Source organism: Camellia sinensis, chromosome 10 (assembly GCF_055761805.1).
Source record: "Camellia sinensis isolate YWXY chromosome 10, ASM5576180v1, whole genome shotgun sequence".
Classification (NCBI taxonomy): domain Eukaryota; kingdom Viridiplantae; phylum Streptophyta; class Magnoliopsida; order Ericales; family Theaceae; genus Camellia; species Camellia sinensis.
The window spans coordinates 74,547,287-74,619,375 of NC_138970.1; the positions used below are offsets into that span (position 1 = coordinate 74,547,287).

General features: G+C 35.0%; 2 protein-coding genes and 1 long non-coding RNA gene across 3 annotated transcripts; 1 reads left to right on the forward strand and 2 right to left on the reverse strand.

Annotated features, from left to right (window-relative positions):
* Nucleotides 1–16,371: 16,371 nt before the first annotated feature.
* LOC114288969 (conserved oligomeric Golgi complex subunit 6-like) lies at nucleotides 16,372–20,302 on the reverse strand. The gene is made up of 7 exons (XM_082891664.1): nucleotides 20,261–20,302; nucleotides 20,077–20,160; nucleotides 19,125–19,391; nucleotides 18,755–19,039; nucleotides 17,991–18,137; nucleotides 17,335–17,380; nucleotides 16,372–16,971 (listed from the first exon to the last, which is right to left on the reverse strand). The coding sequence occupies exons 1-7, from the start codon at nucleotides 20,264–20,266 to the stop codon at nucleotides 16,898–16,900; spliced, it is 909 nt and encodes a 302-aa protein (XP_082747790.1). The 5' UTR covers nucleotides 20,267–20,302; the 3' UTR covers nucleotides 16,372–16,897.
* A 1,083-nt stretch (nucleotides 20,303–21,385) lies between these two features.
* LOC145801659 (uncharacterized) lies at nucleotides 21,386–22,196 on the reverse strand. The gene is made up of 3 exons (XR_014343294.1): nucleotides 21,882–22,196; nucleotides 21,624–21,727; nucleotides 21,386–21,551 (listed from the first exon to the last, which is right to left on the reverse strand). It is a non-coding gene; the product is annotated as an uncharacterized LOC145801659 (long non-coding RNA).
* Nucleotides 22,197–27,658: 5,462 nt separating this feature from the next.
* Nucleotides 27,659–55,283, forward strand: LOC114261008 (uncharacterized). Its single transcript, XM_082891665.1, has 4 exons — nucleotides 27,659–28,955; nucleotides 33,162–33,452; nucleotides 51,947–53,953; nucleotides 54,587–55,283. Exons 1-4 carry the CDS (start codon nucleotides 28,040–28,042, stop codon nucleotides 54,943–54,945), a joined length of 3,573 nt encoding a protein of 1,190 aa, XP_082747791.1. The 5' UTR covers nucleotides 27,659–28,039; the 3' UTR covers nucleotides 54,946–55,283.
* The last annotated feature ends 16,806 nt before the right edge of the window (nucleotides 55,284–72,089 follow it).

Below are 72,089 nucleotides of genomic sequence, written 5' to 3' on the forward strand. Positions count from 1 at the left end.
TTTGACGGCCTGCTCAATTATTGCGCTTTCGGGAGCCATGATTACTACTCCGGCTCCACTACCCGTTGATTGGATGATCTATCACAGTACAACTGCCAAATGTCCCCAACATAAATCCTCCAGTTCGGCTTTAGTCGAATTTCATCAGACTTGAAGTCGGCAAGACCCCCGATGAATTCGGCAACAAAGTCGGCAATCACCTGTCCCTTGATTGAGGTTCTAGGTAGAAACTGAATATCGTACTGGCCGAGTTCAAGTGCCCATTTTGAAACATGTCCTGATGCTTCTGTGCCACGTAGTACTGATCGGGGGGGATAATCTGTTAGCACCCCAATGCTATGCCCCTGGAAGTAATGCATCAGCTTTCTTGCCACCATGACCAGGGCTAGGATGAGTTTCTCCAGCGGAAGGTAGTGTGTTTCGGCGTCGACCATTTCCTTGCTCACATAATATACTGGCCGCTGCTCCCCAAGTTCTTCCTTTATCAGCACGGCGCTGACGGCCCGGTCAAAAACTGCCAGATACAAAATGAGTGGATCACCGACCGACGGTGTTGTCAAGAGTGGGACTGATCGGAGTTAGGTCTTGAGGCCGTTGATAGCAGCTTCGCACTCGGCGGACCATTCAAAAGCCTTGCCCTGCCATAGTGTATGAAAGAATTGTCGACAGCGGTCCGTGGAACGACTGATGAACCCGTTGAGTACGGCGGCCATCTCCATTAACTTCTGAACTTCCTTGACCGATTGAGGGCAGCTGAGTTATAGGATTGCTGTGATCTGCCTTGGGTTGGCTTTGATTCCTCGGTGGTTGACAATGTAACCCAAGAATTTGCCAGAGCCGATCCCAAACGAACATTTGGAAGCGTTCAGCTTCATTCTATATTTACGTAGAATGCCGAATGTCTCTTCCAGATCGGCTATATGATTCTGCTCTTCCTTGGACTTGACCACCATATCGTCAATGTACACGTCCATAGTGTGGCCAAGTTGTTCCTTGAACATGGTAGTGACCTGTCTTTAGTAGGTTGCCCCTGCATTCTTCAGCCCAAAAAGCATAACCTTGTAGCAGTAGGTTCCTCTTGGGGTGAGGAATGCAGTTTTTTCTTGGCCCTCTGGATGCATGGCGATTTGATGGTAGCCTCTGTAAGCATCGAGAAAGCTCATACGTTGATGGCGTACCGTCGCATCTACAAGTTGGTCAATTCTGGGTAGGGAAAAACAATCCTTGGGGCAGGCTTTGTTTAGGTCCGTGAAATCGATGTACACTCGCCAAGTCCCATTTTTTTTCTTCACAACCATTGTATTAGAGAACCATGTAGGGTAGGTCACTTCTTTGATTGCCCCAGCTTCAAGCAGCCTGTCAACCTCCTCAACAACGGCGGCAGTGTGCTCTACGGCTAACCACCAGCTTTTCTGAATGATCGGCTTGCACTTAGGGTCAACATTCAAACGGTGCTATGAAACGGACGGATCTATACCCGACATCTCGTATGGAGTCCACGCAAAGACATCAAGGTTGCTGAGTAGGAAAGAAATTAGTTGCTGTCTGTCGGCTTGATTTAGGGAGGCGCCAACCATGAAGAACTTGTCTGGGCTTCCGTCGATTTCAACTCGGTCTAGGCCTTCCGTGGCCTTTTCACTCGGGAGTCGTCCAACATCATCGAGGCTCTCCCGATCCCGCACCTCAATAGAATTCACTTGCAACTCCTTTGGCGTCTTTCCAGTGAGGAGATAACATGCTTGTGCTGATTTTTGGGAGCCACGGATTTGCTCAATGCTGCGTTCTGTCGGGAAGCCTAGCAGTTGATGATACTTACTCGACACGGCCTGCATGGTGTGCAACCAAGTTCGCCCCATAATGAGATTGTACGGCGATGGCAACTTGACGACCAAGAATTCTACATCCACTGTTCGGGAGCCCGCTCGAACGGGTAGTGTGATTTTCCCTAACGGGTACTCTGGATTAGCGTTGAAGCCGAATAGTGGATAAGAAGCCGGGAAGAGATCCGATTCGGAGAAGCCGAGTTTGGTGAATGTCTTGAAGTACATAACCTCCGATGTGCTCCTTGGATCAATGAGTACGCGCTCAACTGTGAATCGGTTTATGCGTAACTCAATTACCAAGGGATCGATGTGGGGAAGTGTCACTCCGGCCAAATCTAAATCATCAAAAGCAATGCTCGTAGCTTCATGGGGCCGTTTAGTCTGAGTGAGTTGACCTTGAGGGTCGGGATTTGACTGAATTGTATGTACCGTGGATGACATCGGCAGGCTGTATGTCATGTGGATCACGCCGAGTGGAGGGAAATCCTGTCTTAAGGCTATTGCTTTGGTTGAGTTGCCTTTTTGGACGTACTGTTGTAGCCGACCATCTTATACCAATTTCTCCAAGTGATCCTTCAATGCATAACAACTCTCAGTATCATGGCCATGGTCCTTGTGATACTCACACCGTCTATCCCGTCTTCTCGTGTCGGGAGGTCCCACCATTTTAGATGGGCATTTGAAGAATGCAAGGTGTTGGACTTTGGACATAACCGTGCTGATCGGCTCTGTCAACTCCGTATATTTCTTGTCGGCGCGCCTTGTGCGCCTGCTATCAACTTGCAGTTGTTCATTTGCTCGGTGGGAGCATTGGTCGCTTGATCGGTGGGAATCCCGTCTCTTGTCTCGTTTAGCCCGATGCCGTGGTTCAGGGCTCTGAGGTGCTATAGAATTTATTGGCTGAGCAATTTCAGAAGGGGCCGTCTTGTTGGCCATGTTTCCGGCTTTAATCCGCAAGGCGTCATCCTCCACTTTGCAGTATTCCTCAACTTTCTTCATCAACGACCAGACTATTTTGGGGGGCCTTCTAGTCAAGGAATTGCGGAGAGCACTATCAGGATGCAATTGAAGGCGGTGATGGCCATGGAGTCATTGCAGGCGTCGTCGACAAGATTAAAGCATTCCCAATAGCACCGAATACGCTCTTAGTGTTTTCTCCTGGTTGGATTTGCATTGTCCAAAGAGAGTCGGCTTGTTTCGGCTGGGCCTCGTTGGTGATGAATCTGGCCCGGAAGGATTTCTATAATTGATGGAAGCTTTTAATTGAAGCCGCTCGAGGTTATAATACCACCTGACAGCCAATGGTCCCAAACTGCTGGGAAATATGCGGCATATGAGGGCCTCACTGTCTGCATATAATGTCATGGCTTGCTTGTAGTGACGGATGTGATCGGTGGGGTCTAATTTTCCATCATAGAGAGTGAACGACGGAGCTTTAAACTTTTTGGGCAGAACCGCCGTTGCAATCTGTCGCACAAAGGGATCATGCTGGTCTTCCTCCTCTGAACTGTTTCTCCTACGCTTATGCCTTATACGTGGACTCTCTTCAGAGGAACTGGAAGTCTTGAGTCGACCTTTCTTCTTGGTCTTCATGGATAATGAGTCGGAGTTGCTATTAGTGTCTTGTTGTCGGGCTCGAGGTCGTCGACCACCTGCCCTCAGAGGTCGTTCCGGATCTTGGCGTACAACTTGTTTGGATTTTGCCACTTCCAAAGCCAAGTCCTGACGGAGACGTTCGTTCTCAGCGATCATGTTCTCCAACCTCTGTTCGTTTTGCTTCGCTTGTTCCATGATCGCTTGCATTGCCTCATGCTCTGAAGTCGAGGGTGAAGCGAAGTTCAAAGCGTGTCTTGCGGGGATAGTCTCCGGTCCAAGCATGTTTGTTGGAGTAAGGTCGTCTCTCTGCGTGGTTTCATCAGTGACTATTGGAGGGTCTTCCGTTACGCCCGCCATGGATGTGTTTGAGTATTCCCACAGACGGCGCCAATTGTGGAGAAGTGGTTTGGAAATACTCTTCTGATCCTGAGAGACGCTCGTGATCCTCAGATAGACACCTGAAAATAAATGAACACTCCGATCGAGGGTGCCGAAATTAGAACTCTGACGGACAAGTCAGTCTCTACTCTCTCTGGGTTACTTGTATTTTAAGTTAAGCATACTAGTTCTCACATACCTTTCTTCGACTGTTGTTCCTTTATTTATACTCGTTTCCAGGGCCTCGGGGCCTGGTCCACTTTTTGTTCACTATCCGCTTATTTATTTGGCCCCATAGTTCAATAGTTACTCGACCTATTTATTGTATCCGGCCTCCTGATCGTGCAGGTTAGAGCTAAGTAATGTCTATCTTCTAAAGCGTACTCTTCTGATTCTACTATTTATTCGGCTCCCATAGGAATAAAAGGCATAAATTTGTATATGGCTTCACCGGAAGTGCTAGTTAGTTAGCTCCGTCTTATATCTTGTTACTAATTGCTATGAGGTTAATATATTATGCTTATTTAATTGTTTATATAATTTTAGGCACCAGAATTTGGTGGTGTTAATCAAATTGAAATTTGGAAAATGAATTTTTTTAATTTGAAATAATATTTGAAGTGTGTACAAAAAGTTTCCGGTGTTGAATTTAATCAAGCTATTTGATATGTATATTAGAATGTGAGTTTGGAATTTATTTTCTATATATATTTTTTTGTTTACGTGTTGGGTTGGTAGCAACATGGCGGCAGTGGCAATGTGCTCGGTAGACTTAGTGGTGACAATTGTGGTGGCGAAAATGGTGGCAGTAGTGACATGACGGTAGTGGTGATGTCAGTGGCATTGGCATTGTATTTGAGGGGCAGCGTGGTAACAATATTGATGTGGTGGTGGTGACGGTGGTGATGGCTATTGTGTGGTAGTATGGTAATGGTAAGGTAGGGTGATGATGGTGGTGGTAGCGGCGGCGACAATGTAGTGGCAAAAATAGTGGCAGCAGTGTAGAGTGACAATGGTGGTGATGATACACTTTAACGATAACATAAGCATAAACAATTAAAAATTTAGCATTCAACATTAAGTAAGAAATTTTGGGCTAAAAATTTTAGTTTTTTTTTTAATAGGTTAAAATTTTAAGTGATGTGAATTGTGATTATCAAACAGATTGAATGTGTGGAATTGAGTTATCGAACACTCTCTTATTCAATTTGTTTATTAGATTATAACTGCATCTTAAATCCCAAGCAAACAATAGCTTAAATTTATTTTAAAAAAAATTGTGAGAAAAAATACCTTGAACTCTATTGTTCATAGTGCAATACTTGAGGAATTTGCCTCTGTTAAAATGAGGCATTGGTTATCATTAGGAAGTTATGGTCTTGAATTGTTAAGGGATCTTCTTTTGTTGAATGAATGAATAATGATGCCATGCTTTTGTTTTTGAGTGCTAGCTAGCCACATTATGGGTACATTGAAATTGTGCTTTTATGCTTATCTCACATTTTATGGAAATCTTCCATTACATTGGTATTGGAATGTAGTCTATATCTTTTGCTGTGTGAACAATGTAGGTTTTATTTGCCTGATTTTAAGGGAATCTTCCATTACCTTGGTACTGAACTATATCTTTTGCAAGTGATCAATGTAGGTTTTATGTGCCTCTTTGTGGAATTATCCTATATGTTTCCATCGTACAAAATGGCAGCCTTATTTTCCATGCAGTGTATTGACATGTTAATGATTCAAACCTTTGATTAATCAGTTTTAGTTTTGCAAGGTTACTGATGCTAAATTCCATTCAGGTTTGGCACTCATTACAATGAATGAAATGCTGCTCTAGACCGATGAGAGGTATTTCTTGCAGGCAGTGCAAGAGCTAAGTGACCAGTGGAAGCTCATGCGCATGGGAGGAGACCCAACTGTGGATGTCTGGATGGCAGATGTGAGCCACCTTCCTTTCTAAATTTTTCTATACAGTTATTTACTAAGGTTAATAGCTTTCTAAGCATTTGTTTTATTTTAGATCATGCTTCAGCAAGTTAACATAGTTCTAAATAATTATTTGAGATGTTTACAAACCAATGCTTTTTAATGTGTTTTAATGAATTTTTATTAACTGGGTTATAACTCCCATTCGAAGCTTAAACTTGAGCAATAACAGAGTTCAAATAGGAAAAAAGAGACATAAAGGAAAAAGAGAGACATAGCTCTTTGCCCAAAAAAGAACAAAAGCACAAATGGGAGTGTAAAAATAGCCTGTGGCCCATGGGCGGCCCAAAACCTGCCTGCGACTTGGGGTGGGCCTCGCCCGTTTAGGCCTGGGCCCAAGGCCAGCCCGAGGCCTTGGGCCTAGGCTTGGGCTATGGTTTTGAAGCTCGGCCCGAGCCGTAGGCCCAACCTGCTTGGTCCGGCTCATGGTCCGGCCCATCAACTTGCTCAAGGCCCATTTAAAAGCTCGGCCCGCCCGAGGTCCAGCGTTATTTTTAGTAGAAAATAATAAAATTTTAGCGGAAAAAATAAAAAAAAATTATTTAGACCTGCCCATGCCCGAACCTAGGCCTAGGCCCAGCGGCCCCGCCCACTGGCCGAATACCCCTGGGTCTGGTCCTGGGCCTAGTTTTTCTAGCCCGTGGGCCAACCCGTTCGGGCCCAATTTTTGGCGAGAGCTCGCAAGGCTCGACATGGGCCGGGCTAGGCCAAAATTACACCCCTAAGCACAAAGAAGTAAAAGACGAAACGAAAAAGTAGCTTTGGTTAAATAATTGCACAGGATTGTTTAAATAATTGTACATGATTCTTTATTGTACAAGATTGTTTAAATAATTATTTTTATATTAATAATTTTTTTTTTTAAAAATAAAAAATATCAAGTAGCTTTAGTTATTCAGATACTTAACATATATTTATTGAGAAACCTAACGTCATGAAAAAAAATAAAATTTGTTCTATAAAATTGTTAGTAACAAATTAAGTAAATTATATTTAATTACATTTTGATTTCATTATTATTTACACTGTGCCTTCAGGCATGGGGGCATACACTAGGGGAAGTTGTTATTTTATTTAAGTTTGTAGAGCGTGTGGTACAAGTAAAATGGTTATAAATTCTTTAAGAAAAATAATACCTTTATCAAAAAATGCTACAGGCTCCATTAATTTAAACATATTACGTATCCATTACAATTATATTTTAATTCTGATATTATTTACACCGTGCCTTCAGACACAAGCATACGCTAGTGTATATATATAATACAATTATTTTACAACTATCCCATTAATTTGTAATTTGTCCTTATTTTTTCTTTCACGACTTACTTTTAGGTCATATTTTTTTCTCTCCTTAGCATCTTTTCTTTTTCTTTTTTTTTGTCCTTTAATGTGGAAAAACCAAATCTTAAAAAAAAATGCAGAAAAACCTTTTTTTTTCTAACAATTTGATAGCGTTATGTTAAACTTATTTTTATAGAATAAATTTTGAATACCACAATTATTTACAAATTATAGATATACATCAATTAAAAGCACATGTAACACTCCACCCATTTCCCTCCCTCCTTCCAAAAAAAAAAAAAAAAAACCGAAAAAATAGAGAAAAAATTAAATTATACTAATGTTTCATAAAATTTAAAGAAAATATAATAAAATTTATAATTTTGATACAATTACACTACTCTATTTGTTAGTAATGTTAAATGAACCAAAACTAATACAAATAGTGTGAGGATACAAAGATAAATAAATATATATATATATATATATTTCGGTATAAAAAAAAATGACAATATTATTTTTCTATTTATTTGGCTAATGAATTATAGAGGGAAAAGAAACTAAGTGTTATGTAAATTAAAACTTTAAGAAACCTTAATGTGATTATGTTAAAATTGAAAAATCTCTTATATTTTTTTCTAAATTTTAAAAATAATTAGTGTAATTTAACCAAAAAAAATAAAATTAACCTTAAAATGTCGCAATTTACATTTCCATAAACCCCTTAGTTATTTATTCTTTCTAGTAGATAATTATTATTATTTTTTTTTGTGTGCATGTCTTTTCATTTCTACGCTTCATATTTGATCTCACCTTACTTTTTATCTTTTAATTATTCCAGTTGACTATCAAATTCGACTGAAATTGTAATTAGATCCATTTGTACAATGTTATTTTAAAAATTAACAGCGAGACTAGCCACATTATAGTGTTAATTATTTTTATCATTTTTTCACTTTTATTAAAATTTTGGGTAAATTACATTGTATCCCTACACTTTGTACTAAATCTCACTTTGGCCCCCACAAATAAAATCATGACAGTCAACCTTCTGCACTTTTGGTCAAATTCTACTTTGATCCTTACATATGAAATTGTGACAGTCAACCCCCTACACTTTTACTCAAATCCTACTTTGGTTCTTACATAAGTATCAATGTTCTTCTTCTATTATTTTGTGACAAAAATGTGACTACAAAATGAGGGTAAGAGAGAAAAATTATCCATATTTCCCACCAATACACTTAGTCCTACGTGATAAGTACATTAAAGTTATATAAAATACTATATATATGTTCATATGGTAAAAATTAGGATGAAAAGGCAAGAAAGTAGAGTTTTTGAAATTAAAAAAAAAATGCGACAAAGAAATCAAAGAGAAAGAAAGATGAATAGACAGAAGACTATGTTACCGTGAAAAATAGAGTTTCGTGATTTCAATTTATGCAAAACCCTAGTTCATCTTCTTAATTGTTCACAATCTACATTTTATTTTAACCTAATATAATCATATTTTGATATAAATTTTGAGATAAAGTACGTATTGGTGAAAAATATAGATGATTTTCCTTTGTTATTCTCATGTCGTAGTCACATTCTTATCACATAATTAGATTATGTTAAAGATTTAAATAATTGAGTAGCAGAAAAAGGATATTGACATTTGTATAGAGACCAAAGTGAGATTTTAACAAAAATATAGGGGGTTGACTGTCATAATTTTACATGCGGGGACCAAAATGGAATTTTACCAAAAGTACAGGGGGCTGACTGTCACGATTTTACGTATAGAGAGAAAAGTGAAATTTAGTACTCCCTCCGTCCCAAAATATTAGTCTCTTATTCCATTTTTCATTGTTCCAAAATATTAGTCCATTTTCAAAAATCAAGTATAAAAATAATATAAATTTCTTATTTTGCCATTCTTTTAAATTCATTAACAATATAAAAAGTATAATTATGACATTGATATTTTTCAAAAATGTACTATCAAAAGGTAATTTTAGAAAATTAATTTCTTTAAAATATAATAATTGTACTACTAAAAAAAGTTAAATTTCTAAAAAAGGACTATTATTTTAGGATGGAGGAAGTACAAAGTGTAATTTACTCTAAAATTTCACTCTAGTTACTGAAATTTAGCCCTCAGTAAATATTTTTACTAAAATCTCTCCACTTTATTTTCATTCTCCAGTTTTCATAACATTGTTATAAACTAGATTCAATTACAAGTTCACCCAAAATTTAAAGAGTTACCAAGAATATTAAAAAGTCAACAGATAAAATGAAACTAAATGTAAAATACAAGGGTAGGAATTGAAATTTGCCCACTAAAATACATGTAACAGCAGAAGTAGTGACTTCTCCGTTGTATTCTAAAGTGTATGAGATATCCAATAAACCCCATAGTAGGTGTTATTAACACCAAACATTGGATATATGACTAAAAATAAATATAGAGCCAATGACATCACAATAAAACATCAATTTTTTCATGGTTTGACTAATTTAACCTACATAATTTTTTTATATGAATTATGGCCTGTGGATTATAACCTGCCAATTTAGGTGATGAGACATTATATGACTACATCTGTTGTTATTTTTATTATTGTTATTATTATTATTTTGTGGTGCTTCCTTGATCACTTAGAGGTTAGGAGAAGGTTGCAGACATTAGAATATATGGCAATATAGGAACAAAGATGAAGATGTAGAAGGTTATGAGTAATTATTTGAGTGGTGGTTAGTGGCAGTTTTTTTCTTATAAACTGCCATTCATGGCTATATTGCAGTAGTTTCTAACAAATCAAATACATGATTTGATTTCTATTTTTTTTTTAACAATACTTGATAGCCTAAATTTTCATGATCCGAATGGTTCGAATGTCTTAAAACGACGTCGTTTTGAGAGTAAAACGACGTCGTTTTGATACATTCAAGCCATTCGGGTCACACAGATTCGAACTACCTAGCATTTTTCTTCTTTTTTATTCTAGGAATAGTTTAACTTAGATAAGAGTAATTTTAATATACTTTACTTGCAATTTGATTGTTTATTTAATTAATTTACATTATCATCTTTTTTTATTTATTTTTTATTTTTTAATGGTTAGTTTTTCTTTACATTTGGTTAATTTGAAGGTTTTTAAATCTTTCAAGACATTGAAACTCACTAAAATTGTCTAATCATTATATTGTTTGGTGAAATTTAAATTAAATCTTTGTCGATGTAACCATAACAGAAAATTTTAGGATAAATTATCAATAGGTCCTAATAGTTAGACTTAATTCTTATCAAATTCTATTAAAAATAAGTTCTAATAAAATTGTCGTTAAAAATAATTTTTTGTGACAATTTTTTACATATGTTGCTAAAAATTGACAATTAACAACTTTTTTGTTATGATTTTTATAAATTGTCGCTAAAACTTATAATTTGTAATATTTTTCTTCCATTAATTTTTCAAACTATCGCTAAAAGTTAAAAATTAGTGACGTTATTTTTGACGATTTTTTTTTTAAACTGTAGTTAAAACTTATAATTAGTGACATTTTTTATGTCAAAATTTACAAATTATCGCTGAAAATTAATAATTAATGACTTTTTTTAAATAATATTTCATGAAAAATATAATTATTTATCATATATTTTATTAAATAATAAATGCACCTATAAAGACCTACTCCAAAAATTTTACTACCAGCTTCCCATCTCAATGATGAAATTTATTTATAATGTTCAGTGCGTCAAATCTCCACTAGTATATATATGTATTTTTTTCTTTCAAAATTGTAGGAATTTGATTGAAATGTTGAAAAAAATAAGTTCGGAAACAAAAGGGCATCCATCATCATCCCTTAACACAGAAAGTAACCAACCAGGAGGTGTTGTGTTTCACGCACAACAACCATTCCCACTACAAGCATGCCTTGCCAAATCACGCGCTCCACTAGAATGAAAGGCCAAGGCTCTGGTTGGTTGCGTTTTCAAATTACATTTCAAGATTATCACTCGCGTTTCACGTTTGGATACCACTTTCAAAATACAATTCTACCATATAATTCAAACTACGATTTGAAAACCCGTTTGGCAGCCTAGTGATTTATTTCTCCACTTTCAACGTTTCAGCCTTCTTTCTCTTCCTTTCTGAAAAACTTCCATGCCCATCAACTCTCTGAAAAGTTTCACGTGAATTGATCAACTCATCTTCCTTTCTTTGTGTGAAAGATCAGACTGAAGATTCGTCACGGGTAGTATTTACAGAGAACTCAGACCATTTTATAAATGATGAATCCATTGAACCCGCTTCCTACTCATATCATCTCCCACAAATCAAATGACTTACAATTTGTGCGTTGTGGACGATTCCTTCTACGGGCAACTAAACAACGACTAGTGCGAGGTCAAATAACTCAGCAATTTATTTCAAATATTTTCTTATCGGTCACTAATTTGAAAAAATCATCTCTAATTTTATTCCAATTATTTATTTCTCTCAGGTCAAATTCATGAAACCTATTGTCGAATCAGACGATTAGCAAAGAGTCGCACATTCAGTCACTGTACGCACTCCATCACCGGCGATAACTATTCAACTCAACTAATCTGGTAAATATATCCTTCATCTGTTATGTGCAAATGATTTCTGAGAAGTCGAAATCAGTTTTCAAAGGATTTTTGAGAAATCTAGTATACTGATAGTTTGAGATAAGAAAAATAATGTCTGAACTGTTTGCACCTTTTGCCAAGCAAAATAGCTAAGCCGGTCGTACCCCGGGTTATCTGGCCGGTCGTCCCTTGGGTAATCCAGCCGGTCGATCGGCCGGTCGACCTTCCTCTGCCTTTTACTTCTTCTGGTTCTTCTGCGTATTTCTTCCTTCTCTTCTCATGGCCTTCTTCTTTTACTTAATTTTGGGTTATTTTTGGCTTATTTAAATACAGACAATGTTACATCATTTTTAGGATTGTCTCTGTTTGGGCCTTAAAAAAATTTTGGGAAATTTGGCTATAAACCCCTTTTACCTTCCTTTCATTGTTAAAAGGACTAAGAAAAAAATTATACTTTCTAAACCCCCTCATAATTATAAAGTCTTGCATGAAGGACAAATTTATTATTTAAATATTTTATATGACTATTATACCCACTCTCTTCCCCATTCTCTTCCTTTCCACAGATGGCCTCTTCAAGAAGACCGGCGAGCTCTGCAACTTGTGCGGCACCGAAGCCGCCGTCATCACCTTCTCCAACGCCGGCAACACCTTCGCCTTCGGCAACCCCTCCATCGACTTCGTCCTCGACCGTTACCTCTCCATGACTTCATCATCCTCCAGAGCCTCCGCAAGCTTCTCTTCCCTTTTTCGATATACGGTTTCAACTCAAATCTGTGCACCTCTTTCGATATAGGGTTTCAACTCAAATCTATGCACCATGAACGATTCCGATCTCTAATCTCCCGAGATATATAGATATATATATATATATATATGTGTGTGTGTGTGTGTGTGTTTGTGTATTTTGAGATTTGAATTCGAATATATATATATATATATATATATATATGTGTGTGTGTGTGTGTTTGTGTATTTTGATATTTGAATTCGAATATATATATATCTATATATATGTGTGTGTTTGTGTGTTTTGAGATTTGAATTCGAATATATAGATTTTTGAAAGCTCAAAGTTTTAAAAATCTGAAAAATCTGTAAAATCTGAAAAATCTGAAGAACCGGGGTATGAAAAATTGAGATTTCTCTAAAATTTTCAGATTATAGGCCCGATTCAAGGATTATAGGCATGATTCAATGTTTTTCAAAGTAAATATCGATTGATTCAAGGATTATAGGCCTGATTCAAAGCTCAAAGCTCAAAGTTCCATCGATTTATACAGAGTAAAATTTTACTTTTATATAGAGTAAAATTTTACTTTTAGCTTCAGAGTCTTACAGTTTACTTATTTTTCAGAGTAAAATTTTACTTTTATATAGAGTAAAATTTTACTTTTAGTTTCAGAGTGTAGAATTTTACTTTCATACAGAGTAAAATTTTACTTTTAGTTTCAGAGTGTAAAATTTTACTCTTATTCAGAGTAAAATTTTACTTTCATACAGAGTAAAATTTTACTTTTAGTTTCAGAGTGTAAAATTTTACTCTCATTCGGAGTAAAATTTTATTTTCATACAGAGTAAAATTTTACTTTTAGTTTCAGAGTGTAAAATTTTACTTTCATACAGAGTAAAATTTTACTCTGAAATATATAGTGAAAATGTCTTAATAGGAGAGCTGATAGATATGAGGGTAATATAGTAAAAGAAACAAGTTTTAAAATATCAGGGGGTTTTGAAAGTACTTATATAATTTTTGTCCTTTTGAAAGAGAAATTAGATAGTGAGGGGGCCATGACCAAATCCCCCAAAAATTTTCTTAAGTCCAATCATATCTTTTCTTCTTTGCCTATAATAATTGTTAATGCTTGAGTAATTTAATATTAAATATTACTATTTATTGATGTGGTTTTATATGAAAAATCCAGAGAATCAGTGAAATTAGTGTGGTTGAACTCTATTGGTGGTAGGTCTTTTTCTATAAGTTGGGTTCAATTAGGTCAGTAATCAATTATTCCGGGACGTGAGTCCATGAATGCAGTAATAACACCTCAACACGTCATTTTTCAAACTTCAGCGTGAAGAACAAAAAAAAAAATGAAATCAGTGTAATTTATTTTTAGGTTAATTACACAAAAACCCATCAACTATTAATAAATATTAGTTTGACTATCTTACTTATGAATTTATACACATTAACCCCCTCAATAATAAAAATATTGCAAATACATTGCTTTTAAATATCACTTTGATACATTTTTATAGTTGAGGATATCCAAATATATAAGTTCAAAGATAAGACGGTCAAAGTAATATTTTTTTTAATAACTGAGAAAGTCTTGATGTCACTAATTAATTAATTAATTAAATTTTTTTTTTTTTTTGGTGAATGAAATCAATGTAATTTACTCAAAATATGAATTGAATAAAGATAAAGAGTCCAATTTTTAATTTTTTTTTTTAAAGATTGATATAAAGAGTCCAAATTTAAAACGTGTGTTTCGTAACCTGTCATTTGCACGGCCCCAGATTTCAAACATGTCAAAAAATGATATTATGGTACAGTTGAATTTAATTATTAAAATATATTTAGTTTTTAATTAGTTATAGTTAACAAAAATAAATGGGTAGTTTAAATTTAAAAGATTATGATTTAAATTGACAAGATTTAAAATTCACCGCTATTACAAGCTAAAATCTTGAGTTTTTTTTTGTGTGTGTGGGGGGGGGGGGTTAAATTAAAATGGTAATCTCCATATTTTGCCTCTTATGTCATTTTAGTCTTTACACTTTCGATTGGCTTAATCTTGAGTTAACCTCAACAAATTTATTGATAATTTTTTGTAAAAGGCACTGATGATATTATCAATTGAACTAAATTGGCACAAAATTTATATTAAGGATCAAAATTGAGCCAATTGATACTACATGAAATTAAGGTTTCCGAGATAAATATTTATGAACAAAATCACTTTTTAGGAACAAAATATTTTTGACTCCAAAAGATTATTATTTCATTTTTAGCGACAAAATTATATATTTAGTGATGAATTACTAACCTTTTGGGACCCAAAGTTTTATCTTAAAAATTAAATCTTTTTGGGACCAAATTATTTCGTCCCTAAAAATATATTTATTAGCGTTATTTTCAAAATTTTATTCCTAAAAGTCTTGTTTTTAATTTTTCGGAACAACCTTTTAGCGATTATATTTGTGATAACTGAAATTAGTCCACAAATATCTTTTGCAACAAAATTTATACTTTTAGAGATAAAAATGTTTGGTCTTCAAAACTTTTAGATATTGTAATATGAAAATGTAGGGATCAAAATGACAAAAAAATAAAATGTAGGGATCATTGGTATAATTTGTCCTATATATGTGTGTGTGCGTGTGTGTAAAATTTGGACAACTCATGTAATTCATGCCTAACTCAGGTCAGGACTTGAGTAGACAATTTTGAATTATAAGTCAAGCTTGGATGGAATTGGACAAAACTCAACATAATTCAAACCACGTTTAAAGACAAACATTTAACCGGTCCAAATCCACTTGAATTTCACTCCTACCGAAATTGAAATTCTCTTCCACACGACAATGGCTATCTTGATGATGGCCCTTGTTGGAGCACCAAGTTTCTAAAAAAAACAAAAGAAAATAAGTCGCTTCTCTTTTAATGCATTATATTTTTTAGTCACTTGTCTCGGACGTAGTGGGCCGCTTAGGTTTGGTGGCTAAGAGGATTGTTTGCTCTGGGGTATTCTAATTTTTGTAGGTTCTTCACTAATTTTGTGGTGCTAACAGATGATTGTGTAAGTTTTTCAGTGACAAGTTAATTGAGATCGTTGTATTTTTACTATGATGCTCTCTGCACCTTTGTTTTAATTGTTTGATATCACTGTATGATTACTTGATTATCATCAATAAAATTGCTTCTTCTTTACTATTTCAATATATATATATATATTTAGAACAAAAAAACTATATTAAAATATATAGTGTTTCTGTTTTTTTAAATAAAAAGATAAAACCTATAAGATGTGATTAGTGCAGTCACGGAAATTTCATTTTCTCCTCCATTAAGATTTTTCTAGGTTACATAAAAACGATTTTTCTAGGAAGGAAAGAATCACTGCTGGAAAATCTGCTTTTAGCGGCGTTTTAAAAACGCCGCTAAAAGTACTAAAAACGTCGCTAATTCTTTTTGTGACGTTTAGTACTAAACGCCGACGACGCGGCCGTCGCTATAACTTTATGGCGTTTGAAAAACGTCGTTATATTAGTATAGGCGGCGTTTTTAAAAACGCCGCCAAATGTCCTACCCTAGTTGTATTGTGACGTCACTATGACATTTAGCGACGTTTTTGAAAACGCCGTCATAGATATTTATACATTTTAAAAATCTAGCCATTGGGGTGGGATATAGTGACGTTTTTTAAACGCAGCCATAGCCTTTTTTTTTTTAATTTTTAAATTGTGCTAATTTTATATGGTTGAACAAAAAAAAATACCTGTTAAACAATTATCAAGAACTAATAATTGATGCTTATTAAAATAATAAATAAATTAAGCTTGAAAACAAAATTAAAAATAAGAAACAATGCATTGCATACCTAAGAATAGAAACAATTCAGCCTTTAAATATATCAATTAAAATCAAAATAGTCAAGAAGTATAATTTGCCCAAAAAAATTAAAAAGGAATCGAAAGCACACTAATATGGCTTATAATATTAAAAATACCACTTGTCTTCCAACTATATCCAAAGATGAGCCTACGCTATATGCAATAGATGATACATTTGGAACCATACAGTACGCTATAATCCAATTAAACAAGATAAAAAGAATTAGAGGGGGGAAAAAGTAAAAGAACAAGAACAAATAAAAAAAGCTTCATCATATTCCCTCCAATGGATTTTTCTCTCTCCTCTCACATAAATTCTACAAGTAGCAACTTCATATCCATCATGATGATCATTCAGAGTTAAATAGCTTCTCACAATCAAATAGAGTTGGGTTTCGAATTATTCTGTCTTGTCTTCTTCCAAATCACCGTTCGATATCCCATTGTTTCCACCGTGTAATGATCCGACTTCAAGTGGACTTCAAATAATATCCTTTGAAGGCATAGGAGATGGTTTTATAAGTGTCAAAGTATTATCATCCCTGTCAAACTCTTCACTTCCTTCTCCCGAGTAAGCATAGCTGCCACATGTTTAGTCATTGGGCCCTAGCAGTGTTGAATGGGATACAAAGCACAAAATACAAAGAACACACATCACACCTTGACCTGCAAGGAAAATTTATTAAGATTCCTCACTATTTTCAATTTTCAAGAGCTAATGTCCATTACATTGGCACTATAAAACAGTTTATTCATTATCGTTGCCCCAATTTTAGGGCTGATAATGAGGCTAAAACCCTAACCTAAGTAGCCACAATCAAACTTTTGCATAGAGAAGTATTTCACAAACCATACAACATAATTGAATTTCCTATTTCTAAATTCAGTGGTCCTAAGATCTAATGGGTAGTGAATAAAAAAATACATACGAAAAATTATATAGAACAACGTGTTGAGTTGTGAGCCTATCACTTTAAAATCAAAATCTGTCAAGGTGACTTTTACTTATAAAAATGTCATTGTCATCACCTGCATCCATGCTAACCAATGCCTTCACTAGTACTTGAAAAGCAATCTGAATAGAACATATGGACCTTCTTTAGTATAAGTAACATCTTTAAAGGGTTTAGAAACATAATTATTACTCTTACTAATATATTAATGAGGATTAGGGAACATAATTACTGTGTATGTAATATGATTCATCATTACTTTGGACTATTAATGATAGTTATTATGATCTTAGTTTATCAGGTAAAATAATTCATACGAAATCATGTTATTGGGTTCTAAACTAGCAAAGAAGAGTAGGAAAGAACAGAAAGTCTAGGGGAGATTAACTGTGAATTGTTTGGAGATTTTCTGTCTCACAAAAATGAGTGATCTGCTTAATGTAAAAAAAGGGGGATAAATTGAGACAAAAAAAGTCCAGAGAATTCAATAGAACAGCTTAGGTCACCCAATCATATATAGTTTGCAGACTGAAGTCTGATGCGCCACGTGTAATTGGAACCTACAGCTGTTTCTAAACCAGCAATCAGTTTGTCTAACTATTAACCATGTAATATAAATGTACAAACAACTTTCACGAGCAGCACAGCATAAAGTAAACGAAATTCCAGTACAAGCATTGAGAAATCTGATATCTAACAAGATGAGAATACAAGGCGTAAGCAAATACAAACCTGAGACGTAGCTAAAGTGTTGCTGTTTGCCAAAATTGCATCAACAGATGATTTACTGAGTTGGCTTGGGTCAGAAGTAGTTCTATTTCTTCTAAAGGAAGGAATAGCTCCTTTGGACTTGTGTGCTTCTGCTGCTTGTTCACATATCTGCAATAATTGGAAATATGCATAGATTACATATATATATAGAGAGAGAGAGAGAGAGAGAGCAATTGATGCAGTCAAGTTGATGTGAGACCCATGTTAAGACGATAAATTGATCCACATTAACATAAAGAAAATAATTTTTACATCAAATTGGTGGAATAGGATGAAGCTCTGTTTACCAAATTGATGTAGAACACAATAGGGGAGAGAGAGAGAGAGAGAAGAAACACCCAAGAGGCCACAGCCTTAAACACTCCCAATATTATTGAATCAAAACTGATTAATACTAATTTTCCGTCCAAATTTTAAATGGTGAGTGATGAAGCACCACATTGAAGCATGAGTTTAAGTCCAAGGACTTAATTGCTACAATTAGAAGATGAGTGAGCAAAGTGAAATTCAGATGTCTGAACATGAAAAGTGTAACTTACCCAAAAGTTAAATACTGTGGGTATAAAATTTGCTTATAATTAGAATGTAAAATTTTTGTATTTGTCTCAAAATTTTGCAGATATCTAGCACCTATGAACTTTATATTTGACTCAAAATGAAGCAACCAGGAGCAGGTCTGTCAATTATAAGGGAAAAAACATCATCAAATGTAAAGCATAAGACACCTGAATAATAGGATCTAGTAATGCAGATATCACCGGATCAAAGTCAAACTTCTTTCCTGAAGCAGGAACCATCATGCCATCATGCATCTCAATTATCTCAAGCAATACTGATACTCCTTCCCTCACTGCAGGTGGTGGGGAAAGATCAACAGCAGCAACGGGTGGATACCGTGACAGCTTCTCTCCTCGAGTTTTCAGAATGTCAAAGAATGTTTTCTGAGAAGCATCTTTTAGTGCCCAAAGTGTGTTACAAAGGGCTATTTCTCTCCCCAACAAATCTGATATCTGTAAGAGAACAAACTGTTAAACAAGCAAAGAAATACCCACAAGACAACTAATTCATCCAAAAGTGGATTATCATTCAACTCACAGTATAGCTGTAAAACTCCAGGGTATTACTAAGTTTGTATGAAATTATAATACTAGGTTGCGACTGCAAAACTTGTTCAATTCTAACTTTAAATGGCCGGTAAACTCCTTCAAAAATCCTGTCTAGAACAAACGTCAAGTCAGTCTCATTTTTTCCTATATCACTCTCTAAACCTTTGGAGGAGAATCGGCGTGCAGCCGGGCCAGAATCAACCATTGCATCGGGATCTAGCAATGCAAGGACAAGTTCTCTTTCAGATGCCAATGCCTGCAAGAAAAGCGACAGAATTATGCCATAAGGTAATTCATACACAATAATTCCCCCTTTTTTGGTGCTCTAGATCAGACTTGAATCTTGCACCTTCTTCTAGTGGGGAAAAAATCAAGTTTGGGCCACGGTTTGTTTCTATACTTTTACAGAATAACATTGGCATCCCACATATCATATCCATTCCTTTTTGTCTCTTTTTCAAGAGACTATCCACATAAATGCCTCACGAAGAAAAGCAACAAATTACCTCCTCTGGTGGAGGAGAATAAAGAGGACTCCACCAGATTCAAACACCTAGACACAACATCCTCTAAAGAAAAATTGATGACTGCATTTACCAAAGTACCATTCTAGAGAAGGGCTTTGGAGGTCCTTGTATCTCTTACAATTGGTTTCAAAATAATGCAGTAAAAGTAGTTTCAAAGGTTGCTGTAGTTGGCAGTGCCAATATGGGTTAATGAAAATTAAGAAAGAACTGCTGAAAATGAAAGTGTTCTATTAGCGTCAGCTAAATATATAAATTTGGTTAATATAATTATCCACTAAAAGCATTAGAAACGGTGCAACCTTTATTGAGCAAATGAGCGGTTAAATTGAATGTATTAAATGCAGATCAATTTCAATCATCCATTGCACTATTACTTTGACAAAATCATGTTAGTAACACACTGAAATCACTCACCCACGGAAGGTAAGCTGCTGTAAAAGTAAAGAGACCCCAAAAACTCATGTGGATAAAAGGATTTTGCTTGCTCCAAACATCGACCTGTAAAATGGGGCAAAATGTAACAAGCTTTCCAAAACAGTTAATGCATAAAGGGTTTATCAATTAGAAATGTTTTATATGTAAACAGAGAAACACTAACCATCATGAATGTCAATGAATTGCTCAGAAATATTATCTTGGCAAATGAGAACAATCCCAGTTAAAACAGTAGCACCAAATAAGAGCATGTCAAAGAAATCGGCAATCCTTCCCTGGAAAGATAATTAATTTTTTTAAACTTATTTAAACTATTAGTAAAAGTCTAAACAATCTAAAATATATTCTTAAAATAAAAAATAAAGAACTCGGATAAACGTCGCTAAATAATGTATCGGGAGCCTTTCTTGCACATTGGTAATGTATTCCCAATCAGCAAGCTTGCTATAGCGTTGCTGACGAGATCGCCCATGTATCGTTACCGCATTGGCTCCCCATTTTCCAATATCTTCAATTAACAAATCAATGCGGTTTTTTCCCTCCAGATAACCTGTTCGTACCTAGAGTAACAACAAACAACATATTGCATATCAGTCTCAGACAAGCTCAATCACAATCAGGAAAAGAACAAATGAAGTTTCATCCATCTTGCTCTAGTTCTATGGGCTACATCCTTCTCAACCTCTCTTTCTTTATGCATAATGAATCCAAATATTGGAATGGTCATTCTTATGTATCTAGGAGCCAACAAGTTTTACTCTATTTCCATTTCTATTCTACTTTTGCTAAAATTACACTACATATTTTGTCTGAAGCCTTACGTAACCTAGAACATTTAGATTCTAAATTCTCTCTCCACAATTTCTAGCTTAAAGTTCACTCCTATAGTCCCATTAACTAAAACAATAAAACTATATCATCTGAAAACAACATAAACTGATGGATCTTCACTTGAGACTTTTCTTTTTAAAAAGTTTACCATTTTATTAGGCATTAAACAGAAGTTAAAATTATATGAAATGTTACTCAGTACCTTGACAGTAATAGGTCTATTAATTGTACCAAAAGCTACTTGTAGAATGCTTTTCATACACGTTGGTTTTGTAAGAAAAGATGATCCAGCACCTTTGTTAACAACAATATCAATTGGGCACCCCATATTGATATCGATGAACTCCACTGTACATTCCTGATCTATAAGTTCAACTATCCGTGCAACTGTGTCAGGATATGCCCCACATATCTGAACCCCAAACAATTCTTCAGATGAATGACGTCTCAGCAGTTGACATGGCTCCACATCCAGAGTATAAATCTAGTAAAGTCATCCGATACTCTTGACATCTAGAAACTTGGGAAGACTTTGCAGCGTCAGTTGTCTCCTAGTGCACTATTTGAACTAGCTTCACTTATTGAGGATGCATCACTATCCATCTTTAAGTTTTCTGGATTTGCTGAAGCAGACAACATCTATTAGAAGAATTCATTTTAAAAAATGATTGTAGTCCTTGGGTAAACATACTAACCTGTAGCTGTATCTAGAGTTGTAAACGAAAAGTGTGGCAATGAATATGCCATATCATAATACAAGTCTGAAGACAAAAGTATTCTCTTTTTCAGCCAAGTCAGCCTGTTTCACAGAGAAAACATTTCAGAAACTTGGAAAGCAATAAACAGGAACAGAGTTTTAAAAACACACACACACAAACAGAGACAAAAATAATAATAAGAATAAAAACAAACAGACAAAGATATCAGTAGCCAGAAGTAAGTGATGGTCATACTTTTGCCGCAAGTTGCACAATTTTCACTTTTGACACAATGGAATTCAATGGATTGTCATCTCTTATGTCTGAGTAAAACACTCGTCTTTTATCAATGAGGTCAGATTGGTTCTTAATTACCTGGAAACAACCAAATACATAAATAGAATAATGCACATGTATAACATCCATTTCATAATTTCATTTAATAGCATTTAATATTGTGCTGTTAAATTACATGAGAATTTAAAAAGTGAAAAGTAATAGTTAGGGGTTAAATTATAAAAAATAGTTCCTAAGATAAGTAGTGTGAAAAAAACAACAAAAAAAAATGTTTAATGTGCACTTTTATCATTTGTACCAAAAATAAAACTTCAATTTATATTATTCCAATTTCCCTTGTAATAAAAGACCATCATTCCTTATTTTGATAAGACTACTAGATTTCTTTTTGCTGAATGTAAGTTCTATGATAGAGTTTTTACATATGCTTTACTGGAACTCAATATAGACAATTCCTAAAGTATATAATTTTTGTAGATATAAATATAGAACTTTATTCAGTTATTTCCATACAATATAATTTAATATAATCAATTCAATCATAGAACCTCACACAGATCTAACCTAGACGGTCCTTGTTGGAATATGTGAATCCTGTATATTGTATGAATCCAGTATATTGTGTGATTACGGGATTTTAGGCATATTTCCTTATATTTGATTTTATTGTTATTCTACCTTCCTAAATTGTAACCTCCTCAATTCAGTATATATATATACACACGAGGATAATCATATATTGTGATTAAGCCATTCAATTTATTATCTTCTTATGTCCTGACAAGAAGGTGGAAAAATGAAAAAAATGTAATTTAGAAGTCAATGAAAGAAGTGATGGAGATAAAAAGGTGAATGGATAAATCATGTTCTTAAAAATAATAAATAAATAAAAAACTATAATGTGAGACGATTTAAGTTCATGTAAGCAAGATCTAAAGCCAATGAATCACTTTTATTAATAATAGGTTCATTTAACTGGAAACAAAAAATCAGGAACTAAGCCAACCGTGGTTCAAATTATATAAGATAAACATAATCTTGGCCATTTATGTCCAAACAATATATTTATTCTGTCAAAAAAAATCACTTAAGTTATAACTTATGTGGCTCATGAGGGTAGCATATATGCAAAAGTGGATAACCAGTAAATCATATAAATAATAATTGGACGCAAGACATTTGATAATATAAGTTTTCCAAGAATAACGTGCAAACAAAAGGCAATATGCTGAGATATTTCTCCAAACTAAAAATCTAACATGTTCAGTATATGAAGCACCATTGTTATGTGGGGTCCATTTAAATAATTCTAAGAACATTGCAAAGACTTAAACATCGGGGTATAAAGCAATTTTAAGCAAATAAATAAATCAAATATAATTCTAAGATGCAAGATACGTTATAAATTAAGTAGCCTTTGTAAAGCTAACGCGCTACCAGCAGGTAATACGCTGAATATAACAGTCTTATTTCTTCATTCAACAATCTCTGCAGTCACCTTGTCATGCATGCATGTCGAACACTGAAATCATATTTATCTCTTTGTTTACATAGCTACTACATGGAATCTTACCCATAGTTTGCATTATTTCCTGTTGTTCCTAGACCCATTTCATGCATATTTGCCTTTCCAACAAAAATAACACCACAGCTACGTAACCTTGATACAGAAACTGCATCTTTTTTAATAGGGCGCACCTCATGAAACCACGTCGTTGCACCCGTTTGTCATAGAATACTGAGCTACATTTGTAAATTGAGTAAGAAAACTTCATGCAAATGAAAATTCAATTATATTTTACCCTTTGATGGATGAGGATAGCAGTCTATATCATCCTTGATAGCCATGAAAATCCCATCCAAGATTGACAGTGGGTGTCCTGCACAACCCACAACCATTGGGGAATTAACAACTAAATTCTAGCTCAAAAAACTTCCACACTCAAGAGCGGACAGTCAGATGTAAAATACACATTTAGTAACAGATCTGCTACTAACAATAGCAGATGTTCACCGTACTCTGCTTTATGGAGGAATCTTCTTGTACCCGGCTGACAAGAAAAGCCCAAATGGGAAGTTGCGGTATGCCACCTTTAAGATTAACCAACTTGTTTTTGTTTCCATTTTTCAAAATTTTTTAAAACAAAAAACAGAAAAACAGAAGACATTGCCAAATAGGCCCTGTTTCCACATGAGAAGTTACGTTTTTGGTAGGATAAATTAGATTTTTACCGTCTCCGCAAACACAATTCTTTCAAGTGATCCTTTTGAGAAGGCAGTACACCTTGAATTGCGGCAAGCCTGCAAGAATGTTCAGTTATTATCTGATATGTTGCTACATAATGTCTTGAAAGCATTTAAATTAGCCTACAAAAGACATATCATTTGACCCAACTCCATAATGTCTTGAAAGCATTTAAATTAGCCTACATGTTTTTCTTAGGCTTCAAAAAATGGAGAAAAACTCCCTACTTAAGCACTCAAAAACTACGTAGGCATAGAAAACTGTTTATGTCAATGTGTTGAGTGTGAGTATTTTCTGAGACAAGTCAAGTAGCTAAGCTGTCCAAATTCTGAAAGCCAGATAGGAATGGAGTGATCTGATTTAGGAAAGTTCAAAATCAGGTGCAGTATTAACATCCCTAAATTTGGGACAATAATAATAAATGATCATGCAACATGATGATATTAACCAAAGTAAAAGAATTCAAGTATTGGCAACAGTTTGGCAATTTTATTTAATCTGGGATAAATTAAACAGATTCAACAATCCATGGGCCATTGGGCCATGTTCATGACTCGGTACAATTTAAGAAATACTTGAATGAATGAATGCTGAGATTTATTGTGTGATACGTCAACAAAGTTCAGTAAGTTTTGCGGATTTACAGGATTGATGGGTGAAACCAGAAAAAATAAAAAAAAAAGCAAAAAAAGCAATGTGCCAACAAACCAAATTGTTCTCAACGATTTATCAAGAGGGCTACTAAATGGCCCCATCATATTAATTTGAAACCCCCACTTCTTTGGAACCCCACGACCAAAATTGATCCCCACCATTTTTTCCGAGAACACCCACCATAATCCCAATCTTACCCTTCTTTCTTAGACCACGCCTACCATGTCCGTCCTCTGGCAGCCTCCTTTCCATAAGCCTCTCCCTGCCACTTCTCCACCTCCGACAGTCGCTTCCCAGCTACCCCCCTCTCTAAATGCCTCTACAATATTTGTTGAATTTATTGGGATGGTTGTTTAGCAGTATCTATATCTAAATCTTACTGATGCAGCACTACAATGGTAAGCCTGACAAACCAAGACAGTGCTATTGTACTCTTATATATGACTTGACCTGAATGTGTGGAAAATCATAAAGCATGGAAAGAAGAGATAAATTCCCCAATGATTGAATGCAATGGGGATGGAATTTATAGAACTAATGTGATCAAAAACTCAAAATGTACATATTCAACTCCACAAGACAACCAAATCAAACACCAGTTTCGAGCAAGAGAGAAACTACAGCCAAACTAATAGCATGTAAAAATGCAGTCAAACGAAAGGACAATTTGTCGACATGAACAAACCGAGAAGAGAGAGAGAGAGTACCGATTAAAGTTTAGAAACAAAGTAGACTATTCACCGCCATCGGAGCTTGAAATACGAGTAATCGAGGGGTCAGAGTTCAGATCTGAGCTTCTGGAAATCACTGAATCTCTGTAAATGAGATGGTGGAGCTCGCTACCTCGCCTGTGCAGCTTCAAAATCGCTTCGATGTAGCTTCGATCCGAATCTTCGATGGAGATTCGAAATCGCTTTGATCTGAATCTTTGATGGAGCTCAAAATCGCTTCGATCTGAATCTTCGATGGAGCTCGAAATCGCTTCAATCTGAGTCTTGGAAATCACTGAGAGAGAGAGATGTGTGGCTTCAATCTTCAAAATGTTGAGAGATGTGTGGCTTCAATCTTCGATCTGAATTTATAGAACTAACCATTTTGAAGATGGTTTGTAAGAATACGCTTCGATCTGAATGTTGAGAGAGATAGATCTGAATCTTCGTTTTGTGTAATATGCTGTAATATGCTTAGAGAGGGTTCCGATTCAAAATAAAGTTTCACAAAACGAGGCGCGTGCGGCTACCGCATTTGGAGGCGTTTCTTATTATAAAACGGTGCCGTTTTGTGTAATAGAATATGCGGCGTTTATAAAACGCCGTTAAATGTTAATAACAGTGACGTTTAAAAAAACGTCGTTAAAAAAACGCCACCATAACCCCTTTTTCCTGTAGTGAATTAGTGAAATATATTAGTGCGGTCATGTGACATAACGGATTGGAGTCGCTGTTGTACAGAACACAACATTTGCAGCGAATTGGGTACATTTAGAGTTTATTTCGATAATATGAATCATTCATATTTTAAGGAATATTGAGTAAAATATGTTTATAAAAATTAAATTAATCGGATATCAATAGCCTTTTTATCCAAATATATTTGTATCTTAAAAAAAATGAATGTTAAATGTGCTTTAAAGTATAAAACTAATATAAATGCAATTAGATGAAAGGGTTATGGATGTTAGACCAACTTGATTTTTGCAGGTCTATTATATTCAATATATTCTAAAATATGAACGATTCAAATTATCAAAATAAGCTCAATCCACTACACAACAGTTGTTATTGTGCTTCCACACAACAATCACTCCAATTCCATGAAGGTAACGGGACTATTTGTTACAACTTTTGGAGGGTAATTATAACTTATTTTGATTTGAAAGTTTGTACCAAACTGTTTGGTGCAGTTTTTACTTATAGTTTATGTTGGTGATACTTACAAATAAAACATCAGAAAATACACAAAATAAAAGTTACAACAATTAATGTAAGGGTTGAGGCGCGGGAAATTCGCTCTCTTTAAGGAGATTCAAGCCCTCTGCGGTTAGGCAAAGTCTCACACCGGTGCAACAGAAAAACCTTGACTTGTCCCCCCCAGGATACAACAGCCCGACTAAGTCGTATGGTTCACCAATACTGCATAATTGGTTGAACCAAAAGTTTTATCACACACACCCTTCTTTATTTGCCTGATAATCTCACATTAGACATAACAAAGCAACCCAAAACTTCTTCACCTCTCGTGTCCCTCTAGATAGGACCTAAGCTCAATTATATATAGAAATCAAAACTTAATAGGCAAGGTTCAAGGTGGATAAGGAACGGATGGACTTGAAAGGATAAGCATGGTTGGAAGACTTAGACTTGAAAGTCTTAGCGAAGACTTGATGATGACTAGATGGATAAGTTTTGGTGGACAAAGACCAAGACTTGGAAACTTAGAAGGAAAGAAAAGAAAAACCAACAATAACACATTAACACATTATAATATTAAAATACCTGCTAACAGTTTATTAGATAGAAATAGCATAAATAAGTTAAAAAAAATTGATTATTTGAAAGCTATGATAGGGATGTTTTTAACTTCTGTTTTCTGATTATCAACTTTTAATTTAAAAAAAATTCCACTAAGCAGGGCCAACATGGCAGATTGTGTTCGGATATGTGAAGTCAATGCAAAATATTTGGAAAATCACTAATCAATTAGAAAACCTCAAATGGTGATATTGGGGGATTACAAAGTGGAAGACTTAATTAACTTTTTTATTAATTAATTATGTAAATAATGTCGTCTTATCGTTAGATCATATATATTTCCTAAATGTAATAACTATAGTATTACTCAAAGGAAAATAATTTGTAAACATAATTTTAAGTTAATTGGATATTTAGTTTTCCAAGTATGAGATTTGCATCATTTTGGTCCTTAATATTTAAATTTGTATTAATTTGATTATCAATATATAACATTATTTCAATTTGGTTCTTAATATTTAAATTAGGTCAATCTGATCTCTAATATACAAATGATATTTTAATTTAGTCTCTTAATAATTAAAAAAATTATATTAAAATTATGAGTGAAATTTTGATTTGAAAAAGGCAGACAAGAAACAACATTATTTTGCACGATATCTATATAAATTTATGTTTGTTTGTTGTTTCTCTTACACAAATCGTTTACTCACTATCACTCTTGTTTCCATATCTAAGCCATCTTCATGGAGAAAACTTGGTTCCTCTATTTAACTGCAGTGTCCTTTGCACACTGTTTCTTCGCCTGCTTGGCTATGAATGGTCCCAACTCCACCACTGATCAATCTGCTCTTTTAGCCTTCAAATCCCATATCACTTTCAACCATTCTCATCACATATTGGCAAATAACTGGACCTCTGCCACCTCAGTCTGTGACTGGATTGGTGTCTATTGCGGCAAGCGCCACCGCAGAGTGACAGCCTTGAATCTCGCAAACATGGGTCTGGGAGGCACCATCCCACCCCATATTGGAAACCTCTCATTTCTATCCTACTTCAACATCACCAGCAACACTTTCCATGGTCATCTTCCCGATGAGTTGGCTCGATTGCGTCGCCTAAATGCAGTCGACTTTGGTGACAACAACTTCGGTGGAGGTGTTCCGTCATGGTTTCGAAACTTACCCAAGCTTCAATACTTGCGTCTCGCAAACAACAGTTTCACTGGTTCAGTTCCACCTTCCACTGGCAATATATCAACATTAGAGTCTCTCAATTTGAGGTTCAATTTTCTAGAGGGAAGAGTTCCTGAAGAGATCGGTCATCTTTCTAAACTGAAGACGTTACGCATGGGATATAATAATTTGTTGGGGTCTATACCGCCAACCATCTTCAACATCTCATCACTTGAATTGATTGATTTCACATATAGTATGATGTCTGGTAGTCTTCCGCAGGATATGTGTGTTTTTCATCCTAAACTTGAAATTCTCCGTCTTTCCGGGAATGAGTTTGATGGCCAAATTCCATCAACTCTAGGTGAATGCAGAGAGCTCCAAATCATATCATTGTCTTCCAATAAATTCAGTGGTTTCATCCCAAAGGCAATTGGGAATTTGACTTTGCTTCAGATTTTATATCTTGGTGATAACAATTTTGAAGGTATGATTCATTCTCACTTGTTATGGTTATTCAGTTTGGTTTGCGTTTGATATATACTCAAAATAAGAAGATTTGGGAAATTTCATAATATAAATCTTTTTTTTCTCTCTGTTTTTTTGGTGTATACCATATTCACAATCATGACCTTAGTTTTATTATGGTATTGGTTATATTTTAGTTATAATTTATTATGGTATTAATTATAATTTTATTTTGTTAATGACCAAAGATATTTTAATTATGTCGCACGTGATATTTGATTATAATACTTACTCATGACTTGATTATAACTTATTGTAATATATTAGTTATGATTTATTATCGTTATTATTTTAGTTACGATGGATAAAATCTTTAGTTATGTCTGATTTGATTATAAGCTATTGCATTTTTTTTGAAAATAATAATAATTGTTGAATGATTAGGGGTGAAACTATAAAGTTAGGGAAGGGACCCCTCCAAATTTTTGAAAATTATTTGTTACCCCTTACATTTTATCAATATTCATAACATGAATATTTATAATAAAGTTTTGACTATTTATTATCCCTTATGTTAGTTAATACTATCAATATAAGTAGCACATATCACTTCATTTGTTAATTTTAAAATTCAAATGATTTGTCATCTTTTTAATTAGTATGTTTTATTAACTAATAAAATGCTTAAAACAATAATTTAATTGATTATATTCTGAGATCTACTTAATAATTCAAAACTTTCAATTATAAAAAAAAAATAATAAATAAAAAAGACTTGTTAGATTTTTTTTTTCCCTTCATGAAATACTTCTCCCCAAATGCTTATTATATGCTAAGAATTAGTTAATAATTCAAAAAGTTTATGTATTGAACCACCAACCTCTTCTTCATTTCATTGCAAGTATCTAAGTGTTGCTTCAATAGCTTTAGTTTGAAAAATAGCAAGTGGGCGGGAAAGCTTTGGTGCTTGGTGTTGGTTTTTGATTTGGCTTGGTTTTTGTGGGCAGATTTTGTGGGGTTTCTTGCATTTTATTTTTTAGTTAAGCCCTTCTTAACTTTTTTTTTTTGTTTTTCGTATAAAAAAAAATCGTGAGGCCGAGGGGTTGGTTGTATGGATGCGAGTAGCAGTAATAGGGGTAATTTGTACTTTTCGAATCTCTCTCGATGCATGCCATCTTCCAGTACTTTTAATTTCATGTTGTTAATGAAATTTTTACTTTGCCGATTAAAAAAAAAAAAAAAAAAAACCTACTTCTATTACATCGCTTATCTAAAATAGGGTAATTTTAAATGCACCCCAAAAATTAGGTTAGACACCCATTATTTGGAACACCCCAATTTAAAATTTAAATATCTATATAATAAAGTAGGATGATTTTTGAATTTGTCGTATATACATTTGTCCTACTAGGATATTTGAACGGATTACGTCTATTCAAATTATAAAACAACTAAGATATATTGTTCAAAAAATATCCTACATGTATATTTTCTATTTTTCCGTTTCTTTCTCTTATTTTTTCCTTTTCTCACCCATCCTACCATGATCCTATGATCTCACATTCCTCTCTCTTTTCTTTTTATTTTTTTTTATTTTCTCTCATTTTTATTTTTCTCTGTATTTGTTTATTTGTTTATTTTCTCCTTTTTGTTCACTTATTTTTATTCATATTATATAGAAAAGTCTGTGATCCTAGAATTAGGAGCCAGATTTTGCTGTGTGTAGTGGAGATTAAATTAATGAATTTTATAGTCCACAAATTAAATGAATTTGAACAATTAATTATTATTTTTTAATATATTGAATACCTGATAGATTTCATAAATTTAAACTTTATATGAATCTTCAACATATATTTTAATAAAGCAGGATGGTTTTTGAATCTTCAACATATTTTTGTCCTATTAGGACATTTGGATGACTCAGATCTGTTCAAATTATAAAACAATAGCTAAGATATATTTTCCTAAAAAATATCCTACATATACATTTTATACCTTCCCGCTTCTCTCTCTCGCTTACTTTTTTTCTTTTCTCACACATCCTTCCATGATCCCATGATCCCACATTCCTCTCTCTTTTCTTTTTATTTTTTTATTTTCTCCTTTTTGTTCAATATATTTTACATATATTTCTATATGATGTATGTATGCCCATAATACACTAGGACATTATGAGCATACATACAATTTTCATATAAGCAAAAGGAATATTATATGTATACCCGTGGAAATTGTATGTATGCCAGACATATCTATCTATCTAGCTGTATATTATATAAGTAAAAGCGAGTTTTCGTGAGGTGTTTGGTGAGAACTCCAAAATTTTATAATAAATTTGTGATTTTATCAAATTAAAAAATAAATTTAAATAGTGTTGGAATAATAATTATATTCTAATCCTAACATTATTTACACTGTGCCTTTAGGCTCGGGCATACGCTAGTTTATTTATATGTTAGTTTATTTATATGTTTAGACACCCCAAATAATACCTATTATAACCCTTAAAATAAAAAAATAAAAATACTTCAGAAATTCTACCTTTTACCCCTCAAGTCTAATACCTACTATATGTTCGGAAACTTAATTCCGAAACTATGAAATTTATTCGGATATTTAGTGCCGAACAAATGAAATATGTTCGAATACTCAGTTTTGAAAAATAGGAAATTGGTTGCACCATTTTCATCTGGATACTCAGTGCTGAACAAATTATATATATATATATATATATTCGAACCTATAAAATTTCTTCGGATGCTCAATGCCGAACATAATACCGGATAGTTTTTTTTTTTTTTGTTCAAAATTGGAGTGTGAAAAGGTTAGAAAATTAAATGTTCAAAAAAACAGAGCTGAACATAGATAATTTGTTCGGATATAAAATATTTAACAATGACCATTATTTTGGAAACACGTTGCTGAATATATGAATTTTGTTTAGAAATAAGTTTCCGAATAAATATAATTTGTTCAGTACTGAATTTCCGAATCAATTCTGTAAACCAAACAACAAAAAATGATAACTATCAAATCAAAACTTACTTTTTCTATAGAAAATTGATTGAAAACATTTTCATTATTGTCTATTGTTGATTTCAATGTGAAATAGAATGCAAGAATGATGGATTCAAGCAAATAGAGTTAGGTATGAAGATCCAAAGTGAAGAGAGTAAGAAGAGAAGAGAGAAAAAAAAAATTTATTATAGGACTGATAATGAATAGGGTGTCTAAAACACTTTGATTTACACTTTTTTCAATATCAAGTACTTTTTGATCATTTTAAATAAGGGGAAAGGATTCTCTCCAGTTCACTTTGTGGACTAAACGATACTACTGGGTTCATGGGGCCCACCATAGGTCCCATTTCGATGATTTGAATCGTTCACTGTGTAGATCTCGTCGAGTACTTCTTTCTTCCAAAAAATCAAGTTATCGGATATCAATAGTCCCTTGATCAGATCATTTTTTTTTGTTAATGGTAAATAAGATTTTAAAAATAAATTGTTCATAAAAATGTATTTAGATCAAGGAACTATCGATATCCGATCAACATGATTTAAATCGTTCGATGATCAAAACCATTCAATGTGTGGATCTCGTTGAGTACTTCTTCCATCTAAAAAATCAGGTTCATCAGATATCGATAGCCCAATGATCAGATCATATTTTTGCTAATGGTAAATAAGATTTTAAAAATAAATTGTTCATAAAAATGTATTCAGATCAAGCGACTATTGATATCCGGTCAACATAATTTTTTGTAAGAACGATGTACTAATTGTTTTTAACAAATCCCTACCTTTGATTCTTATTACAATTTTTGATTGATTTAAATAGTTGACTCTAAAATTTTATGTGGCATCAATTCAATACAATTAAATTTCTTTCAACCTTTTGGTTGCCTTAGAAAAATAAAAAGAAAATGGATTTTTTTTTTTTTTTTTGGAGGGGTTGTTTGGTTATCCATAAAAATTGAAGAAGTATAAGTAATTATTTTTCTTTATTTTAACAAATTCAAGATTCAAAAATAGTATTAAAAAAGAATTACTAAAATTTGAGCACAAGGAGTTTATATTTACATCATTTGCCTATCCAAAAGTGCAACCTACATGTTTGCCTACCCATTTGAATAGCAGCTTTATTTTAATTTATGTATGTTGATACTACACAACCCTCTTGGTAGCTAGGTACAATTCATAAATTATTTATTGTTTTGCAGGCAAAATTCCACAAGAACTAGGTAGTCTACATAGTTTGGAGATGTTAGGTATGGAATCTACCAACATCACTGGTCTCATACCATCTTTTATATTTAACATCTCTTCATTGAAAGGGCTTGGTCTACACACCAATAATTTATTTGGTAGTCTGCCAAGGGATATGTGCTCGCATCATTCCTCGCTCCAAATGATATATCTTGGGAACAATAAATTGACGGGAAACATTCCAAGGGCAATCCGTAACTGTACCTTGCTCTCAATATTTTATATTGAAGGAAATAACTTAACAGGTAACCGATCCACCTCTCAAACTTTAGTTGTTGACTTTGTGTAGGGAATGGGCACTAATCTTTATCACACTAGACACTACGTGTCTTTTTTTTTTTTTTTTTTACTTGTATTTGGAATCATAAATTTGGATAAAAATTTTAAAAAATAAAAAAAATATATTTAATTTATATTTTATTCATGTTGTCTTCATCTTTTTATTTTTTTATTTTCAAATTCTTGTCTCAATTCATAATTCATACACAATTCTGACATACTCAAAAAGTTTTCTAATTTCTTCAAATTATAAGAATTAAGTTTAGGAGTGTAACTTAGGCGGGCTCAATCCAAACAATCTGAGCTCAACTTGAATTTTTTTAGGACTTAAACAAAATATTTTTGAATTCGGTACAGGTTTGGATAAAAATTCAGAAGTTCGAATTAAATTTGGACGAGTTTGGACAAAGAGATCAAACAACTCGACCAATTTGAAACCTGAATTATATATATAAATATATAAAAATTATTATTCGCTGGATGATATTAACGTAATTTAGATCGTTAAATCATATTGAATATATATTATACACACAAGTAACACAACACAAAAATAAATATTTATTACTCATAAATTGTAAAGACCACTATAGCAGCATCTTTCTTACATTATATAAATTATTTGTTTTGATATTATTAATGATTTTATAAAACAAATGCAATTACAGTCTAATTTTAACAAATTTAAATAACTTAGCTGCACAAAAAAAAAAAAAAAAAAAAAAAAAAAAAAAAAAGAAGAAGAAGAAGAAGAAGAAGAAGAAGAAAGAAACTAACATTTATGTGCAATTTGGACAATTCGGGTTTAATTTGGGTTGGATTTGGGAAGACAATCTTAGGTTACAATCCAGACTTGGAGAGCTCTCAACACAACTTGAGCTTGGGCTTGAATAACCTCTCACTCCACCCGAACAAGTTGGGTTGTTATAGCAATACAACATATAATTTCCAAGCTATATCTATGCCTTGCAAACTGTAACGCCCCAAAATAAATACAATATACTCATCTCATAACAACCAATAAATAACAACATAAATAAATTGATAAGTTTTCATAAATTAGAGTTTGATATACAAAAGGTGACACATGCAATATATATTCATAAATAGTACATCCTGAATCTATAACATGTGTTACAAGATAGTGAAAAGAAATGAAAACTAAACAAATAATCATATGCCCTAAAGACTTACATCTTTCCAAGACAATGCTTGAGTACATCAAAAGTGATTCTTAAGCTCAATATAGATAAAGCACCAGGCTTATACAAAATTAAACACAAAGTAACAACACTGAGTCTCCAGCTCCATTGTCCTCCCAAGTTAAGTCCTTGGTGGAGGCATATCACCAGCACCTCAAAATGTTTTTTCCCACATAGGGTAATCCAAAGCCTAGTAGAAACACTACAACACAATGTATAAATCTTAACAAAGTCATAAGGTTTTATGCATATGTAATGCCAGTACCAAAACATTTATAACCTTTTTCAAAAGCCATGCTATACTAGGTTTATATCACAATTCTCAAAACCATGCACTTTACAATAGAAAGAAGGGGAAATCTCAAACCAGTACAACTTTTCATGGATATTTCGTTCAAACGGGACCCATGTAAATGTAGCCTATACAAGTGCTATTATTGTCATTTTATGAATATTTTGGACGTGGGAACCGACACCCGTGTGTACGCGTATTTTTTTAGAACTTTCACCCTGAACACACAGGCCAATTTAATTTGGTGATACACACCTGTTTCCAACGTTCGCCCATTTTTCTCAAAATCATATACATTTTCAATGAATTAAATAAGCAACGATGTTCAATGCCCATGGATGAGAAATTAGTTTTCGTTCACCTAATTCTCATGCAATTTCTACAACACTCATAGCTATCCTCCACCGATAGCCAAAAACAGATATCTCTAAACAGATAAATAAATTTCATTAAAGATACATTTTTCCAAAATCTCAAGATGAGAGTGATAATACATATCTAACTCCACCATCATCATTAACATTACTTCAATTTCATAATTCTCAACATTAATTCTATTTTCTCTTTACAATCTCAAACATTCACATTTTAGGGCAAAACCCCATTCTCTTTGAAAATCAATTTCAATGTAGGAAATATCTCATATCAACATATATCAACTCCAATTTCATACCCACAAGCTTTTCCAAAAAACCATTTGAAAACCCCTCTTTTTTTTTTTTTTTTTTTTTTGTTTTCAAATCCTAGGTTTTACCAAAAACCCTCAAACCATTATAACCTTTTGAAATAGAAAATAACTAAGGTAAAACTCATACAAGAGTGTGAAGAATCCCTACCTCAAACTTAGAAGAGAAAGAAGGAAGAAAAGCCCAAAAGTTGATGGTGACGAAACAACGATTTGCCTCAATCAAAACAAAGCTCTCGACAAGCTCTACACTTAATCTGAAAGGAGCAAGGCAAGGAGATGTTTCTAAGTGAGTAGATCTGAAGATCTTTGACCGAAAAAGTGAGTTTAGAGAGAAAGAGAAGAGTGGCTCATGGTTTAGAGAGGGGAAAGAGAAGATAAAGTGAGGAAAATGGTAAGTGAGGGCCCTATTTATAGTGCTAGGTTAAAGTGAAATAAAGTCCCAAAGTCAACCCAAAAGAACAAGTCAAAATCCCCAAGAAGTACGGCCCAAATCGAACTAAAATCCTGAAAAAAACTCACAGGGGTCGACCTTTATGTTGGTGGTGTCGACCCTTCAGGAAGAATTGACAAAAAAAAAATGACAATGCTGGTAGTAGGCAAGGTGTCGACCGTTGGACCAGACGTGTCGACACTAAATTTCAGCAACTAAAAGTAGAATCTACAGTAGACAAAGGTTGACCCTTTCCAGATTGGTGTTGACCTTTGAGGCCAACAACAAACGACAAGTGTCGACACCACCAAGGCTGGTGTCAACCTTAAATTTTAGTAGCTATTCTAAGAACATAGCAGTAAAATGGTGTTGACACCTCCAAAGCTGGTGTTGACCCTAGGAGCAGAACAAGGCAAAGAAAATGAGGCAGTGTCGACACCATCAAAGATAGTGTCGACCCCTGAAGCTAAAACCAAACATAAAGAGAAAGGAACGACCATCATGAATATGGTTTCCCGAATTCAAAAGTAATAAATGGGTCGGGTCTAAACCAGAATCGTTATAATCTCCCTGTTTAAGAATTTCATTCCTGAAATTAAAACCAAGTTTAAACCAATTACAACAATGGCAATCAACTAATCTCATTACCATGACCCATCCACCCGTCGTTCATTCATATCAACATGATAAATAAGTTCTCAATACTGAATATACAATTCACATTTTGAAAACATATACAATGTTTACATTATATTAACACAACAAAACACTCAAAACATGCCCAAGTACCAACAAATAGGTTCCGATACTTCTCACGGACTTCCAACTCACGTTCCCAAGTTGCTTCCTCAACCCCGTGATGTTTCTATAGCACTTTCACTAAAGGAATTGTCTTTCTTGGTCAAACGCGGATCACTATCAGAAACAATCATTACAGGGACGTCGTGCAACCTCACTATTTCCCTAACGTAAGGGTCGGCTAGATAATCTACCGCGTCACTCCCACACATAGGTACAAAGTGCACTGACTTGGTCAATTGATCAACTACCACCCAAATGGTGTCATTACTTCGTTGAGTCCTTGGAAGACCCACAACAAAATTCATTGTGACATGCTCCTACTTCTACTCAGCTATAGGCAAGGGTTACAACAAACCTGCTGGCCTCTGATACTCGGCCTTCACTTGTTGACAAGTAAGGCACATCGATACAAACACGGCTACGTCCTTCTTCATACCTCTCCACCAAAATTGGCGACTAAGGTCATGATACATCTTTGTGCCTCCCGGGTGCATAGCAAGGCGTGAGTGGTGAAACTCTCGGAGTACTTCCTCTCAGCAAGACTCCGGTACGAAAAGACGGTCAAGGTATCTAACACTCGAGTCAGAATATATGTTCAAGCCTTTCTCTACCTTCCTACTAGAGATCGTCTCCAGTGGGTTTCTACCTCGAGGTCACCCCTGTGTGCTTCTACAACTCAATTTATAAGTGTAGGTTAAGCAACCATGGTAAACAAAGATACTGACTCAACAGACTCGCCAAGATGCAAGTCTTACTCGCCAATAGTGTCTAACATCTCCCATTCCCGAATGGCAATACTAACTACACTCCCAATGGATTTCCTACTCAAGGCATCGGCCACAACATTGGCTTTCCCCGGATGACAATGCAACTCAAAGTCATAATCTTTTATAAACTTCATCCATTTGATAACCATATTCTGTGTTATGTTAATTACCCTTGATTATGATTGTGATTAAGTGCTTATGTGATTTTTGGTGATCATTATGTGATTAATTATGCTTTAGAAACTATATCTGTTTATCGTAAGAAAATCTGTCCAACTTACTACTATAATTTGAAAATTGAAGACCGTAAAAGCTACAAAAATTGAAATTGATTGTGTTATTGTGATAAGTGTGATTTTTAAAGCTTATGGTAAAATTTAATAAAAAATTGATTCAGACTAAATTGATTAATTTAAGCTAAATTAATTAGCCTTAATCAAAATTGATTAGACAAGCATATATAAGTGACCTATTTACACTTATGCTCAATCTTTTGAGCTCATTTCTCCTTACTTGGCTGAGATTACACTCTAGAGAGAGAGAGAGAGAGAGAGGGACGGCTTTAGAGAGAGAGTGAAGGGAAAAATTGTGGAATGAGCAAGATGCTTGAAATTTGAGAAGATTAACTCAAGAAATAGCTAGAATTTGGAAGATTGGAGCTCCTAGGTAAATAATTGAACTCAAACTCATGGGTTTAAGTTTATAATTAAGTGAATTCAAACAAGATATGTAATTAAGAACAAGAATTGAGTTGATGATAATGAATTTGAAGTTAATATGTACATGCATGTGGGAATAAGCCATAAATATGCATATTTGAATGTGAAGCAAGTTGATCATGTTGAATTGAGGGTCGTTTGGCACATGCATGTAAGAATTTTTATGTATTGAAGCTTAATTTCAAGCTTAGGAGCTTGTCCATGCAAGATACAAAACATGAATTGTGTATATATAAAGTTTATGGTTTGAAATTTGTTGAATCCATGGAATTTTGAACTATGGCTGCGAGTTATCTTCAAATATATGTTTTTGGGAGTGTACCTGCATATTTGAGTGTTCTACACATGAATTGCATCTTTGGAATTGTGATTTGAGCTTCAAATAGAATTCTGGAGATTCCAGAATTCGATCGGTCTGCTTGAGCGAAGAAAACCTCGCTCAAGCATAAAAATCAAGCTCCCAGAAGTTTTGCAGAGATTTGTACTATAGCTCGAGCGACAAAGTGTGCGCTTGAGCGAACCCTGTTTTGCAAGGCTCCTCACTCGGCGTCAGAAGTCTTGTTCGAGCGTAAAATGCGTGCAACCAGTACTTTTACAAAATTTTACAGACCGCTCGAGCGACCAGAGCTGCGCTCGAGCAAAGGACCCTGTTTTAGAAATTTTGAAAAGTTGTTTTATGTTTCGTTTTCCGTTCTCTTTCATTTCTAAGCACTCTTAGCCATGCATTGAACATTTTAATTGAACAAAAGGGATAAGAAAAAGGCCTAAGAAAAATAATAAGTTAAGAACGGATTGAATTATTTATGTCCCAATGTATTATGAAATGTGTAGGGTTAAGCATGAGGGCAAATCCATCGACGAAACACTGTGGGTAATATCTTAGTAAAGATATTTTCAAGTATGCTACTTTCCAAATGCTTACTTCTGTATAAGTTTCATTGATTTGTTAATTTGAATTGTGAACGAGTATTCATGATGCCATGAATGAATAGGACTCGAGACCATCTAATATGAATGAATTGGGCTTGAGGCCGTCTGACATGAATGAATTGGGCCTGTGGCCATCTGACATGAATGAATTGGGCTTGAGGCCATTTGATATGAATGAATTGGGCCTGAGGCCGTCTGATAAGAATGAATTGGGCCCGATGCCGTTTGATATGATGGGCCAGAGGCCGTTTGATATATTTGGGCCTAAGGCCGTTTGATGTATTGGATAGGAATATGAATAGGTCTAAGGTCGTTTGATATGTTTGTTAAGAATTTCATTCATGTAACCTCTTTACCTTGGTATTGTTCACTGGGCTTTCGCTCACTCTTATCTATATATATGTAGGTGAGCAAAGAGATATCCAAACCCAACCTCAATGAACCCTAGTGTAGGATGTGAGAGAAATCTAAATTTTTGTGAAGTCAGCCTGAACGTCTCACGTGTGAGACTTTGTTTTTGTTATTTTGTTTACTCTTTTTGCTATCTTGGTGAATACGTCGAATCACCCATGTATATAAACTTTTGTTTGGCTGACTACATGTTTGAAGTTCCTGGATGTACAAGATGTTACAAGATGTTAATTCTGCCTATATGTGTGAGTTATTATGGAATGCTTTTGGAATAATTTTGTTATGCCATATAAGCATAACTCATTAGACAAAATTTTTAAGTCTTCTTCCGTTTTGGCCCCTTTATTTTTATTGAGACATGTTTAATCAGGTTTGAGGCTATAAGTAATCTCATGATTATTGGCCGGTTATGACCTTAATCCATAGGGGCGGGTTTGGGTCATGACAATCCACATTCTCTGCCTCAAATTCAAGTCTTTCTGTATAAATAGATATTTCAGACTTTTGTAATCGGAAAATACTTCAAACTTCTCACCATACAAATAATGCCTCCAAATCTTCATGGCAAAGATCGCCGCGGCTAACTCTAGGTTGTGAGTAGGGTTGTTCCTCTCATGCATTTTCAACTGCCGTGAGCCATAAGTTACTACTTTTCCCTCTTGCATCAATACACAACCTAAACCTTCCCGTGAAGCATTACAATACACTAAATAGCCCAAAACCCTCTCCGGAATAATCAATACTAGAGCAGTGGTAAGTCTAACCTTAAGCTCTTGAAATGAATTTTCACATGTCTTACTCTACACAAACTTAATTCTTTTCCTCGTCAATCTAGTTAATGGTGAAACTAATCTAGAGAAATTTTTCACAAACCGACGGTAGTACCCGGCCAACCCCAAGAAATTATGGATCTCGAAGGCATTCTTAGGTTGTTCCCAATCTTGTACGACTTCTATCTTGAATGAATCTACAGCCACTCTTTCCCCGGATACCACATGGCTTAAGAACTTAACTTTTTTCAACTAGAATTCATAATTTCCAAACTTAGCATACAATTTGTGAGCTCTAAGTAACATGAGTACAACTTGTCACGCCCTGAGTTAACAAGGTCCGGCTCACGTGAATAAATCACCCGACGATGAGCAATAGATAACAACTCTTATGCAAATGAATATTATATATAGACACACAATACATGTGTTTATCCAATTTTATACAATCCTAGATACAAGATCTAGGTCAAATGGATGTTTTGTGACTAAAACGTGTACATATGTTATAAAATCAAATTAAATGCCCTGAGGCTTACATCATACACAATGGTGTAACCTTTACAAGAATGGCACACGGCCCATAAATAACATAAATAGCCCTCGGCCTACAAATAACTGAACCACCCTACACGGTTTGGACATAACTTCACATCAAAGTCTGCATCCACATATGTACACCTGAAAAACATATCAGCTATGTAGGGTGAGTATAAAGCCCAGTAGAGAATATTTCAAAAACTAAACATGCTCCACTAGCATAAATGATCATGATGCAATATATATATACAATATGCCCAAATGTATTTCCAATTATCTATTTGATTACTCAACAAAATCCTTTCTTTCCAATTATCAAAACCTTACGTTTAATCAAAACGTTTTCTAAGTTCAAATTATCTGTTTGATATAAAATTCCTTTCCAACAATCAATCTCAGTATCTTAATACCAACCAGCAAATACATTGCTAAATCAAATGCGAATACATCACTAAACAACAGCAAATATCTTGTTAAAACCATATTCCAAACATCCTACACCAAAACCAACGTAATAGTAAATAAATGGGTGAATCTCCAAAACAAACATAACCTTTCACCGAAATTTCGTCCGTAGGAAACTGTAAATCGGCACCCATGTAAACGTAGACTATACAAGTGTTACTATTTCCATTTTACGAATATTTTGTCTGCGAGATCGACACCAATGTATACACGCAATTTTCAAGACTTTCACCTTAGACACACAAGCCAACTTATTTAACGTAACAACAACTTTCTCTTAGATTCACCATTTCATTTACCCTTTTCAATAGTACAATACATGTAACTCAAATATTGTTTTTCCAAAAAAATGCAAATGTTCTAAAACATAATGTAAGAAGTTCTAAAACCTCTTTTCAAAACATATAGGTGGTGTTTGGGAAGCAAGTTCCCAAATTTTTTTCTCATTTTTTCCACTAAAAGACAAAAGTTTTGCAAAACCAAAAAAAACACATCCAAACAAAATATTACATCCAACCCCATAATCATTTCACTTTTTCTCTCACAAACATCACATCCAATCACATAAAAACCCAACTATCTTCCCAAACACTAAAAATTTTTTATCTCATAAAAACCTACATCTACTAAAATCTACATAAAAACTCACTTCCCAAACACCATCATAGTTTCAATTTTCAAAATCCATTACATGCTCTATGATATGAATGATTTCAAATTGCTTAATCCATATGTAATTTCTAACACACGGCAATGCTATCCTCCACCGATAGGCAAAACAGTTATCTCTAATGCAATAATCAAAAGATAACCATATAGATATATTTTCTAAGAGAGTAATAGCACCATTTCCAAAATTCCATGACCATTTCCTTTCCAACCAAACCATTTACCACAAACCAATCTAACTTGCAAAACAACATTGTGTAGGAATTGTCTACAAATTGGGGCTTTTCCATTTTTAAAGATCCATATGCAATTTTCATTACCAAAAATAACCGTAGTAGCAAAATCATAGCCCAACAATTCCCCAATTTCACAAAACCTCATTTTCTTTCAAAATCACTTTTGAGTAAAGGAAAGCCATGATGTCAACATAACTCAACTAACTTTACAAAATCATAACCTTCTTCAAAAACTCATTTGAAAAATCTCTCTTTCACATTTCAAGATCAACACCCTAAGTTTAACCCAAAACATCCAAATCAATAGATCTTTTGAAATAACAAATAATAAGGGTAAAAATCATACCACATGACTACCAAATATACATAACAAAATATGGCACAAATATGCTACCGAACTCATATTGAGTTTAGGAAATAGACCCTACCTCTTGAAGCAAAGGGGATAACCCAAAGAAACCCAGAGTCGATAAAACCATGAAACTCTTAGATCAAAAGAATGCCCTTGATGAGATCTATAACCTTTCTCAAAGGACCAAGGTGGAAAGATGCCTCTAACCAAGTAGATCTAGAGATCTATGTAAGAAAGTTGAGTTTCTAAGAGAGAGAGAGAGAGAGAGAGAGAGAGAGAGATTCAGGGGTTAAAGGGGGAAGAGAGAGAAAAAAAGAAAAGGTGAATGAGAAAAGTGTGTTTGGGTTCTATTTATAGTGGTAAAATAATAGCCCTAAAGCCAAAGGAAAGAATAAGTCAAACCCCTAGAAAGTAGAGCTCAAAATTGAAACAAAAATCTGAAAACTTACTCACAAGGGTTGACCCTTTAGATAGTCCTGTCGACCCTTCAGAAAGAAAAGCTGAGACACTAATGTGTGCAGAGGACAAGGGCCGACCCTTAAAACCAGTGGTGTTGACCCTTTATTTCAAAATGCACCCAGAACAAAACAGCAAGGGAATGGTCGACACTTAGAGCCCTTGGTGTCAACCCTAAAAACTAGCAAAGACACTAAGGACAGGGTAGCAAGGTGGTGTCGACCCTCAGAAAGGCTAGTGTCGACACCAGAATAGATTTTCCAAGTTTCCAAAGATCTTTTCAACGAAAAGAAGCCTGAACGAATAATCCCAACAAGTTTAAATCAAATCGTACTCCTCCAAAACCAAAATACAACAACTCCAAAGACTCCCAAAATGAAAATAAATAAATTTAATACACTCTCCAATAGTTTAAAGGACATAAGTGCTACACAACTTGCAGGTGTTCCCTCTTTGAAGGGTGGGTAGATCAAGATGTCGTCCACAAAGACGACCACAAAGCGGTCTAAGAACTCACAGAAGATTCGGTTCATTAAATCCATAAACACGGTTGGTGTATTGGTTCGCCCAAAAGGCATCACTAGGAACTCATAATGGCCATACTGCGTACGAAATGTCGTCTTCTGGATATCTTTTTCCTTTACCTTCAACTGGTGATAACCCAATCTCAGGTCTATCTTAAAAAAACAACATGACCCTATCAATTGATTAAACAAATCATCTATACGAGGCATTGGGTACTTGTTCTTAACAGTTACCTAGTTCAACTTTTGGTAATCTATACAAAGCCGCAAGGCTATTCTTCTTAGCAAAGAGAAGCGGTGCTCCCCAATGCAATGTACTAGGGCGAATAAAACCCTTATCTAACAATTCCTAGAGTTGGATCTTCACCTCAGTAGGTGCAAATCTATACGGTGCCATAGAAATCAGTGTCGTACCAGGCACTAAATCAATAGATAATTCAATCTCACGGTGAGGTGACAAACTAGTGATATCGTCAGGAAAGACGTCTGGGTATTCACAAACTACCATCAGCAACTCAACTCGGACTTCGTCACATTCACTACCCAAGAAGTTTGCAAGAAGAAAACTAAGCTCACTCTGTTTACGCGGATCATACACCGGTGATAGAACTCTATCGACTCTGTCCCCCATGAAATAAAAACAATTACCGCTCAAGGTGCATACAGTAACCCTCTGACGGTAACAATCTATGACAACCCAATACAATGATAACCAGTCTATACCCAAAATAGTATCAAAACTCGACATGACAATCAACACAAATGTAAAAGAAAGTCAGCAACCGGCAACTTCTATGTTACAACCCCGACACCCTTGTTCCAAAACAATCTCACCACCAATAAGTGACTTTACACTAAGTGGAAATGCTAATCGAGCCAATTCTAACCCCAATGTTGATTAAAATGCAAACGAAATAAAATAGTGGGATGCATCCGTATCAATCAACACATTGGCAATAGAATTGCATAACAAGAAAGTACCTGTCACAACTGAAGGTGATGACACTAAGTCTGGTGTGGTAATAGCATACACACGCCATGAAGGTCTCTGCTCTACCTGTTCACCCTCTCAGAGCATAAGTCTGATGCATTGGCTGAGCTGAAGAGGCTCATTAGTTGGCCCTCGAGGCCTGTGTTAACTATGTAGGCTGGTGGCTTTGTGTTTGCCTCGAACTAGATGCACCGGGTGTGATACCCAACTATGGACAAAATCTCTTCATATGCCCTGATTGTCCACACTGATAACAAATAGACGGTTGCCCTCTCCCTTGACTCTGGCTCTGAGAACGAGCCAAAGACGATGCAGACCGTTGCCCTTCTCCTCGCTATGGGCAAACTGGAAACTTGTGGCCCAACTGACCACACTTAAAGCAAGTGAAATCTTCGTGACCACCTCTTCCAGAACCCGAACTCAGTACTGGAAAAGTGGACCTTGACTGAGCTCCTTGGGACTGCTGTGGGGTAGAACCCCTCTGTCTCTTACTGTCCCCTTAAGCATCTTGACTTCTTCTGGGGCCCCTAATTTGCTCCTTCTCCATCTGCATCACGATCTCAAGATGAGCCGTCGACTCTACAAGTTTCCTGTAATCTCTAATCATCGAACCGGTACCTTGAAAAGAAACCCATTCCTTAACCTTTTCTTGAACTCCACACAACGACACTCCTCTGTCGCCACTAACTATAGTGCAAACCTTGATAGACTAGGAAATGTGGCCTCAAACTTGGCCACCTGTGTGTTCAACTACTTAAGCTTTGAGAACTGCTTCCTTAACTCCTCCCTAACAGTGGGAGGTAAGAACTTGTCCTAGAATTCGTCGACAAAAGCCTCATAGGTTACTCCAATGCGCCCAGGCGCATACTTCCCCAATGACCCGCATCTTCCTTCAGCTGGAAGGATGCCAAGGTCACTCTCAAACCACCGTCTTCGATGTCAAGCATCTCAAACATCTTCACCATTTGTTGCAGCCATTCATCTACTTTCAAAGGCTCTTTAGGATCACTAAAAAACTCGTCTGGGTTAGACCAGAAGAACTCTCTCTTTAAGAATGATGGCCCTGCCTTAGCTACTTGGGCCTGGACTTGATTCTCAGCCCTGAGAATGTCCATAGACTCCTGCAAAGCTCCGGTCATCTCACGGGCCAAAGCGTCCATGGCTTGTTGACTAATTGGTTCGGCCACATTAGCTTGACCAACCCATTTTTACTGTGCTGGAATCTTATCCGGTAAAGGCACCTTCTAGGCCTACCACCACCACGTCCACATCCTGACATCCTAATGAAGGTAACAAAAGAGATTAGCACATTTACAAATGTGTCAAAGCTAACTCACTCGCGTCCTAATGTGGTGGACAACAATAATTCATTCCATATAAGCACATAGTCACATAAACACCTATGAATTTCCTTCCCGGATAATGACCGTCCCGCGGCGTTGCTAGAGTTCTAATTAGAAACAGCAGTGATTAGGTGCTCTTCTAATAGGACTTCTAAATACCCATAGACCCAATCAATATCCTAGAAATTAAATTCCATACCCATATAATCACATAAGCATGTTACCACATAGTGTACTATACATACAAATGTCTCTATCAAGTGAGACAAACCCATAACCCATTGTGGTAATAACCACTTCCCACGTACCCAAGTATTCAAACTCGATATGCTTTGAAACCAATTTGTAACGCCTCGAAATAAACACAATATACTCATCTCATAACAACCAATAGATAACAACATAAATGAATTGATAAGCTTTCATTAATCAAAGTTTAATATACAAGATCTGACACATGCAATATACATTTATAAACAGTACATCACGAATCTACAACACGTGTTACAAGATAGTGAAAAGAAATGAAAGCTAAACAGATAATCATATGACCTAAAGGCTTACATCTTTCCAAGACAATGCTTGGGTACATCAAAAGTGAGCCTTAAGCTCAATACAGATAAATCCCTAGGTTTATACAAAACTTAATACAAAGTAACAACACCGAGCCTTCAACTCCACAGTCCTTCAAAGCTAAGTCCTTAGCGGAGGTATATCACTAGCACCTAAAAATGGTTTTTCTCACATAAGGTGAGCCAAAGCCCAGTAGAAAAACTATAACACAATGTATAAATCTTAACAAAGCCATAAGGTTTTATGCGTATGCAATGCCAGTATAAAAACATTTATAACCTTTTCAAAAGTCGTGCTATGCCAGGTTTATATCACAATTCTCAAAACCATGCCTTTTACAATAGACAAAAAGGGAAAATCTCAAACTAGTACAACCTTTTACGGATATTTCATCCGCGGGAAACCATCAAATGGAACCCATGTAAATGTAGCCTATATAAGCGCTACTATTGCCATTTTACGGATATTTCGTCCACGGGAACCATCACCCATGTATACGTGCGTTTTTTGGGACTTTCACCCTGGACACACAGGCCAACTTAATTTGGTGACACACACCTCTTTCCAACGTTCGCCGCATTTTTCTGAAAATCATATACATTTTCAATATATTAAATAAGCAACAATGTTCAATGCACATGGATGAGAAATTAGTTTTAGTTTACATAATTCTAATGCAATTTTTACAACACTCATAGCTATCCTTTACCGATAGCCCAAAATAGATATTTCTAAATAGATCAATAAATTTCATTAAAGATACACTGTTCCAAAATCTCAAGATGGGAGTTATAATACATATCCAACTCCGCCATCATCATCAACATTACTTCAGTTTCATAATTCTCAACATCAATTCCATTTTCTCTTTGCAATCTCAAACATTCACATTTTATGGCAAAACCCCATTCTCTTTAAAAATCAATTTCAATGTAGGAAATATCTCATATCAATATATATCAACTCCAATTTCATACCCACAAGCTTAAAAAACCATTAGAAAACCCCACTTTTTCTTTTTAAGTTCAAATCCTAGGTTTTACCAAAACCCCTCAAACCACTATAGTCTTTTGAAAAAACAAATAACTAAGGTAAAACTCATACAAGAGTTTGAAGAATCCCTACCTCATTCTACAGTAGACAAGGGTCGACCCTTCCCAGACTGGTGTCGACCATTGAGGCCAACAACAAAAGACAAGTGTCGACACCACCAAGGCTAGTGTCGACCTAAATTTCAATAGCTATTCCAAGAACATAGCAGTAAGATGGTGTTGACACCTCCAAAGCTAGTGTCGACCCTAGGAACAGAACAACGCAAAGAAAAGAAGGCAGTGCCCACACCAATAAGGATGGTGTCGACCCCTGAAGCCAAAACCAAACATAACAAGAAAGGAATGACCATCACGAATATGGTTTCCTGGATTCAAAAGTAATAAATGGGTCGGGTCTAAACCAGAATCGCTATAATCTCTCCCCTTTCAGTATTTCGTCCCCAAAATTAAAAACAAATTTAAACCAATTACAACAATGATAATAAACTAATCTCATTACCTTGACCCATCCACCGATCATTCATTCATATCAACATGACAAATAAGTTCTTAATATTGAATATACAATTCACATTTCCAAAACATATACAATGTTTACATTATATTAACACAACAAAACTCTCAAAACATGCTCAAGTACCAATAAATAGGTTCGGATGCTTCTCACAGACTTCCAACTCACGTTTCCAAGTTGTTTCCTCAACCCTGTGATGTTTCCATAACCCTTTCACCAAAGGAATTGTCTTGCCTCGCAAGACTTGGTCTCGAGTATCTAAGGCTCTCACCGGTCTTTCTTCATACAAGGCATCCTCATCAATCTCTAACTCAGTCCAATCTAACACATGTGAACGATCCGACTCATACTTCTAAAGCATATAGATATGGAACACGTCATGAACCTTAGAAAGTTGTGGCGGCATGTCTAAGCAATAAGCTACCTCTCCAATTCGCTTTAGGATCTTAAAAGGCCCAATAAACCTAGGAGACAACTTCCCGCTCTTCTCAAACCTCATCAAACCCTGTCTAGGTGATATCTTCAAGTAGACGTGATCTCCTACCTCAAAGGATAATGGTTTCCTCCTATGGTTGGCATAGGTCTTTTGACGACTCTGAGTCATGACCAACTTCCTACGGATAAATGCAACTTTCTCCGTCGTTTCACACACTAATTCTGGACCCAACATAGGTGCATTGCTCACCTCGGCCCAACATATAGGAGAGACCGATGAGAGTCATAAAGGGTGTGTTTATTTGGACGGACTGGATAAGGGCGGATTGGAATCCATCGGATTGTAATCTTGGGATTCATAGTGCTGGAACTATGTGGTTAGATAGGATATGTATTATATGTTTGTTTAGTCATGGGATTAGATGTTAGGAAAGGACTATTTGGTTGGATAAGATATGAATCCCTTGTTTGTTTGGGATATTATGGAGAATGATAAATGCTCAAATGACTATTTTACCCTTTTCAATTATATACTAAATAATATCAATATTAAGCATATCTTTAATATTTTATTTTATTTTTTACACAATTAAATAAATTTATTTTTCGAAAATTAAATGAATTGAATAAATAAAATATCAATAAAAATATATGTTTTTTAATTAAAATTTTAAATAAATTTATTTTAAAAAATAATAATAATTAAATAAAATATAAACAACATTTTAAAATAAAAAATTAATAAAATATCTATAAAAAATTATTTTAAAAAATTAAATAAATAAAACATCAATAAAAATTAAATAAAATTATTTTATTTTTAAATTGAGACATTTAAATTTTATTGAATTTTACTAAATATAATACATAATTAAATAGTAGAGGGTCAAAATGGTCATTTCACCACCTAATCCCATATTCCCCCTTATCCCCCCATTTGTGTCCCATCCCCTCTAGGGTACAATAGTCCAACACATTTGGGACTAATAGTCTAGAAGGACTGTTAGTTCGAAGCAAAAATTTTGAACCAAACAACGGACTATTAGTCTGGATGGACTATTCGTCTAATCCCATGGCTCAATCTCTCAAAATAAACACCACCAAATGATATAACTTCACAACAAAATTTCATAACATTAATCACAAAATATATAATCTCAACACAAATTAGCGTAACAAATGTACAAAATTTTATGGTTTATGTAACAAAAGTTTGTGGCTAGGTTACGATGGTGTGACGAGATTATGCATTTTGTGATTGGTGTTATAAAATTTTATGATAAACTTATGCTAAGTTGTGATAGGGTGTGTACCATAGGATTTCCCTGCAAACTTATATGCATTGATTACCAATTCATTTGGGCAAGGCATATAATTATCTAACCCAAGTCCTCTATGGACATTTATGGTGCACACCCCTTTAAGGGTATGTATGATATACATTGTTAGTTACGATTTTTTAGTCAGTGGTTATAATTTACTGTATTGTTAATTATGACATATTATGATATTAGTTATGACAAAATTTTAATTATGGTCCGAGAGTTGTTTGGTCATACCTTATATGATATTCAGTTATAATTCAATTTTTTTTTTTTAATTACAACTCGTATAGTATTAAATTATATCATTTGTAATAATCAAACTTACAAATATTATAACTTACATATATGTACCATAGTATTTTCCATCCATCCATAGCACAAGTCAACCATTCATAGTACAAGTCTCATCTCTCATACCATCTCCAAACCAACATAAGAGAGCAAAAAATAATCCAAAATATGATAGAGGAAAATAAAATAAATAATGCAAACCCATCATCAAAGTAAGTTTAAAAATTGGATTTATATATCATTTTTCTTTAAATATAGAATATTGAACTAGTCTTGTGTCCCAATCAATTGAGATCAACTATGTGAATTTTTTTTCTCCATTATGCTCTATCAAAAGTTATATACTTAAATGATTTAAACAAATCCATATATTTGTTTACTATTCTCATTCCATGTCAGTTTGAGTCTTTTTCCCTCCATAATATTTTCATTTATGATGATCGACTCTTTTCTCATTCTACGACTAATTAAATCTTAATTCTCCTAATATGTATTATATATTAAGTAAAAATCACTTTTATCTGAAAGACTATATGACCTTCAAGACATTAATAAAATTTCTTAATTTTTTTAACTACACTTAGCTGTAACTTGAATGAAAATAGTTAAAATTTAGTCAATTCTTTTTTCTATATACTTAAAATAAATTTTATGTTATTATTTAATTTTTAAAATTATTTATTTATTTTTGTGCATAACATTGGTATTACACTTGTTCCAATTGAAGTGGAGATTCAACTCTATTTGGATTGATTTTTTTTTTAAAAAAAAAATTCTAAATTTTTTTTCAAAAAACCTAAAACTAATTTTGTGAAAAAATCATAATAAATACAAAACATCAATTCATATAGTTTTAAATTTTTTTTAAGGAAAAAATAATTTTTAGATATTCAAAAATATATTTTTGCAATTTATTTTTGTCAAATTAATTCCTATTTTTTTTTCCAAGATTTTTTTTCCAAGATTTAAAAAAAATAAAATAAACCTTATAAATTTGATATAATTAACTAGGGTCTCTTTAGGATTATATAACACTTAGCCCCTTTTTCATTAGTAATTATTTAGGCATATTGTCATCTCTTTTTCACATGGATATTTATTTTACCTTGATTATTCTTGTATCTTTACACCATCTGCGTTACTTTTGATCTCTTTAACTTTATTAAAGAAGAATTCGGTGTAATTATGCCAAAACTATGAATTTGCTATATTTTATTTAAACATAAGGAAATATTAGTGTAATTTATGCTTATTTTTCATCTTGCACCCTTTATAACTTCTTGTCATATTTATATGTTACAAAATTGAAAATTGAATTACATGTCCCTCCCACAATATTTAGGCATCTTGAGTTGTCAATTAGGAATCAAAAGGTTTCTCATCTACATATGGTCTTCTAAATTGGCCATATAGTACATGGAAAATACTAATAGGTACTCCTACAATGTAAAAGACGAGTTATGTGAATGCAACCATTAGTTGTAGGTTTAACACCACCAACAAAGAGAAAAAAGATGATGTCAATTGTGCAAGTTAGAATATTTTTTCTTGATGTTAGTTACCAAGGTGAATGCCTTAATTAATATTTTTTCTTATCGATGGTTTTTTTTTTGGGGGGGTAAAAAATTGGTTGCCATTGATTTTTTTTTTTTCTTCAAGTTTCCGTGTTTATACATTTTGGCAGGTCTAATACCAGAAGAGATTGGTGAGCTTCCAAATATGAGAGAGCTAGCACTTTCTGCTAACAACTTAATGGGTGCCATTCCAACATCAATTTTTAATATCTCATCACTTCAGCTTATGTCGCTTGCGAGAAATAACTTGTCGAGCAATCTTCCATCAAGTATAGGGCTTTGGCTACCCAATCTTACTACTCTCCGTCTTGGAGGAAATAACCTCATTGGAATTATTCCTGAGTCAATTTCAAATGCTTCTAAACTCATTTCTTTAGACCTTGGTAGCAATGCATTTACGGGTTCAATTCCAAAATCTCTTGGCAATTTACGACTACTCCAATTTCTCAGCTTGGCAAGAAATAATTTGACGAGTGGGTCATCTTCTTCCTCTCCAGAATTGAGCTTCCTTACTTCCTTGGTAAATTGCAAACATTTAAAAGTATTGTGGATAGATTATAATCCTCTGGACGGCATTCTTCCGACAACTATTGGAAATCTCTCTGCTTCCCTTGAGAACATTGATGCAGATTCTTGTGGAATCAAAGGCAACATTCCTAGTGAAATTGGTAATATAAGCAATTTGGCATTCTTGAATCTTCAACAAAATGGCTTGACCGGATTCATTCCCTCTACAATTAAAGCGTTGGGAAAGCTTCAAATATTGTATCTTTCCAACAATAGACTGCAAGGGTCCATTCCAGATGATATATGCCAACTTAAGAACATGGGTGATCTAGGATTGGACCAAAATGAACTTTTTGGATTGATTCCTGAATGCTTAGGGAATAGTACATCTCTAAGGTATCTCTACCTCAATTCCAACAAACTAACTTTCGCCATACCTACAAGGTTGGGCAATCTTAAAGATATCTTGGAAATTAACCTGTCCTCGAATTCTTTAAATGGAAATCTGCCACCACAACTTGGGAGTTTCAAAGTTGCAACACTAATAGATTTTTCAATGAACCAGTTCACAGGCAAAATCCCAAGTACAATTATAGGTTTGCAAAACTTGGTTACTCTTTCAATGGCGCACAACAAGTTACAAGGATCTATACCTGACTCATTTGGCAGCATGGTGAGCTTGGAATTCTTAGATCTATCCTATAATGACCTGTCCGATGTGATCCCCAAATCCTTAGAGACATTGTCTCATCTTTCATATCTCAACATTTCTTTCAATAAGTTAAGAGGACAAATTCCAAATGGGGGACCTTTTGCGAACTTCACCATTCAATCTTTCATGTCGAATGAAGCATTATGCGGTGCACCAAAGTTTCAAGTCCCGCCATGCCATACTAGTTCCCTTCATCATCTGAGGGAAAAACGAGTAGCTCTAGCGTTATATATTTTGTTACCTATTGCTTCCATACTGCTTGCTACGATCTTTGTGTTCTTGTTCACAAAATGTCGAAGAGGAAATAAAACTCCATCCAATGTTGATCTCTTACCAACAATAACACCTCCAAGAATCACATACCAACAGCTTTTTCAAGCAACTAACGGGTTTAGTGAGAGCAACTTGCTTGGTACAGGGAGTTTTGGTTTTGTCTACAAAGCTATCCTTGAAGATACCACAGTTTTGGCTATAAAGGTATTCAACTTGCAAGTAGAAGGTGTATTCAAAAGTTTTGATGTAGAATGCGAGATAATGCGACACATTCGTCATCGCAATCTTACTAAGGTCATTAGCAGTTGCTCGAACCTTGATTTCAAAGCTCTAATACTTGAGTATATGCCTAATGGGAGTCTTGAAAAGTGGTTGTATTCTTACAACTATTTCTTAGATATGTTGCAGAGATTAGACATAATGATAGATGTTGCATGTGCTTTGGAGTATCTTCACCATGATTATTCAATGCCTTTGGTTCACTGTGATTTGAAACCCAGCAACATCTTGCTAGATGATGATATGGTTGCACATGTGAGTGATTTTGGCATTGCGAAGTTATTAGATTTGGGGGAGAGTGTCACACATACAAAGACCATAGCAACATTTGGGTATATTGCACCAGGTGACTTCTAAATTTTAATTTATATTTTCATATTTTTGTGTTTCTTTATATATGTTTCGAATTTATAGACATTTTTCATATTATAGCACAATTTTAAATATAATTTTCATAGAAATTTTTATGATTTTGTTGACAAGGAGCTAATTCTTTAAATGGTAAATTACACCAAACCCCATTGAATAATGATAAAAATACAATAAATCTCACAATTTCAACATAATTATATTGACCTCCCTTTCAAAAATAGAAAAATGAAAAATGCTGAGGACCCCAAATATTTTACCACATATTCTACCAAATGTCTCACATGGGTGTGGGATCCACTGGAAAAATTAACAATGTTAACTTCAATAAGTAAATTACTTTTTGGCCTTTACACATTATATTTTTTATTTGTCAAATTTAACAATAATACCAAATAACAAAATTACTCTTTTTTTCCACACGACCACAACTACATACCCTTCTTTCCCAAAACAACTCACCTATCCAACATTTGCCACCATTGCATACCCCTTCAATACTGCCACCCTCTAGTATGCCACGAATCCAACCACCAACACATACCAACTTGCCACCACCAAAATTCTATAATTTTCTTGACAACATGATATTTCTTTTGATTGTATGTAGAGTTTGGATTGGAAGGATTAGTATCCACAAGCTGTGATGTTTATAGTTATGGAATCTTGCTTATGGAAACATTCACAAGAGTGAAGCCCACCGATGAAATGTTTTTTGAAGACATGACGATGAAACGTTGGATGAGGGAGTCACTACCAAATGCAATCTCTCATGTTATAGATGCTAACTTGCTTAAGCCAGAGGAAGAACACCTTACTGTAGTTGTACTGCAGTGTGTATCATCCATCATGGAATTGGCTTTGAGTTGCTCTGCAGAATCATCCGAGGAGAGGATGAACATGAAAGATGTTCTCGTAACACTCAAAAAAATTAAACTTTGGTATCTAGAAAATTGTGGAAGGAGTTGAAAGAAGAAAAGTTGGGACTTTGGTATCTAGCCAATTGGAACATTCAAAAAAGTTAGCCAGATGCATCTGTACCTGGTAGTGATTACATAGTACTTTGATTGCTTATTGTGTATGCTTTGTATTTTTTTTTCCTATGTTTGTATACGGTTGCAGTATGCGTAAGTAGTTATCTTGAAGAACTAAGCAAAAAAGAAAAAAAAAAGAGAAGAAGTTAAATATGGTAAATGTATCCAAACATGTGTCTTTGAGACTTTCTTTCTGTAATGACTTGGATTCTAATTCGTATCGGATTGGTGTAAAGTGGTGCTTGTCACCTTAAAACTTGTATGGTTGTCAGACTCTTGGTATTGATGGGTTGGCAAGTAAACTTTAAATATTATAATTGAGGATCCTTGGGTGATGTTTAGAACCTTGATTGAAACCTTAACAAGGTATTTAGGCAAGATTAGATCAAAAGCCCCAAATTTGAGTTTTTATTTTTGACCCAACTTCACTATTTTGCCCTTTTCTCCTTCCACAACTTGAATTTGAATGTGAGGCTAGAACCATTGGAAATCTTGTTTCCGGGGCTTCGATTTGGACGTAAGAATGATCTAAAATGGAGTTCGAACGACAGAGTTATACCTCTTTGAATTTTTAGTTTCTGTGCTGGAAGCAAGCTCGCTCGATTGAGACTTTCTTCGCTCGAGCGAACTGCGCGATTTTCAAAGATTTTGGGAGCTTCTTTTCCACGCTCTAGCCAAGCTTCCTTCGCTCGAGTGACCAGGTCGCTAGTAGACATTATAAAGTGACTTTTTGGCCCCAAAACCTTAGTTTTTCTTCCTCTCTTCTCTTCCTCTCCTCCATGTCCGAAAACCTAGCCCTCAAAACTTTGATTTCATCCATTTTTACCAAAAAAATCCACCATGGATCTTGCGTCAAAGATGAAGAATAAGAGAAGATCAACATTTTCAACCGATTAGATTTTGGATTTTCAAAAGGATGCTCTTGATCTAGCTTTTTTGCTTCCAATCTTGAGGTAGGGGTGTCTTTAACTTGCTATATGCTTGATTGAGACTCATATGTGGTATTTTCACTAGTTATTCATTTGGTATATATATACATAGGTATATATATGTGTGTGTTGTAGAGATTTGTTGTGTTAATGAATAAATTGAAATACATGTGAGCAACACTTCATGGTTATGGAAGAAATCATACTTATTATGGATGAATATCATTGTGTATGATGGATAATTAACTCAATTTCATAAAGGAGAGAAAACCCCCAATTTTTACTCAAACCCTAGCTTTCAAATTTAATTTATAAAAAGGGGTTTTGCTCAATTGATTTCTAAAACATGAAATTGAGTGTAATTACTTGACCTTGAGATTGAAATGTAAGATTTGAGATTCCTTCTTAATGCAAACCTTGAGAAGAAGATGATGATTGTTTGATGGTAGATCCTTGAACTATGAAATGTGAAGAGGTGGATTATTATGAGTTGATATCATCTTAGGAAAGTAATGCATTGTTTATAAATTCATGCACCATATGCATTATTCATCTCTTTTTGGTTTACCTTTGTATAAACGGTTGAAAGTTGGAAAGGGGTAAATAGTCTATGAGTCGAGTAGTGAATGGGGTTGGAATTGGGTTGTGTATTTTATTTGGTACTCGTGCGGGGAGTCAAGGTGCCCAATTGCCCTGCTTGCGGATATCGTCGAACGAATGTGGAGAATGTTTTGGGGTGTCCACGAGCTCGTCGTTTCTGGAGCCGGCAAATGTGGAAAATAGATGGTTTTGTGTGTCCACGTTCCTGCCATTTATGGAGCCGGCAAATGTGGCAGGTTGTGATGTTTTGGGTGCCCATCACCCCGCCGTTTCTGGAGCCGACAAATGTGGGACTATTCTTAGTATACAAAGCTATATCTATGTATAACTGTTTTGATTGCGGCTCTCACTTGGGATGTCATAGTATATTTATCGCCCATGGTTATCTTGAAAAATGTTGGACAAATGTCACGCATTGCATATTTCATTTATATTTAAACAATATTTATAATTAAACATTTAAACTTTCAACTTGCATTGCATGATCATGTGTGTTTCAGTTAATTATATAACTTGTTAAATACATTGCCTACTGAACTTTTTGCTCACCCCAAAAGTTAACAAATTTCAGGAAAAGATATCAAGGCACCACCACAATGATGGATGTATGAAATGAAGTTGGATGAGAGCACAGGAGATCTTCTATAGATATTTTTTGATTTGGTTTTGCACAATTTTGTATGAACTATTTGTATGAATGAATTGGAAAATTTGCTTTGTATATATATAATTTGACAATGATGTATCTTTGAGATAGTTCAATCGGAAAGAGGAGTTAAAAGATTGTATTAATGTTAATATTTGTTATCTGTATGTGTGTATTATTGTTTATTGTATTAAGGTATCAGGGGAATTGAGAGGTATTTCTTCAGGGCATTACACTTTCCACCCCATGGTCACTAATTTTGAATAAACTTTTGGAAATCCAACGACTTCCAATTTCCAAATGTGTAATAATTTTGTTGGCACAACCATATCAACAATCTTAACATATATAAATTTTTGAATGAGAATCATCAATAAAACATTGCTTCAATAATTGCTTTAACAATACCACTTCTTCTATTCTTATTAAAAAAAATTAATGAGAATAAATTAATGAAAACCAAAAAAAAGATTACAATAGTGTTGTCATGTGATCCTATGGAGCAACAAATGACCATCATATTGTATTGTGCTTCTTTAGAAAGCTGGAGAGCTTGGGTTGGTTCCTTTTCTAACGCTAGCCCAGTTTGTAAATGATGAAGCAAGGCAAGCTCAGGAAAGTATAGACTGGTTCTTAGGTCCATCTTGGCCAACATTGTACTATCGACAAGTTGGCATCCTTAAAGCAACTACTCATTGTTGTGATGCCCCAACCCAAGAAAGGGCATTTGGTGAGGAGGATTGTTTTGACGAAGAAAAATTCGTGGTTGAAAAACTATTTCAATAAGGCAATTGGGCTGGAGTGCTTTCACTAAATAATGCATGTGGATTGAGCAAACCACTGCTAGCCTTTTTCTCTTTTCTAAGAATTATTGACATACGGGTCCTTTCCCTCTCACAAACCTTTCAAAGTGGACGTGCGTCCTTATTGGCGAGAATTTTCTTCCTCTGGTGTTATCTCCTTACTATGCACACTTTGAAATATGAAGCATGAAATGAAAGATATAAATTTGAACTATTTTAGAATAAACAATATTTGTTGCAAATAAAAAAAGAAGTTATTTGTGTGATAACATATTTTGTCTAGATTGAATGAAGAATTGAAGCAATGTACAACATTTGTCAACATGTACACTAAGGTGTACCCAGAGGAGGAAAGGGAATTAACATTGTTGAGTGCTTAAATGACTTTGCAGGGTTCCTTAAAAAAAAAACAAAACAAAACAAAGATTTTGTGGGAGGAAAAATAAAAAATGAAATCCAAGCACCTTCCTAAAGGCAATAAAATAACTTGCTACAAACCTAAAATGTGCTCAATTTTCATAGCTATTAGCAACCACCAATCATCAATCACACAAAAAAGATCAACAATTAAAACCTGCACTAGACCCCAAATAGATTTTGAAAAGTAACAACGTAACTTAAATCTGCACAACAGAACAATATGAAGAGAGTAAACACTTCAAAGAATGAACTCTTACTCCATGTTTCGATATTGGTGGAGAGAAAAGATAAGTGAATGGAATAAAAGTTAATTTTTTTCACAAATTCTTACCTTTTTTTTCAACCACAAATCTCGAATCCAAACACAACTTACATGTCTGCCACAACACCATGAGTCAATGAAGAAAACTTACATAAGCAAAATCACTTTCATTCTCTTATTAATAAATAACTGAATCAATAAAATGAAAGAGATTTTACAGATTGAAAAACTCGCACAATTATATACCACTTGGGTGTTGTCTTATTAAGCAAAAAAATTACATTCTTTACTTAATTTTGAACACGAGTGAACATGGAAATCAAATTACTAGTGGTTTAATCATCTAAAATGAGAGTACCAACAAATAGCCTGTGTTGAAAGGTATTGTTCATGAATGTCCAAGAGTGTTCTTAATATCGCTTCCAACAACTGATCATTTTTGGATCAAAAGGGAATTCTAAAACTCTTATTTTGTTATATCATTGGTTAACCTCACAAGACACCTCAACATCGTGAAGCTCTAAAAAAAATAAAAAAATAAAAAAATTGAACTTTAAAAATTGGGTAAATTACAAATAAGCTCCCTAAGGTTTGCTTAAAATACAATTTGTCCTCTATAGTTCTGAAAATTACATCCCGCCCCTTGAAATTTATAATTTCATAACTAATGGCCCTTTTATTAATAAATCATCAAGTCAATTAACAATTTTTAAAGATGTTAAAAATCTATAATCTATTTCAATTAATAATTCAGATAATTTTATCATTGCATAGGAGAACAGTTATGAATTTTATTTATTTATAGTTAATTGTGTTAAATAATAAATTCTGATAAGGGGTATTTGTAATTTACCCTAAAAAAATATAGAAAATAAACTAAGAAAAAGCCCTTCGGCTGGTAAAAACTAAAAGACGAAGCAATTTATATTAAAAAGAAACAATTGCACTCTAAAATAGGATATGGGAGAGAGGGGGAGAGAGAGAGATGTGATTTCAATATGAAAATGGAGTTGCTCTATCTAGCCCTTCAGTAAGGTATCACCAATATGAATTATGTTGGGATTTAACTACTACCATTAACATTTTCGGGAAAAAGGATGAACTCTATGATGGCATCTATTCATATCCTCATTGCCTTGTATTTGTGTGATATAATGTTCAATAAGCATATAAATTGAAGAAAGTGGGTGTGCAAACACTACAACCCATAAAATCAAAACAACATTACTTACTGGTTTATGAACCCAAATGTTGACGAACAGAAATAAAAAAGAAGAAAAGGCACTGACACTGTGGTGGTGGATATTGAAAAGTTACTTGTAGTTTGATGCTTGACCAAACATATTCATAAGCCAACACTTGCATAGCTATGTAAATGTTTGCTTTCATACGGAATGAATCTACTTAGATTGTTCATGACGGTTCACCCCTACAAAAGGAACACAAGGCATGTCATAATTATTCACCAAACATGTAGCATCAAATGTAACCACATCACAAAACTCCCTAGATACCACCTTGCATCAACCCAAAATACATTGCATAATTGGACCTTTTTTATGCAGTATAAAAAGACATAATTATCAACTTGTATTTTCAAAGTGTAATTATACATTGCAGTCGCATCGCCTTCCGCAAGTAATAAATGTTGACTTCTTCAATATAATTTCTACAATCCTTCGCGAGAAATGATAGACTCACATGCCCCTGCCTCAAGCACAAATAAATTGAAATTTTTGTTCATTTTAACACCAACTCTGTCATTTAATTTAAGTCTCATTTCATATGTAGTTGAAATATCCTATTGCACTTGTAAAACCAAGATTTTCTTGGTCCCATTTCATTAGATATGGTTAAGGACTAAGGAATTCAACATCCAACTTTCATTTGGGCATAGAATTGCATTAAGCATAGATTTGCAATCTATTTTTGTTTGTGGTTGTAATATGATTGGTTTGCTTGTTTTAATCCTTCACTTTTAATAATACAAGCAACGATTACAATCAAGAAACAACTCTAATTGCCAAATCGGAATAGTTATTTCTATTCAAAGTTACATCTCACCCATTTGTTATTCAGTTTTAGGAATGCACAAAATGGTGCAACAAGCACAAGTTTTGCAAGCTGAAAAGATATTACAAACTCTTTATAGCTTTAGCGAACATGTGACCTTTCTTCCCAGATGAAATTGTTTAAAGCACTTTGAAAGGTGTCTAGAAAGTTCCACAGTGTACAAGACATCACACAACAAAAATTTCTTTTTTCTTGTGAATTGAAAGATTATAGACAAGACAATAATTAGTGTAGTTGAATGCAAGAAACCTCAAGTGACTAGAAACCAACTCGACCTCAGACCTAAGGCACTTCTCTTGCTTAGTTTTGTAAATATTTACTCAAATGCTTTTAATATATAAAGCATATGTAGCTAACCTCCAACAGCAGAATTCAAACTAGATTATTACTAATAGTGTGCATAGCCCATTTAAGCAGTGGAATATATATATATATATATATATATATAAGAAGTAGAAAGGAAAACGGATTGTGCATTATTATTAGAAATATACACATCATGGATGATAGTGTAGAGATTTTGAAACAGTTCATTTACTTGCATAAAGTTAACATACTTAAAAAATACAATCTAATAAAACTATCATCATAACAAAATTCAAATTTCACAATTTAATTAAATAGTTTGGTGCAGTTTATCTGAGCTATTATGGGAGTATGTGTCAGACTATTTAATGCAACTTATACTTATAGCTTATTAGGCGAAAATGGATAAATGTTTAGGGTTTATTTTTTTGGTGACTTTTTTTTTTCACCTTTTGTGGTTTTTTTTTTGTTTTTGTTTTTGTTTTTTTTTTAATTCAAAAAACATTCAAGTTCCACTCAACTAGATGTAAGGGAAAAGTTTTTAAAATAATTAAATTTTGAAAAAAAACAATTCAGAAATGACCACACACACACACACACACACACATGCACACACACAAAGTCGTGGGAATTATACTCATTTTCATACATGATGTACAAACAGACAAAGCATCTTAACATATGCTCTAAGGGCCACATGTTAAAAATCCAAAAAAAAAAAAAAAAAAGATTTTTTTTTTTTGAGGAGGGGGGGGGGGAGGGGTGTTTCCAATTTTTAGATTAGTTGCTAAAATATGACTTTTTTGTGTTTTTTAATTCACAATAAGTTGCACAAAACAGACCTAATATAAACAGCAATCAATAACAAATGTAATTCTCAAAAGAGTTATTATAGAATCTAAATGAAATTAACCTCATCGAAATTCACAATACAAAAGCATTAGGATGTCAGAGTAATAGAAAATATATTAGAAGATCAACAAAAAATATTTATACCAACAATAAAAAAGGTACATTCATTAAATTGAAATCAAAAGCGAAGAAACATATGCATTTCCAAACCCTAAAATCAAAAGAGAGGGAGAGGATTATCGGATAAAGGGCAGAGAGTGAAGAAGAGTATAAGATAAGCCCCTTTTTTCTTGTTTAAAAACTATTGATTGGATTGGGTTGGGCCGAAATTTGTCAACTTTGGATGTTAGAAAATTGTCAGTGACTACAAAATCTTAAATTTGATCCAAAGTTTAAAAAAAATAATTCTTACAAAAATAATTTAATTTTTTTTATTACATATAACACATCAGTTAATAAAAAAAAATATAAATAAAAAATGAGAAAATTACAATAAAAAAAATCAGAGTTTTATCATTGTAAAAAAAATAAATTCTGAATTTTTTATTTTACCAATTTAAACCGTAATTCTTTTTATTTGTTTTCAATCTAAAAAATTAGCCGTTTTAAAAAAAATAAAATCGACAAAAATATTATATTTTAGTCATTAAACTCAATGTAAAGTGCACATAAAATAACTAAAATATAATTCTTTTTGTCGAGTTTAATGATTTAAATACTTTTTTTTTTTTTTGTCAATTTTACTTAACGAAAATAGATAAATAATTTAGATATGTATGATTGTGTATGTTTTGTTTTAACTTGTTTGTAATTCATTTAGTTTAAAATTTAAAATTGGTAGAATTCGACTTTTCTTTCCTTTCTTGTTCATGCACTAACCAAGAGAACCTTTCATTCATTACTTAGAATGTTAACAAGTGTACAATCGTGTAGACACTCCATTTTTGACCGTCCTTACGACTTGGACACCATCACTTGCACACCCAATCATGAATATATATGCTTGTTAAGTGCTCGAAAATTCTTAGCGGAATGCCACAGCTCTGAGCCTCAAAACCCGGCAAACCTTGTGCCTTGTTTTTGCACCAAACCCCAGCCTTTCAAACCTAAGAAGCTTAGGACCTGCAGGCCCATTTTTGTGGCTGCCGGCCATCCCTTTTGGCTGTCGGCCACCCTTGTGCCTTGTTAGCCAAGAGTGTGGCCTGCCGGCCACAAGTTTGTTTTGTAGATATTTTCTGCCAGCTATGCTAGCTGTTTGCGTAGATGCTTGCATCTGCTCTGATGTGTATGGATAGATGTTTTTGAGGGAGTGGCCTATTTTTCTATAAATATAGGACCTCCTCTTCCATTTTTGAAGGTTAGAAAAATTAGAGAAAAATTAATTTTCTCTCTCTATAATTCTCTCTCTCTCTCAAAATTTCTTGAGCTTTAGCTTATACACTGTTAACCAAACCTAGCCATCTTTAAGCTGAGGTACTTTTGAGCCTAACTTGAGCTCTTGAGGGTGTCCTTGTGTTGAATTATTGCTTAAAAGTGTCATTCTCTTCAAGAGGTATAAGGCTTTGCTTGTTTCATTGCTTTGGTTGATTCTTTTTCTACTATTTTTAGGCTATATAAACTTCTTATTTTTGGGCTGAAACTTGTGGTGTAAGGACTTAAAGGGTGGAGGGGTGGTTCACCTTTCTTTCCACCTTACTTCTCTAGCCTTTACCCTTGTGTTTCCCACTTTTACAATATCTTTTTTTGGAGTTTTTAAACATTGATTTTCAGAGTTATTTCAGTGTCTAAAAACATGTTTTGAAGTCCAAAACTGAAGGAGTTAGCCTCCCCTCCTTGTGTCTTGTTTACTAGCTTACATAGCTCCATGTTTTAGCTTATTGTTCTAGCTTATGGTTCTAGCTATTTTTGCCTTAATTTCAGCTTGTTTTAGGACTTGTTTAGCACTATTTTTGCACTATTTTTAGCTTCTTGTTGCATTTAGGCCTTGTATTGCATGCTTTAGTGTAATTTCTCATAGGCTTGGTGGTTTAGGCCTTAGCCACCATCTTATTTGAGTTGATTGTATTTATTTATGACTTTCCATACTTGTTTTCACCCCTAACCACTTAAGCAACCTCCTTCCATTCTTGGCTTTTGCTTTGCTTTGAAAGTTGGTTCAAATTAGTTACTTGTTCAAAACATGAGATTGAGGTCTTATGCTTAATGGTTTAATCTCTTTAGGGGTTCATTACCAACGGCATGACACTTCTCTCATGCCCAAATCAACTTTTGGTTTGATACTTCTTTCCATTAGAGGACTTAAAACTCACGTTTGGAATTAATGGATTAAAGAATGGAAAGGTAATTGAAATGGAGTAATAAAACATGAACTAAAAACGATACAAGATAATAATTTGGTTTGGGTTCAATAGGACGTTAATTGAACCCTTGAGTCTTGGATCGTTTCATACTCATTAGTGATGAAAACGGTTCAAGAGTCATTGTCAACTACTTCCCTTGATCATCCATGATAGGGAGTAGGTTTGAGAGTCCTTAATTGTTGCATTTATTGAACTAGCACCCCTTTGGTTAATAGGCCATCATGCAATGAAATTGCATCCATTGATGGTTTGTGAATCAAGTTTACCCCTCCTTTGAGCTGTTCAATGATAAGGAGGAATAAGTTGTGCAAACAAACCCTTGAGAATACCCAGTTCCTGCTCTATTTGCTTATTGTTGCCGCAAGAAAAACCAGTCATCAGTGGCCTGCAGGCCACCTTTTGTGGCTGGCAGGCCACCACTTCTAGCCTGCCGGCCACCTTTGCAAAACCAAGCAGTGTACTTTTCTAGCAAAATAGAGTTGGTTTTGAGTTAAAAAACAATGCAAATGTTCTACTGTGCAACAGAGGCCTCTGGCAGCAGAACAGTGGCTTTTTTGGGTGAAAATCCGGGCATGCATGAGCACTTCTTTCATGTTGTATTCATGTAATTAATTAGTTTGTTTTGATTTGTAATTAATTAATTAGTTAATTAGTTAGGTAGAATAGTTAATTAATTTGTTGTAATAATTAGTTAAGTAGTTTAGCTAATTTGTTCATTTGGGTTTGTAATAGTTAGTTAATTCATAGTAATTAGTTTAGCTAGTTATTTTATTCGGACCCTCCTACGTGAGGGTGCAAATGTTGTAATAATGTGCATGTCTTCCAATCCCACGTCTTTCTCCCTTTTATTTACCTTTTTTTGATGGTTAGATTCGAGCATCATGTTTCATTTCGCGTACTCCATGTTTGCATCCACTTGTATTACATGCATCGAGGCTTAGTTCATCATTCTAACTTGCATTGTTGGTTTAAAAGCTTCTTTGAATACGTGCTTTACCGCATGCTATCAAATTGATTAACATGCCATGTTAAATAGCCGAGCCTATTTGGATTGCATAGAACATGCATTGCATTAGCCATATTACATTAGTTAGGATTATGCATTTTTTCTAACTCTTTTGTTTATTTTGGCTTGGAGTACTAGGTGAGCCTTTACTCACTTTAGCATATCGCATAAGTGTGATTGTTGCCATATCAAGCATGTTCACCATGAGGTTAAACTCTTAAGTGATAAACTATTTGAATGCCTGTGGATGAAGGCTAGTTGCTTAAATTCATATAGTTTCATTAGATGTTCAATTTACCCCACTTTTTTAAGTGGCACATTTACAAACAATTTTCAAAACAAACATGAAATCAAATGTTTCAATTTTTGCAAATTAGTCTATACTTGTGTGCACATCACATAGTAATGTTTAGCCTAATAATCGGAGCAAGAGTATATAAAGTAAATAAGATTCACATCATAATTAGTAGGGGCTGATCTTTGATTGGGCGAGCAGGGGTGCTCAATCCATGACCTTCCCCACTCATACCTAAGTTCCCGAGCTAAGACAATATTGGTGACGACGGACACGTGGCCTTTGGCATAAGTCACGTGTTTCCTAAATTTCCCAAAAATATTTAGGTGGCAACTCTGTATCTGGCAAAGCAGTTCATTTTTAGTATTTCATTCAAAACATTGATCTTTCAAAAAGAATTTCTAGATTTGAACTCTTTTTATGTTTTCACTGTTTCACATTGTACTTGTGAAATCCGATTCAGAACCACAGGTAAAGTCTGAACTATAGGGCTTCTTGTCTTCCGAAAGAAGCATGAAAAGCCGAGCTACAGTTTCTGACGACTCTGCTGGGAAAATTAGAGAACTTGACTTGAATTTCATGATGTAAAATTTTATCTACACTTATATGTACTTTGCATTGCATTTGCATTGGTGCGCTTAAGTCACTGTGTTTGCAATCTGCTATTCCTGGATGGTTTGCTAGAGGCTTGCCCAAAAGCTTGCCAAAAGGCTGACTGGTCACGGGCTCTACCATGTTGGGAACACAACCCTTGGATCTGGACTACCACTGTACTGTTTGATCCTCCTTTTACTTCTTGGTGTTCGGTGTGAGAGGTCTATTAGGTAGTCTTGCTAAGGTGCCCTCTTTTACCATTTAACCTAGTTGCATATAGAGAAGCCATAGTGACTGATCTGTATTAGGACAGGATGCTCACCCTTGTGCAGGATAAAGTGAAACCGCTTGATTGAAGTAGTGAAACCCCAGATCATGCCAAAACTATGATAGGGTTACCCTACCCCCTCATAGGGGTGTTTTGGCTCTCTTTACGTGGTATGTGCTTTGCTGTCAAACTATATAGGGGTGTTTCATATCAGTGGTAAAGTTGGTATTAGTTTGTGGGGCAGAAATCAGCAGGGCGTACATTCATTCAACTGTGATCGTATCTGTTCTAGTGAAATTGGGTTGAGGTGCCGCCTGTTTTCTCTTTTGCTAGGTAGTCCTGGAACCATTGCTTCAAAAGGCTCTGATATCCCCCAGGTATTATGGACTCGTGTTGATAGACTTTGTCTGGTCGGAGATTTAGTTCAGAGGCAACGAGTGTTTCCTTCGCCAGTGGCAAGGCAAAGAAGGGCCAGACAAGGCTCACCGATTCCACTGTTTTGGAATGTACTGGCTAGATCGCCTCTGTTCAGAATGCGACCATCTACCCCTACCATGGCTTAGCCTTTGACAAATCTAGAGGATTTACTGATCCGTCTTCAGCAATCAATAAATTCGCTGCAGCAAGATATGGCTAGGTAAGCTGAGATATTGCATAAAATGATATTCAGCTTTACGGACCTCCATGAAATTGGGGTTAAAATCAAGGATGCTAGACATGTAAGTTGTGTTTATGAGGAAGAACGTTGTTTGTAATTCCAATGCTACTACCAGTGGTAGCACAGCTGCGAACTGCTCAAAAGTAAACACTGCTACCATGCCTATCAAAAACCCTCTTCCTGATAATAGCCAAAAACCAACCACTTCAATTCGGCCCCAAGCCCGAACTTTCCATCCTCTTTTCATGAATCTCTCTCAAGCTTTGAAAATGCTACGAGAAAAAGGGTGCCTAGAGCTTCTAGAATCCCGACCCCTCCCAAATCTTCTTCCTCCAAGACATGAACCCGCTAAATATTGTGCCTATCATCAACAACACAGTCATGATACAAACCGTTGCATTTGCCTCTATCATAAAATTCAGGATCTTATTGACGAAGAGATCATAGCTCTACCAAAAAGACCTCAGGCTAGCACTAACCCGTTACCTGTACACTTCAACCTAATCTATACACTGCCATCCATCTACAACCCTAGCATATATATTACCCCAACCTATTTACCCAAGCCTAAGGTGTTCATTCCAGAAAGCACGAACTTGTGCATGATGGATGCACTCGAACGCCAATCATCTCAAACCCATAAACCCACTACTTCTAAGCTGATGAGCATGATTGAAGATTTGTAGAGAACTGTGGCAGATTTAGCCTTTGGGATTCTGGCTCCATCATCAACCACATCACAGGCCAAAAATTTCACGCCAAAGGCTCCTCAATCTTAGGGCAAGCTGTAATTGAAAAGGGCCAACCTAAAGCTATCTCAGGTCTGGGTGGTGGCATGTCAATAACAACTGGGCCTTAGCTCGATGTAGCGACCCAATCCCTTGGCAAAATGGAGGCAAGTAGCAAGAACAAGACTGGGGCAAGTGTTGATCCTTATGAACATCTTCAATAGGCTATTGAGGCTTTGAAGGACAAAGGGTTGAACAAGCAGCAAGTGTTTACAGTTGTTGCAAAAACTGTGGATGGCGCTTTTGTCGTTCATGTTGGAGGCATTTTGAATCCAGGGATAAACCATGAAAAGGACTGCCGTACCAGAAACACCCTTTTCAGCTCCAATCCTACACTTGTAAGAAATCATCAAACCCAGTCAACACCTGCTAACCTCTCTGTCAATCCCTCTAGGACTGGTAACCGCACCTATAATCCCCTCTACATAACCTTATCGAAAGCTCTCCAAATCCTCGTATGACAAGGCCATCTCAAACCCCTTGACCCTTGACCTCTCCCTGATCCCCTTCCAGCCAGGTATAAAGCTACCAAGTACTGTGCCTTCCATTAACAAACTGGCCATGACACTGACCATTGTTTTCACCTTCGCCAAGAAGTTCAAGATCTGATCGGCAATAAGGTCATCACTCCACTGGGTCCTACAAAGTCTATCGATGATAGAGCAATGAACTTGGGGGATAATGTGACTATGTGATTAGGGAGGAACCAGCTGCTGATGGCACCCATTTTACTACAGATGTGGTGGATGGCAAGCACTTTTTAGCACTTTGAAAACGCTGTTTATTTTACTTGGGTATTGAATGAGCCTTGTTGTGTTGTATTGAGTCAGTCATGTTGTGTTGGAGTTTGGTGATTTCGGGGGTGTTAACTCAGACATCACTTGCTTGTTTTGTGTTTGTCTTTTACACTACTTCTTTTGAGTCTGTTTCTACCATTGAGCTAGTTGTGCCAGAAGATCTGATTGAAATGACAGTGCTTTTCACCTACTTCTCTGTGCCTTTAAATCATTGCATTGACCAAAGTTTTTTCAACACTTTTCTAACACTGTGATGAAAACAAAGAGGGAGGAATTCCTCGAGATTTGCAGACATTTGATCAACTAAGAGGAATAGAGGCCTGCTAAGCCCTTAATGAATAAGATCATGTCTGTTAATGTGAGTACTGAGAAGGATCCTGGCTTGATCTAGATTGGTTCTACATTGTCTTCAGAAGAGCACGAGCGACTAGTCGCTTTATTAAAGGATTTCAAAAAAATATTTTGCATGGTCCTACAAAGACATGCTTGGAATTGGTCTTGAGATTGTACAACGTAGGATCACTCTCGGCCTCAAGACTCGACCCCTTTTGCTTTCAAACTTTGAACCTTGATTCATAATGTTCAATAATCAATCACAATATGAGGCTTGCATGGACGAATTAGAAGCAACCCTTGAACTAGGGGCAATAAGGTCAAGTATCATCAAAAGAAATTTGCATAGTTGGATGAGAAGCAGCCCTTGAACTAGGGGCAAGAAGGTCAGATGTCATCAAAGGAAAATTGCATAGCTAGATGAGAAGCAACCGTTGAACTAGGGGCAAAACGGTTAGATATGCGTGAAGAGTCAAAACTGGGTCATTTCTCAAGCCAATAGATATCAGCAAGAAAGTCGAATCCTATAAATGAAGAGAAGAACATTTATTGCTGAAGGACAACCAATTTCCTATCCGCGACACTAGGGGCAAATTCAGACCCAATTGGATGGGTTCTTACATCATCAAGAATATTTAGTCAAGAACAAAAGCTATTCTCATGGATTCAGATGGCTTAGAGATCCTATGGCCAATCAATATGGACAAGTTAACTTTTCTATCGTTGAGAGGCTTGTTAGGCCAAAAACCCAGAACGGCGACCCAGGAAAAAGTTAGAGCAAGAAAAAGAGAAAAAGAACAAAAATGAAAAAATAGAAACAAAGAAAAAATAAAAGGAAAAGAAGAAGAAAGAAAAAAATGGAAAAGCTCACAAGGTTGAGAACCTGAAAGGGCAGCCTTGGCAAAAGTTAGAGCACAAAAGGAGAGTGTTAATACCCGAGTGCACCTTAACCCAGGAACTGCGTACGACTTGATTCCTATCTTTGGGAAACGTAGGCAACTTCATCTTGAAGTTCGGCCCCAATCATTTTCAACCTGCTTGTCTCATCTATGTTGGTTGGCTTATCTTTATTCAAACTCGGTTATCCTATCCATGTGCAAATTGGCTCATCTTCGTTCAAAATTTGGTTGTCCTATTCCGTTAGAGGATTCAGTTGCAAGACAAATCAAGTCCATATCTGAGGTTGTACATCTCAAGAGTTAATTCCACGTTGGTTGAGCAATGGCCATTTGCAAAAACAGTTTTGAGGATTTTTAGTGAAGTTGACTAATTCTCTAAAAAATTATTCCATTTTTCCAAAACTAGACCACTTCTTGGCCCCAGAAAAGGAAAATTTTTAGTGCTCATAACTTGACTTACATGATTTCAAATCAGAAAATCGAAAAAGCATGTTAATCTAACTCTCACATTGGTCAAAATTGTTTTAGCAGAAAGCCAAAAAAATAAAAATGGTCAAAATAATGAACTAGGGGCACAGTCGAGTCAGGTTTTCTATCTTTTCCCCGTTGTCAACATACTCGCCAGAAAGGGCACAACTGAAGTTAGCAGTAGAGGCCAAAAAAAAAAACCTCTCTCATTCTCCAAGCAGTGAGGTATCAAGCTAAGTGCGAAGTGCGAACTAGAAATGAAGTAGGGTATTCCACTCCCTCATCTGGATGAGTCTGATCACGTCCAAACAAGCCAAGTGCATCGTCAACCGATGTCAGTTGCAGATTTGTTGCGTATCCAGTCGTAACACAACCCCTTTGTGGGAAAGCTCACTGGTTGTGAGCGAAAGAAGGAGAATCTAGTAGAATACCAGGGGCAAGAGCCCACAACTTCCTATTTATCCATCAACCACCCAGGGAAGGAATTAAAAAATAAGAGAAACTAAAGAATAGAGAGATGTGCGTTGAGAGAAAAAGTAAGGAAAGGGCTTTTCAGAGAAAAAGAGATTGAGTGCCAAAGTGATATGAGAATTATAAATAAGAAAAGGTGGGAAACAATGCAGTGGGCTCCCCGTGAACCGAGAGGTCTCCCACCGGTAGCAAATATCTAAGTGTTGTATTTGTTGTTTTTGTTTTGAGTCTTGTTTTGAGTCGTTTTGACTTTGGTCAGTCGTAGGCTCAATACCCGGTCATGACTCATTCTAAATTTCAATTTCAAAAATAAATCGTTTTGTGCTCAGAGTGTTGTGCGATTCCCAACATGGTGTACAAAACAAGATTCGTTCCTTCATAAAACTGCCTGGTCTAACCTCCATCAAAAGTGAGAGCAATAGAACCAGGACCTATCTGAAGCTACATGGGTTCCGGACTGCAAAGCAAAAGAAAAGAGGGAAAATTTGGAGCATCTTAGTGTGTTTCAACTTCAGCAAATTCTGAGACTGCATTCCAGGTGCACCTTCTTAGGTCTCACCATTTCCCTGAAGTATTAGTGTACCTCGACACTGAGTTCAAGCCTGCTTCAAGTCAGAATGACAATCAAAGCAGTATCCGTGGTTTTCGCATGCAGATGTTACCCCTTGCCGATTATCTAAGGACTTTTGAACTGTGAGTTGAAGGTAGAAATTTTGAAGAACACAAAGGGGGAGATCCCCATCAGAATAGAGCGGTTCTTCACCACTCACCCCATGAGCTGCTTTCGAAAGTGCCGTTTTGTTGGTTTACTACATTTTCTAAGCATCACCCACTTATATCACTTGTCACGCATGCTACATCGTGCATCTATCGCACAATCACACTATGCATCTATTACACAATAATCTCACTTTGTGCGTCTATCGCATAATCAATCACTACACTGTGCATCTATCGCACAATAATCTCACTCAATGCATCTATCGCACAATCACTTCGCGCATTTATCGCACAATCTCAACATCTATTGCACTATCTTGTGCACATTGTATCGCACTATCTTGTGCACCTTGTATCGCACTATCTTGTGCACCTTGAATCGCGCTATCTTATGCACCTTGTATCACGCTATCTCGGGCACCCTGTATCGCACTATCTTGTGCACTTTGTATCGCACTATCTTGTGCACCCCGTATCGCACCATCTTGTGCACTTTGCATCACACTATCTTGTGCATTCCGTATCGCACTA

Excerpts from the sequence above, each read along its gene's own strand:
- LOC114288969 (XM_082891664.1), bottom strand. Across the intron at positions 19,392-20,076 it reads CAGCAGCTTACCTTCCGTGG|GCATTGGCATCTGAAAGAGA; the intron begins GTGAGTGATTTC and ends CTTTTCTTGCAG. Across the intron at positions 18,138-18,754 it reads TACTAGATCCTATTATTCAG|ATATGTGAACAAGCAGCAGA; the intron begins GTGTCTTATGCT and ends CAATTATTGCAG.
- LOC114261008 (XM_082891665.1), top strand. The coding sequence starts at position 28,040 with ATGGAGAAAACTTGGTTCCTCTATTTAACTGCAGTGTCCTTTGCACAC. Across the intron at positions 33,453-51,946 it reads TGAAGGAAATAACTTAACAG|GTCTAATACCAGAAGAGATT; the intron begins GTAACCGATCCA and ends ACATTTTGGCAG. Across the intron at positions 53,954-54,586 it reads ATTTGGGTATATTGCACCAG|AGTTTGGATTGGAAGGATTA; the intron begins GTGACTTCTAAA and ends GATTGTATGTAG.